Here is a 72,089-nt window from a genome sequence, read left to right as displayed (position 1 = left end):
TTTTCCCAAAAAATATTTACAGTATAACAAAGAAACAAACTGGAAAAAGCATCAGACAGATGTCTTTTAAGTATTATAAGACACAATCCTCTAGTGTTAACAACTGCTCTTACAGATTGTTATATATAAGAATTATACTTCCAATATTATTTTTAAATGAATTTCTGCTAATTTAGATGAATTTCTGAATTTTAAATAAATTTTGAGCAAAATTTGAATATTTCTTTTAGCAGCTGTTCTTTTTATTTTTTATGTGGGAAATAAGAGAAAATTGTGAGTCCTTTATATTACTATATCTGAATTTATTTTGTCTTAAAATCACTCCATCAACTAGGAAAAATCATTCACATAATTGTAACTAAACTGAAAGGTGAGTCATATAAAGGACTTAAACATGTAAAAATTTTCTGGTAGGCCAGAAGCTATTTCTCATATTACTAAAATTATTCTTCAATATAAAGTTTTGTTCTCTTACATTAATCATGGTAGATGTAATTTTCTACTTAGTCACTCATATTTCTTTTTAATGGCTTTAATTTAAATATAAAAAGTGTTGAACTCTGTTAATAGCAATTAAAATGTAAAAATCATCTAATTTTTCCTGTACTAAACATTCAGCAAGAAAACTACATAAATTATATAACAGGTTATACAAACTTAATGAAATGATGATTTATTTGCATTTTCCAAATTATCTGGCCCAGCATTATGCCTAGTCCCTAGAGGTAATGGGCTCTTAGTGAACACATGCAAGCCCATTCCTGCACACAAAACGGGAATTTGGGAGTTTGACCTCAGGTCACTGGGATCATTGTCATACACTCCTGAGACCTCTACTGTCTTCCACTTTATGCCCTATAATAGTGTTTGTATTATCTACAACTTAAATTTGATGTTAGTCTCTGATTTAAAGTATCATTAATTTGGGGTTGATATTCTAAACTTGAGAAGCAGACTAGGACAAATTAGTCAGCCAGTCATCTCATATTCTGTTTCTTGCACATGTTCGTTCATGTCTCTAATATGCCCTCTATGCTTCTCGTGCCTGGAAAAAGCAATTCCACCCTGTTTGGCTCTTATGCATCCTTCAACACTAGCTCATGTGTCATTTTACCTGGGAAAATTTCCAGCCCTCATTCAGACAGAGTTAGCTGTCTTCGTTCTGTGTGCACAGTAGCACCTCGTGGGGTCTGAGGTGTGAAAAAGAGTGTGCAAGAAGAAATCTTATTTGAGAAAATATTCATAAGGTTCAAGGTTGTCTTCTTGTTTCTGGCCACCTCAGTTCCTCAGAATAGCCCTGGAGGAACAATTTCTCCTCTGTGGGTAAGATGCTTTATCTTAATTTCAGACAACATTCCTGATGGAAAATACAAACTAATCCGCACAGTCATTACTGCTTCAGCTGGTAGAGAGGTGAGATTTAATCTGAGGTTAGCCAGGCCAGTGAGGCCCTTCTTCATGAATAAAGAATGTGGAGGCAGAACAATTTTTGATCTTTTTTTTGTCTTTTTTTTATTTTTTTATTTTTTTTCTGGCCTGTATCTCAAACCTATAAACTTTGGTGACTATGCTTTTTTTTGGAGGGGGTGGGGGTGTCAAGTGTGATGTACAAAGTGTGCTTTAGTTACTTGTTCATTTACTGTATCTTGTTCTTTCTATTTTTACTATAGATTCAAATTACCACCTGATGCTATTTCCTTATCCCAATAGTTTGAGCTCATCCAATCATGTTCCACTGTTATTATGAAATATATTACATTTTTATATGTTTTAGGCCTAACCTTACAGTTGTATACATATTATTTTATACAATTGATTGCAAAATAAGTTCTGAAAAGAAAGGAAAAGTATGCATTTGTACTGCCTTTTATAATCAGATAATTGTTTTACTGGTGCTGTTAGGTTTTGTGGCATGTGATTTTTTCAGAGGTGATTTGGTTTCAAACTGAAGAACTTTCTGTAGGATTTCTTGTAAGGTGAATCTTTTAGCAAAACATTCAGGTTTTATGTGTCTGGGAATCTGTTTTAACTTGATTTTTGAAATTTAATCTTGATGAACGTAAGGTTCTTGGCTGACAGTATTTTATTTTCCAACATTTTAAATATATCATCCCACTGCCTTCTTACTTCTATTATTTCTCGTAAGAAGTCAGTTATTTTCTTAATGGGGTTCCTTGATTGGGAGTTTGAGCTGCCAGGCAAAGGAGACCCATTTTGGCAAACTTACTCAAGATGGAACTCTTATCAACCTGAGCTGCTCAGAGGAGGAAAGGGGTGGGTTGTGTCTTAAGTGCCACACTTTGAGTGTTCTTACTGAGATTTAGTAAATTTTCTTGAATAGAAGTTTCTTCATTTGCTGGATGCTCTTATGAAAACTTACAGACTCTAAATTGTACTGTTTTATCATTTTCACTATTTGTGGCTGTTTCCCAGGTGAATGGTTCTGGTAGGTGGCTTATATACACATTACTCACATTGACATCTGGCCAGTATTCTCTATGTGGATGAGAGAAGTAGAAGAATTCTATATAAAGATACAAGGAAAATAGACACATGGAAAGAGAAAGAAGTGAGAGACAGAGACAAACCTCTCCTTGGGTTCCCTATGATTTTCCAGTCCCTGGTTTTAATCTATAATCTTGTTATTGGGTTCTGGGAGATACCAATACATCCTTTAAACACATCACCCTTTTTTGCTCAGACTAATGCTATTGGTGGGCAACCAAAGGCACTCCAACCAAGTACATAACTTGAGCTAAACCACAGAAGCTTTGAAAGGCAGGTAGGAAGGGATGTGGGTTCAAGGATGTCACTGCCAACAGAGATTTATTTATGAAATTCTTTTTATAACAGTCTAAATTTTCTAGAGTTGCAACAAAATTCTTTCAAGAATGGTTACTCACCAGCTGTATATCCTTTCACATTTTCTTCCCTCAATTCTTTCATCTGTAAGACAGATATAATAATGGTACCCACCTAATAGAGATACAATTAAAGCAAAATGAGTTAAAGCATTTAAAATGTTTTTCACAATGTCCAGCACAGCAAACATTCAATTCAAGTCTAAAATTCCTTAAGTGAAATTTTGGAAACAGTTTTCTTAGGATTTGGAATAGTTAAGATAAAAACAATAGTGCAATTGCATTAATACACTGATAACATTAATTCTTTTCAAGTTTAATTTACAGTGATTAAATAATTTAATTAATTTAATTCTACTTAACTAGATTCAAGGCTGGGCTTAATCTCCATACTGTCTGTTCCTAAAACTGAGTCTGTTCCTAAAAATGTTCACATTAACTGCATTTATCTAACAAATTGCTAGCATTTATTTCCCTTATGATTTTAATAAAATTGAGTAATTTGTTTCTATACCATTTAACTGCATTGAACCATATTTATCACACTAGTTCAGCATTTTCCAAAGGATAACCTTTCAAGCACTATCAATAGCTACATGGTCAAGCCATAATCTCTCCTGGTAAAATGAGACTGTAGTTAAGTTGACAAGAGAAAATATAATTCTAGAAGACATCAGTGCAGTTATGCTCTGAGAAAATTACTGTTACTCTAAACATAGACAGTTTTAAAATCTGAAAACTTATTCACTTATGTCAGTGGAGTACATGATGGATTTTATTACTTTCTCATATAGGTAAGAATGTGCCATGTAGTAAAATATTTAAAAATTGAAGTCTTTTTTCTGTTTATTGTATGCTGTATTATATAAAATATATACATTTTTCATAGAAAAATGTCAAATCGTTATCCATATGATAGGTTTAGAGTGAGTTATTTTAAAAAGATTTCTATTAATTAATAAGGTGTGGAAATGAGTGAAGGCTGGATATAAACACCAGCAAAATGCAAATGTTTTTTAGTAACCTTTAATCATTGTGATGATTTTCTCCATAATCTTGAAAGAACTAAAAAAACTATTCAAAATTTTAAAATATAGTCCTTAGAGTTTTTTCTATTTTTAACATAAAAATCCAATGGAAAAAAAATTCAATGCCAGCTCAATGATAATTTTAAAGGATGTAAAACTGCATTAAATTATATTTAGAATAGGTAATGCTTTATTGCTTACCATAATTAGATACTGTAAACGTGGGCATATATTAAGAGTATAGATGAAAGACAAATCACAAATATACCTCATAATTTCAGAGATATCAAGCTATCCAAATGAGCACCAAATTCTGGCACTTCCGTAATGCAAGTAAGTCATTTCCCTTAATATTTCATATCTTTATATCATCTATTTTTCCCCTCTGAGAATGAAGGAAACATACTATAAATCAAGCAAATAACTTTTGCATGTTATATTATGAAAAACATTTGATCATTTGATCTTGAAACCATGTAGCCAAAACGCTTTTACTTCCTAGTGTGAGTCCCAGACTCCAAGTGTCATTCAAAGGAAATATTTTCATGTTATAGTGTTTGATATTTTGCATCCTTTTGTAAATCTATTTTTTAAACTACTGGAATTCTTCATAATTTTCCTTATAAATAGCTATAGAATATGTTAACAAAATGGAAAAAATTATGAAACTAATTACAAATGATTTTTCAGAATTTCTCAGCTATAAACATAGCTAAGATATTTCAAGGAGAGAGAAAGCACTAAAATTAACCATGTAACAAAAACGCTCACCTTTACTGCTAGCTATGCAAAAAAGTTTATGCTCAGTCCCTGAACACATTAGCTTACCATATCTGTGAACAACATGAATACTTGATAAACCCACAGCAACAATACCAGAATAAAAACTGTGTTAATATTCGCACAAGCAGAACTGTCCAAGGATTTTAAATATCCCAGGGTGAAAGGTAGAAAGTACAATATAAGTTTCTTTTTACTTACTACTTCTGAAACTTCCATTAACATATACACTCAAAAAATGAAAAATTAGAAGAATTTTAATTTGTGTATTCATTTATTGTTATTTTAAATATCATTTGTACCTACTACACTGTAGAGAACTATAAGAATATTAAATGACTACACATGCTAGTTGCTCTATTTAACAAATGAATCTCCAAGGCATTGGACAAACCTACTTTGTACATTATGCAATTAGACATACATGATAGAATACTCAGTACAGGCTGAGCAAGCCTGCTGGTTCTTTCATGTATAACATTTGATATATTATATTTGAAATATTTCATAGGGGAACTGTTGTACATATACAATCCTACCTACTTTATTTAGAAATTGCATAAAATTTGCTTACATTAAGTTATAAAACATTCGAACAAAATATTTGGAAAAGCTTCATTGAGAAATATAAATTTATGTCTTAAGTGTTTATCAATTTCAGAGTAATAATATCAGTTTATTTTTGAGTAAGATGTGTTTTTAATAATATGGATTTATAGAATAAGAATTTGGGAGACAGGAACTCTATCTCAACCTTCTGTTTATCTAACTGAGTAGCAAATTGATTTTCTTCTCTAGGTCTCAGTTACTTGATTGGGTGATTTAAAAACTGGCTTCTTCTTGTACAGTATAAGCAAATTAATGTTGTAATCAGGAATACCACTGGAGTCCCATCTTGCCTTTTGAATTCAAAATACCACTCTATCTTCTCTGTAAAATCATCTGTAGATAAAAGTATCTTTGGTCATATTGCAAAGTAATCTTGCATTGCCAATGGTTATTCAAAAACTATAGCAATGTTTGACACAGAAAACTTTATGATAAGGCATGATAAGGTAAATAAGGTAAAATTGTTGTACCCAGAGAAAGCTGAGAAAGCTAAAAGCTATAGAATAAGAAAGAACCTTAGCTTGGTGGATAGTGCTTTTGGACTTGACTGGGAGAGGTAAAAAATGATACTTGCTAGAGAAATCATACTCCACAAGGCAAGAATCATTCAATATCTCTTAGATAGGAGAAATTTTGAGTGTACTTGCCAGTCACAGACATCTGGGAAATCAGAAGCAGGTCAGAGAGCAGAAAAGGAACATTATGGACACTAACATTAAGAGCAGATGACAGAGGGGGTTCTCAGAAATAATTAGTAGATTACACACAGTCGTGATAGAAGAAGTGAATTATTCAGCTTGTCAGGAATTGCTGGGAGCTGAATTAATAATCACGAGACTTTGAGAGCATGACAAAATATTAAACCACTAACCAATTTTTTTAATCCTCATTTCTGGTTTATAAAATGAGTGCAGCTCTGCATCAATAAAAGTCTTGGCAAGAATTAGAAGGCACACTAAGCTGGGATTTTGAAAGAAAGTTAATAAAGGGCTATCTATCTATATCTATCTATCTATCTATCTATCTATCTATCTATCTATCTATCTATCTATCTATCTATCTATCTATCATCTCAAAAGGCATTCAAAGGATTGCAGAGAGCCACCCATATAGGCCTGAAGGAGCAAAGAGAGAAAACTGTCAGCATAGCTGGCTGAGAGCTAGTTTGTAGAAATGGAGTAGTTTAACATGAGCTTTATCCAATTTAGAGGAATGTAACCATTGCTAGAACAAAGAGGGAGGAAATGGGATGAAATGTCCTGAGCTCTGTCTCCTTCTCATGAGATCTTTTGTCTGAGCCTCCCTCTGGTCAAACCAAACTGGAAGCCAGAGGGCAAGAGAGCTCAAGTGGTACAATTTGTAAAAATCAGTCTCTTAGAGTCTTAAAACAGGGCAGAGGTTGCAGAGAATTGGAATGTGTATTGGGGCAGGGTGTGAGGTGTTGGGGATTAGAGGTGGGAATAAAAGTTTTCAATCTAACTAGAATAATCTTGAAACCATTAAGTAGTTGAATCATTAACATTTTTAAATTAATATATAAATTGGAGAGCTTTATATTCACTTCTATTGTACTGTATTAATTTAGTAAGATTCAAAAAAGAATTGCATTAGCCGTAAATTTTACCATAGGTATAAAATATAAAATTTATATATTGGAAAGTCATGTAAATATATACATAATAGCACAATTTAATTCTTGGATAAAAAATATATAGAGAGAACATATGAAATATAAATATGCTGAAAAAGTATATGCACACACACACACATGAGTTTTGTTCAAACTGTTTTCTTCAATATATTCTATTCTCAATGGAAGTCTCTTAGAAAAAAAAAGAGTTCATTGAAATTGACTCCTAGGGTCAAATGTCTTTGGATCTTGTATAAGGTCAAGCATGTTATCTAATGTTAAGTATTAATACAGGACCAAAAATGGCACTAGTAGTAGATGAAATAGTTTCAAATGGTCCTAAAGGTAGGGACAAGCACTAGTGATTCATTCCTCCAAAGATTGATGATGTTTGTAAAGCAAAAGAGATTCATTGACTTATTTATTGATTTGATTTATTGGCTTAGAAAGATTTTTTACCCAAGAAGCATTCATGAACGTGCCACAAATACAATCAGAGAAAATGCAGCATGTGCAGCTTGGCAGACAGGGAAGCTCAGCAGGCAGCTGAGAGTGAAGAGGATTTAATGAAGAAGAATGATTTTTGTGGCAGAGATATATTACACAGCACAGCACTGCTCTGAGTCAATAATGATGACTAACCAAGGCGGGATGGGAATTAGAGTAGCAAACAATGCCTGTGGAGTGAATGTAGGAAGAGAGGAGGAAAACATACCATGTAATTATGGTGGTTTTATTTTTCTCCAAACTATGGAGTATTGCAGAATAAAAACTGGTGAATGAAGAGGAAGTCACACAAAATAAGCAAAATCAATAATGCATTTCAGTTTGAACAGAGAGCCAGATAACATGGATTTACATAACAAATGAATAAAGCAAAGCACCTTATAAACCATATAAAATGTTGAGGCCCCGGTTGATGACTCAGGTAGAGTTGATTACAACAGTTTGTAGCAGGGAAAAAGAGGAGCTGATTCTGGATAACTGATGCTAGAAAACAAATTCACTGAAAAATATTGGATAGTTTATGGGCTCTCCAGAGATTCAGAGCACCAAGTATGGAGGCCACACAGGCAGAAACCATTTTCAAGTCATTGCACAGATTTGGCCAACCAAAGCCACAACTTCCGCCACCTCTGGGAGTCAGGGAATGCCCTTATGCCCCATGGGAACTGCTGAGCCAAGTCATAGAAACAGCCTCTAATAATGCGGCCGGTGCTGAGGCTGGCCTCTGCATTTAGCTGCAGTCACTCGAGGCACCTGTCACTACAAAGCCTTTTGTTATGTCCCTTGTTCTTTTGGTCCTTAGTTTCTATTTCGGAGTCAACATGTGACCTGTAGTAGACTCTTTGGAGTTTGCACTTTAACCATAAAGGACTGAGCAAGTGAAAGTAAGGATCCAGTACAGTTGGCTTCTACCAGAGACGGAGTGCGCCTCATTAGTTGGGGGACTCTGCAAACACAGTGTGGAGATTCAGGCGTTAAGTTGACACAAATGACATTTGAAACAAATAGGCAAATAGAACTAAAATATTGTGCAACATGACTATTCAGAATGCAAGGGGCCGTATAAGTGAAGACACCATGTGCTATGAAGATCACTGTCATTCTTCAACTGTATATAACTGTATTAAATGTATATAACTCAATGGAATTATTATTATAATCTGGATTTTTAAGCAGATTAAATCCATGTTGGTTTATCTTTGTGACCTCATCAACCATTGCCTTTCAAAACATGTATTAATTAAAGCATAGTAATAGCTGCTGCATTGCTTGGCATGACCTGATTTGGTTATACAGGCCAAATCATATTCCATTCAATATAAAGGCAGCATGAGATCATTTTTTACAGTTTCATTTTTAAGTTTTACTCTCCAGTGGCTACTTCTTCTCTGATAGTAAGCACACTCATATTTATCCTACCATAATTCTTGATATATCCTTGAACTACCATTGTATCACTCTCTAATTGATGTTTTTAAATGTGTGTATGTTTGTCTCTACTTCTTGTCTTTTAAGACACTTCCAAACACCTTGGAATTTGACTGTTTTCTTTTATTAGTTCAATGAACATACTTTCAAGGTGGGTAACTAATATATGTCATGTTGGTGAATCCAGGAGCCTTTCCAGTCTTCATTATCCATAATCTTTGTCAGTTTTCTGTATATTGACCAAATCACCATGGAAACTTTCTTCCTTGGCTTCTATATTACCTCATGTTTATGCTTGCCTTCCTACCTCTGCTATCACTAATCTTTGGCTCCTTTTCCTCTGCTCACATTCTAAATGTGAATACCTTCCCAATTCTAACTTTTAGCCCCTTCTCCACTTTGCACAGCCACCCTTTGTCATTCATTCCATAGATGACTTTGTAGAGTAATTAACTGTCTAATGCAAGTGTGTGATTCCATAGTGTGCATCTTTATTCTCAACCCCTCTTCCAAATTTTCTTTCCATTTCCATAAGCATTGCAAATTAAGTATTTCAAAGGTTAAATTTATCACAGTTTCTCCCAAATGTGCTATCTCTGTAGACTTATTATTAAGTATATTTTAAGGCTTCAGAGAAGCTTAGTGGCAGGACATCTGGTCCCCAAACCTATCTATTGAAACTAGTCTCACCTCAGCAGAGCCAGGAATCTGTATTGTTATGTATGTTAAATTTTCCATGCATACTAAACCTTTTAAATGCCTGGAAAATAACATAAAATGATAATAATTAGAGAAATGAGAAGCTTATTAGGCCTATTATCTAGCATCAAGAACACAGTATGTTATAGTTTATGTATTTTATATGTAAACACATATTTTATGTTTTCAAACTATAATCTCCATTGTCCTTACACTCAAATTTTCCATGGGCCAAATGGTGAAATTTTGGAACTCTGTCTTTAAAGAACTTGTAGGTATAAAATTTCAAAGTTTCCAAATGCAGATGCCATATCTGAGAGAATTTTTGTTGCTGGTCATTTTATGGCATCGATACATTCCAATCCTGGTAAAATCCTCTAGTGTTCTCCTAGTGACAGTTCCTCTTCATCATTTGTTTATACTTTCAAAATGTTACACTCACTCACTTATCCACATGCTAAATACAAACACACTGTTGCCATGGACCTTTTTGCTTGGCATCATAATTTCATTTGTCTTCTAACTGAAGAACTGAACATAATACTCCATATGCATTGATTCTACTAGGATGATTTATAATCCTAGATATGTGCAGTATTTTCAAGGTTTCTTTGGATGGACCAGCTAAAGTATATATAACATTTCAGCTATGACAGAAATTGTGTAAAGCTAGGGCTATTTAAAATAAACGAAAGCTAGTGATGAAACCTGTTTATTTAAAATATTGATCAACTTCTGTATTTACATAAAACAATAAATAAAATCCAAATATCCTATTTCTCAGAACCTCTGGGATTAGTCACTGAACTGTTCTTTCAAAGCCCAGCTACATTAGACGAGACATTGAAAATGCTAACTTGTAAGAATGAATAATATGCCATTTCCTTCCCACTTGTAAGAAAAATTTCAGAAAAGCAAAATATCCTGTATATATTTTCTTAATAATGAATATGAGGACAATGTCATTGCTAATAATATTTCAGAGTTGAGATTGTCAGTCATTGATTAATAGTCATGTATATTTTATTAGACAAAATGATTGTTGACACATATGCACAAGTGTTACAAATTAGATCAATTTTGTTAGACTTTTATGTTAAGAAGCCCACATTCCTTCAATGGATAAAAACATAGGATCTCCACTGGCAGTATTCCAGTAAGATTACTTGTTGTAGGTAAAGAAAGTCAATAGAAAGATGATATAGTGACAATGCTTTTCATCTCTTTTTTATTTAGTTTCCCTGAGATAAAAAAAAAAAAAGAAACACTGGGTTCCAACTAGGTTTATCGTTATTCATTATTTTTTCTGCAAGACAAACACAGTTTTGTACAGTTAAGCTTATAAGCAGAAGTTGAGGGACGAATGATGGCATTGAGAAAAATGTAAAGGGGTTACTTCTCTTTTTCTCTCTGTGATTTTGTTAAGAACAAAACGACTTTGAGCATTACTGTAAAAGTCTTTGTTAGCCATATGTAAATGGCTATAATATGGCTATATATATATATATATATATATATATAGTTAATATATATATATATATATATATATATAAATCATGGTTTTTAGAATGTTAATAATATGAAAAGGCTAAATGCAAGATAAATGTTCTTGCTACACCCAACCAGGTTTCCACCCCACTCCCAGCAACATCCACCAGTGACTTTTCAGTGTTTCTATTTTTATGTCTTTAGTTATTCATAACTTCAAACAATGGGCATTCAACTCTTTATCTAGATGATTTATCTTAACCATTGACTCTCCTTTATAAAACCAAGAATTTAGCCTCTTATATTTTTCCCACTTATTTATATCTTCCTTCAAAATTTGCTACTTATGCTTTCCTTTAAGCTATCCTAGTACTTACTTTTATGAGTTTAAGTATAATTAAACTTCCATTTCTTTCTCTAGCAACCTTAAACTGAACCTCTAATGAAGGATGGGTGAAGCAGAATGCAGACTGTCTTCCAACTCATTCACCATCAATCAACCATTTTTTGTGAGTGTGGTAGGCAGAAGAAAGTGTCTCTCCAAAGATATGTTGGTTTTCTAATAACTGAAACCTGTGGATATTACCTTATATATCAAAATATGTGATTATAATAAGGCTTTTGAGAGGAGGAGTTTATGCTGGATTATTTAGGTGGGTCTAAGTGTAATCTTACATGTATTTTAAATGAAAGGCAGAGGAATATTAGACACACAAGAAGGAGAAGGCAATGTGAAGATAGAAGCAGAGATTGGAGTGACACAGCCATAAACCAAGGAATGCCAAGAGGAATCAGAAACTAGAGGAGGCAAGGAAAGATTTTCCCCTAGAGCCTCTGTGAGAAGCAGGGCCTTGTCAACACCTTGATTTTTAAGTTTCTGGCTCCAATAACTTTATCAGAATACATGTCTTGTTTTAAGCACAGGAGTAGGTCTGTTGTTTTAAGCCTTTTGTTTAAGCCACAGGGAACTATATAAACTTACTGTGGTGGCTTGTAACAAACTACAAGTAATTTGTAATTTGTGCTAATTTGCTACAAGCAACTGTAGGAAACTCACACAGTGAGCCACACCTTGGATTCCATGTTGTCAAGGCTTATGATATTCCACTGTTAAATGTAATTGAGGCTTACTGTTTTGTTTTGCTATTTTCCATTAGTTAATTTTATAAATATAAATTATAGAATGTTTTAAACATTATATAATATAAATATCATACACTATGGAGCCAGTGCTATGATCAGATTGATGTAAAGAAAAATGTCAATAAATTTAGGGCACTTACAAGTGTTTTAAAAAGAATTAAAAAAAATATTTACTCCACCAATTACTCAAAATAACTTTATATTTATTTTGTTTTTGGACTACAACTTCATTGTATAGCTTTTTTCCTATCTCTTTCTGAATCATTTTCTTTTCTTTCCATTCACTAAATATGCATAGCCTTTATCACATCAATCATACAATTTGGGTAATAAAATCTACTTTATTATTAAAAGACATTCTTCTCCTATTCTGCATTAAATTGCTTCTTTAAGCAATTTAAGCAATTTAGAAGTTTAAGCATTAAATATGCTTAAACTGCTGCATAGCTGCCATCCTGGAGCAGTCTTTTTTTGTTTTTTTTTCACTTTTGGATTACTCTCATTGTTTCTCACCTTTTATATCTGTCTTTTTACTTTAGTCAATTTTAGGCTTTCTGGGATTTCTTTAGAAATACTTTAAGTTTTTGTATATTTATATTCTATTCCACCACCAGAGTATTTATTTGTCTTGTTATTAAGTTCTAGCATCAAAATTGTTTTTACTAATAACTTAAAAACATTGTTCAATTAACTATTAGGACTTAGAATTAATGATGAAATTCCTGACAAATATCATTGTGCGGACTTGGCCATTTTCCTTATTCTTAGCCAAGTAATTAATGTCTTTTCTTTTTCATTTCCTTTCTCTGGAAGATCTCAAGGGAGTTATTTTTTTCTTTTTTTTTAGTATTTTGAAATATTATAGGATTCTGTCTAGATACGCAGTTTTATTCAATTATCTTCTCAGCCTTTATTCTTCAGGAATTTTCTTTCATTGTTCATTTTTTTATCCTCTTACTTTCTCTTTTTACTTTTCTTGAAATTCATATTAGATAAATGGAATAATTCTAAAAGCCTCTTAAAATTTTTGTCTTGTTTCTTATGATTTAACAGAATTTCTCAATTTATAATCTATTTGTTCCACTGACTGAATTAATTCAAGTAGTGAAATCAAGTAAAGGAACGTTGGGCTAAGGCATAAATGACTACTGTCTCTAAACATCAACTGGAGCTCAACTTGACCTCAGACTAAGCATGGGCATGTTCAGTACTATACATCAGATGGGACTGGATAGCTAGAAAGTGAGGAGATTGAAGCCCAATCAGGAAATTCATGGAAATCCATAGGATTAAGCAAGTTCAATAGCATTAGTCAGAGCTTGAAAAATAAAACAACTCATTTCAAAGTGTGGTCTGTAGTACAGTTAGGATCTTAGTCCAAATGTGCCAGTCATTCTATGGGGTTTAGTGGCAAATGATATGAATTTTATAGTTTCATGCTTATATACAATAAGATATTTACTAATGACTCACAAAATATCTTAGGAAAGTTTGTATGTATCAACTGATATTAGCAGGTTCTTAGAATTCAATGATTTTTTAATTCTTGTGAAGCAGTGGGTGCCCCAGTCATGGGCCCCACTCACACCAACTTCCCTGTGAAGTGGGTCCAGTTCTCTTAGGTGATAATATGTGGAATCTGATGTTGATGGGTCAAACACTCCATAATCCCTTCAGTACTGGTGTTGGGTGAGGTCTTGTGAGTGCAAAGGTGGAATCATACCTGAAATATGTGTTTGTTCATGTCAGAATCACTGTTGGCCACCTCAAACAGGATGCTGTCATGGTTCATTGGGGTTCTATTTAAATAATAATAAGGATAATTGTTTCTATGTACAGTCAACATCTATTGTGATGTCCTTCCTCTTAGGGATGTGGTCTCTTCAGTCAGTAGTTTGTAAGTCAAAAACCAGCTCAGCTCAGAAAGCTAGAGAAAAGATTGGCTTTTTACTGGAGCAAATGCTCTCTGCTTCTTAGTCATTCACTTTTTCTGGATGCCCACCTATTTGTACCTCTGGACATGTTTTCAGTTAGCCATGTTTTCAGTTAACCATTTCCACTTCTCAGCAGGCCTCTTGACCACCCCTATGACCTCATTAGGATAATTGTATTCACTCGGCTTCTAACTGCTGCTGTTTTGCCTCATTGTTCAGGGTCCTGTCATCTATCTTCTCTGCTATGAGACCAGTTCTGGGACTACCTGTCCTACCATCATCTCTGGTACATAGAAGAAAGCTGCCACTGAGCCTCTTGGTGTTGCTGGTACCCTGCCCCCTGGTGCATTTAGTAAGGCCTTCATACATGGCCTATTCTCCAGACCATCTATGGGACATGACCATTTGATGGCTTTCCAGCCTTACATGCTATATCTACTCTAGCCTTCTTACTTCTCAGATCCTTTTAGTATCTTCTGATTGATATCAGGGAAATTACTGCATTTCAATTCAGCATGGACCACCACTCTTCTACATTTCTAGGAGACATCCTAGAAGCAAGTTTGTATCATCTCCTGGAGTTCTTGCCAGTTCTATATCCTATGTCAAAGGAAAGTGCTCCTGAAAATTCTCTTTATTCTATTTTATTTCTGAGTTCTTTCCTTGATCCTTTGATCTTGAGAAACCAATTCCATGCCTACCCTCTTTGCTCCTTCGGATTTCACTAGCTAGTTCTTTGAACTCCTTTAAGATATAATCTCTTTCTTTTTCCATTAGATCAAGTACATTACTGGCTAACATTTGTTATGATCTAATCTTGTCTATAAGCACAGCAGCCACAAGAGGAGTTGGGAACAGTTTTCTTATTGTTTCTTATGGGGAATCTCACCTGGCCCTGGTTGACTAGCCCACTGCACACCTGTGGGCAATTTGACTCTATATGAAGAGCTCCACCCAGCGCTCTGGGCATGACACGGTGGCATGGCTGCAAGACTGCAGGAGAACAGAGCAGAGGCTGGAATGGTTGCAGCGCCAAGGACAGAGACCCAGAGGACAGCTGTGCAGGACAGCTGTGCAGGCAGAGAGGCCCAGAGGATGACTGTGCAGACAGAGGGGCCCAGAGGCAGAGACCGGCTTGCTGCATGCAGACTTGCTCTGAGTGAATGGGGTTCTAATGACTGACCTGCCACCTGGAAATAAAGTTGGGTATAACCCTTTCACCCCAAGAACATTTCACTGTTAGTCACATTGTATCCATAGCGAACTTGCCCAAGGCTGAAACCCATTGGCAAGATAATTGGCAAAAGTTGGCCGGGTTCACTGCTGACCAAGGAAAAAGACAGGCTGCCCTTACGGGAGGAGTGCTTCAGCGGGCTGCCCCTATGAATGGGGAAACAATGGATTGTCTCCCAGTGGGTATGTGGTCTTAGGTGGCTTGCCTTCTAGAGGACTGGGCCCCACCCCAGGACTGGAGGCAAGCGGAGGTGACACCTGAGGCAGTGGGGGTTGCCCTTGGAATAGTAAGTAGATCCTTTGAGAAGCAGAGTGCCCGTGAGGCAGCGGGGACTGTGAGTTGGCTGCTTCTCACAGTATTAAGAAAGTCTACAGAGGAGACCCAAGAAATGGCAGCACGAGAACATGAGCTGCAAACATCTGTGGATTCCCTAAAGAGGAAAATGGCATTGATGCAAGAGGAGGTGGCACGAGAATGCGAGCTATAAACTTCTGTGGATTCCCTAAAGAAAGAGATGGCATTGATATGAGAGCACCAGCAGCAAGGTGCCATTGGAGATGAGATGGCAGTGCTGCCAGGTGCTCTGAAGGAGGAAGAGGCCATCAAGGAAAAAGACAAACTCCTGAGGAAAGCACAGGCGGAGATGGTACGAGAACGTCAGATGCAAAGCATTGAGCTGAAGGTAAGAGACCTGAAGACTGAGGTAGCATTGCTGCCAGGTACAGTAGAAAAGGTAAAGGTTATAGCAGAGGAGGCACTGGGGGGTTGGGGGGAGAGAAAGGTGCCATCAACCCCAGAAATGGAGGATCTGGGGAAGGATAAAGAGGTGATGCCGGAGGCACTGACCCCTCCTGTATTGAAAGCATGCCCAGTGGTTGTAAAGAAAATAAAGACCCAGCAGCTGAAAGTTCCCCAAGGAGAGGAGCAGCTCCCTCCCCAAGTCGGGGAGCACTCTATGGTCTGCCCCTATACTCAAGCTGAGCTGGTGGCTGTAGGACTTAGGGGTGGATGGAATTGATCTGTCAGGATCAGAGATGGAAAAGCTGTCTTCCCTGACAGTGCAGCCTGCCTTGAGGAAGTGATTATAAAATGTGAGGTGACACGTACAGTAGCTGAAGCAATGAGAAACTGGAAAGAACTAAGATCTGTTACTCACAGCAGGAATTTGAGGGGCCCTGTGAGAGTTACGAGGACCCAGATGTGGGTTGATTTAATACTGGCAGGAGTAAGTGGAAGGAAATTAGGTGGGAAGCCAAATAGGATCTTACTGGAGCTATGGCAACAACTGAAACCAGAGCAGCAGTTCCAGCCATTGAGTCCAAAGAGGCAGAGGTCAGGAACAGAGCCACGGGTCCGGCCTGTGTGTCTGCAGGCCTTTTAGCTGGAGAGGCTGGAGAACAATGTTCGAGCTTCCTTGCAAGGGACCATTGCAGAGGACTAAGGGCACATAGATTGAGAGGAGAGAATCCTGGAGGGGTGGAGTGTGGATAAAGTGGGAATTCCTGTGGCCAGGATTCTCACCTTGTCCTGGTTGACTAGCCCACTGCACACCTATGGGCAATTTGACTCTATATAAAGAGCTCCGCCCAGTGCTCTGGGTGTGACACAGTGGCACGGCTGCAAGGCTACAGGAGAGCAGAGCAGAGCAGAGGACAGAGACCCAGAGGAAGACTGTGTGTGATGGCTTTGCAGTCAGAGAGACCCAGAGGATGGCCGTACAGACAGGGACCCAGAGGCAGAGACTGGCTTGCTGCATGTAGACTCACTCTGAGTGGATGGGATTCTAGTGACTGACCTGACACCTGGAAATAAACTTGGGTATAACCCTCTCACCCCAAGAACATTTCGCTGTTTGTCACATTGAATCCATAGCAAACTTGCCTGGGTCTGAAACCCATTGGCAAGACACTAATTTTCAACGAATTCAAGGTCCCTCTGAGAAAATACATTGAGGAAGAAAAAAAATCCTAGGGAAGAATGGGCTCATTGTTTGATTTTTGTTTTATACTGCTTCCATGAGAAAGTTTGTTCATGGTAAGGGTGAAAAAAATGTCCATTTAAAGCTTAGGGTCAAGGAGAGAAGCCAGTTGTTTTTCTGTTTTAAAGTGAATGAAATTTGTAATCCAATATATAGAGTCATACAAAGGATTCACTTTAAAAATGTTCCTATGGTACAGCATGCATGGGCTAAATCTTTCCAAACAGAAGGAAACTATCAGATTTTGCCACAAAACATGCCTCTGTATACATTTTTTAAGACCACATAACAAATTATGGAAACAGTAATTTACTAGAGCTGCTTTATACAGCTGTTTCTTATATAATTCAAAAGAATGAAACTGATTTAACTACATTTTAGATATTCTATTTTTCAAAACTTAAGTATGAGATATTTTTATTCTTGTTTGTATCTCTACTTTGATCCATTGAACAACTATTTATTAAATATCATAATGTGTAAAATGCAATGCTAGTTCTTGAGAAAGATTCTCAAATAACTTAGATATATAGCCTAAATTAAAAGAGCTTAAAGTTTATATGTTAGCTTGAACACAATTAAATATGAAGCATGATCCTTCAGTACTAGTTGTATATAGCCTAACATTTTACGTTATAAATAAACATAATAAACTTACATTTAAAAATAAACCCACAGTGTATTCAAACTATAATACATTCTACATGATGCTAAGTTTGTCTACAAGTTTCGAGTGGTGGTCAAGATGTTATAGCTTATAAATAAATTTCCTATAATTAATGGTATTTTAAATAATGATGTTCAATTAATATGAAATATCACATGGATGTCAGGAAAGTGTTTCTGCAACCTGTCGATATTCTATAGATGATGTATTAGTTTACCAAGGTTGCTATAATTAAATCCTAAAGTGGCTTAAAAGAACAAACTCCTGCTTGATGGCTCTCTCCTAACTTCTGGTGGTTTGCTGGAAATCTTTGGCATTGCTTGGCTTGAAATGTAGCAACCTAGTGACTGCCTTCATTTTCACTTAGCATTTCCCTTGTATGTCTTCATATCATCTTCCCTCTGTGTAGGTCCCTCTCTGTCCAATTTTCCTTTTTCATAAGGAAGCCTGTTATATTGGCTTAGGGCCTGCCCTAATGACCTTATTTCAACTTGATTACCTTTGTAAAGATACTATTTTCAAATAAAGTCACATTCTGAGGTACTGTAGGTTAGGACTTTAGCATATCTCATTTGGAGGACACAATTCAACTCATAATGAATGAATAACGATCATTTGAGACTATAACCATATTTGTAGTTCAAATTTCAATTAGAAAATTAAGTCACATTATTCACTTTGCCTGGAAGTTATTTTTTAAATTTTTGGAGTTTTTTTTTTATCTTGTTGAAGTCGTAGGTCTTTTGGTACATGTGATTTTTCTGGCTATGCATCAAGACAAATAATTTAAAAGTCTATGTATCTTTCATCTGCCCCAGCCTACTTCTGTAAGAACTTTAAAAAGTTTAACACCCCAGTAACTTTGGGTCCTTAAAGAAATAAAAACACACATCTTGTTGGAAACTATGCTTTTCTTAATTACTTTATTAATGTTCTTTTCTACCAGATTTCTTTATAATTCTCTGTAATAACTATATACATATATCGTAGGATATTATTTTTCATTAAATATGAGTGTTTTACTTTATAAGGCAATGGTTCACAGCTTTGGCGCTATTTTAAAATCACTTGGGAAAAGGAAATGTTGAGAGATATGATCAAAACTCTTTTAAAATGAATAGTTAAAGCATTGTAGGAAGTAAATAGCCCTAACTTGGTTTTGCTGTTGATTTTATGTCTTTTTAAAATTTTTCCAAATAGCTTGTGATACTTTGACATTCAAGTTATTTTAGAATGATTTAATCTTTCAATAGGCCTAAGACATCCAGAAGGAAAATCAATGTGGTTATTTCATTCCAGGAAAATAACTTTTCATAAATGCATAATGTATTGTAAGAAGAAATATAGCTTTTAAATGAATTATTCAAGTAATTTTTTTCTGGTAAAAATGGTTTCTATGGATAGACACTTATTCAGCATACTGAATCCTCTTTGTTTCACTTCAGAAACATCACCATATCTTTTTAATTTTATGACTGTCCTCTGTCTAGTACTCCTTTATCATTATCCACCCCATCAGTTCAAAATGGAATATCTCTTATCAGAACCACTTTCATATTTCCCTAAATGGGATAATCATGAACACTCTGAAACATATTCCAAAGGGTTTCTTCACTGAAACCAGACTATTTTAAAATATAAATCTGGTAATATTACCCATCTCGTTAAAAAAAGGTGAATTATTTTTACTCTGAATGTAAAAACGAGGTCAACAAAACCCATGTCCACAATGCAGGCTAAAGTTAAAATTTGGAAGCTTTGCAGTTCCTTTTTTGGGGTTTCCTATTACTCCAGGTTGAACCTCTGCATGTGCCTTTATTTTTCATGCCCCAGACACTTTTATTATTCTCCAGCTTACTGATCCTCCACTCCATGTCCTCAGTGCTTCGTTTCCACTAAGATGTATAAAAGTTAACAGTCCTATTTTAATTTTTACACACTGTTATATTTTCAAAAATGTCTATAGGCCACTGGCATTACTTAGGTCAAAATGACAAGTTCTTATTGTGCAATAACATGTTCTGGAGCATTCCAGTGATGGAGATTTGTTGGGTTCATGGGATTTTCTATGCAAACATGAACACTTACCAGACATGCAATCACCATCTACACTATTAAATTTCTTACCCCAAAATAAGTCAGAAATGTTGGAAAAATATCCTCAAATGATGACATAGTGAATAGTGGTAAAAGACTATAGACCAAAATCCTTGCAGAAAATCAAATACTCAAAGTTAAAATAATCTTAATAGTAAATATTGAAGACAACTCCAATGCAAGTAAAAACTTCCAATTATGATATAAATAAATCTTGGGGATATAAGGTACAGCATGGTGACTTTAGTTAATAATAATATACAGCATATTTGAAAGTTGCTAAAGAGTAAATCTTAAAAGTTTTTATGACAAGAAAACATTTTTGTGACTATATATAGTGATGTATATTAAAACAACTTATATTGATCATTTTGGAATATATGCAAATATTGAATCATTATGTTTTATAGCTGAAACTAATATGTTATAGTTTATCTATTATATATCAATAAAAATAACTACACAGGAAATTAAAACAGATTTTCTTTATCTAATTAATAACACCCTACTTTTGTTTGATGAAGTTTTTAATTTACAGTTTTAACTTTTAAAAATTATATTGAGTCTGTCCAACCAAATACTCTCAAATGTATTTGAAAATTTTAGATGATGTTATGCCAGAGTTAATTCTGGTAATAAAGTTTTATTTAAGAAACTACTCCAGGCCATGAGGAACTAATTGGTATTTAAAATATTGGTGTATAAAACCAGATTGGATTGTAAGGGATGGAACCAAGATGACGGCATGAGTACAGCAGTGGAAATCTCCTCCCAAAACCATATGTATTTTTGAAAATTCAACAAATACAACTATCCCTAAAAGAGAGAACAGAACATACAGGAAAACAGCCAGGCTACATCCACACCTGCGAGAACCCAGCGCCTAGTGAAAGGGGTAAGATACAAGCCTCAGACCGGCGGGACCCGAGCGCTCCTCACCCCAGCTCCCAGCAGGAGGAGAGGAGTCAGAGCGGGGAGGGAGAGGGAGCCCAGGACTGCTAAACACCCAGCCTTAGCCATCTACACCGGAGCATAGACACACAGTGCGTGGGGTGCTGGAAACTAGCAAAACGGGACAAAGAAAAGTGAATGCCCTTTGAAAGTCTTAAAGGGACGGGGACCCCACAGCTGGATGGAAATGTCCTGGGACAATTAGCCCAGCAGCTGAGGAACTCCAGGTGGCCTAACCCCCTGGGAGGCAGTACAGCTTGGAGGCCCCTCACGGAGAAAAATATCCTCCTGCCCATTTCCCCTCCTATGCTGCTCCACCAGAGTGGAGCAGCAGCCTGAGGCTGGCCACACCCATAGAGGCAGGGCAGAGATTCTTTCACAGCAGCTGGGCAAGAATTAGAAACCCCATCTGTGCACAGCTGCCCAGCACAAGCTATTAGGGGTCACTGTTCTCCCAGGAGAGGAAAGCCACAAACAAGCAAGAACGGACGTTCTCCCAGCCAACACACTCACCAGCTTCCCCATAACTACCTCTATGGCAATGAAAAGGCAGAGGAATTTGATACAGACCAGACTAACCCAAACAGTCTTCCCTGAGAAGGAATCTGGGGAGGTAGACCTAACCAATCTCCCTGAAAAAGAATTCAAAATAAAGGTCATAACCATGCAGATGGAGCTGCAGAGAAATATGCAAGAGCTAAGGGATAACATCTGGAAGGACAGTACAGAAATGAAACAATCTCTGGAAGGATTTATAACCAGAATGGATAAGATGCAAGAGGCCACTGATGGAATAGAAACCAGAGAACAGGAACTCATAGAAGCTGATGCAGAGAGAGATAAAAGGATCTCCGGGAATGAATCAATATTAAGAAAATTGTGTGACCAATTCAAATGGAACAATATTTGCATTATAGTGGTACCAGAAGAAGAAGAGAGAGAAAAAGGGATAGAAAGTGTATTTGAAGAAATAAATGCTGAAAACTTCCCCAAACTGGGGGAGAAAATAATCGTTCAAATCACAGAAATACACAGAACTCTCAACAGAAGAGACCCAATGAGGACAACACCAAGACACATAATAATTAAAATGGCAAAGATCAAGGACAAGGACAGACTTTTTAAGGCAGCTAGAGAGAGGAAAAAGGTCATCTACAAAGGAAAACCCATCAGGCTATTATCAGAATTCTCAAAAGAAACCTTACAGGCCAGCAGAGAATGGCATGATATATTTAATGCAATGAAACAGAAGGGCCTTGAACCAAGGATACTATACCCAGCACAATTATTATTGAAATATGAAGGAGGGATTAAACAATTCCCAGACAAGCAAAAGTTGAGGGAATTTGCCTGCCACAAAACACCTCTACAGGGTATTTTAGAGGGACTGTTCTAGATGGGAGCACACCTAAGGCTAAACAGATGTCACCAAAGAAAATAAATCACAGCAAAGAAAGCAGACCAACCGAATACTAAATAAAGGCAAAAAATAAAATCAACTACCCACAAAAGAAGATCAAAGAAACACAAAAGACCACAGAATAAAACAACCAACATATAAAGAATGGAGGAGGAGGAATAAGAAGGGAGAGAAATAAAGATTCACCAGACGGTGTCTATAAGAGCTTAATAAGTGAGTTAAGTTAGACAGAAAGATACTAAAGAAGCTAAACTTGAACCTTTGGTAACCACAAATCTAAAGCCTGCCATGGCAATAAGTACTTATCTTTCAATAATCACCGTAAATGTAAATGGACTGAATGCACCAATCAAAAGGCACAGAGTAATAGAATGGACAAAAAAGCAAGACCCATCTATATGCTGCTTACAAGAGACCCACCTCAAACCCAAAGACATACAAAGACTAAATTAAAAGTCAAGCGATGGAAAAAGATATTCCATGCAAACAACAGGGAGAAAAAGCAGGTGTTGCAGTACTAGTATCAGACAAAATAGACATCAAAACAAAGAAAGTAACAAGAGATAAAGAAGGACATTAAATAATGATAAAGAGGTCAGTCCAACAAGAGGATATAACCATTATAAATATATATACACCCAACACAGGAGCACCACCATATGTGAAACAAATGCTAACAGAACTAAGAGGAAATGGAATGCAATGCATTCATTTTAGGAGACTTCAACACACCAGTCACTCCAAAGGATAGATCCACCAGACAGAAAATAAGTAAGGACACAGAAGCTCTGAACAACATACTAGAACATATGGACCTAATAGACTTCTGTAGAACTCTACATCCAAAAGCAACAAGATACACATTCTTCTCAAGTTCACACTGAACATTTTCCAGAATAGACCACACACTAGGCCCCAAAAAGACCCTCAGTAAATTCAAAAATACTGAAAACCTACCGACCAACATTTCAGACCACAAAGGCATAAAACTAGAAATAAGTTGTACAAAGAAAGCAAAAAGGCTCACAAACACATGGAGACTTAACAACATGCTCCTAAGTAATCAAATCAATGGCCAAATTAAAATGGAGATCCAGCAATATATGGAAACAAATAACAACACCACAGAGCCCCAACTTCTGTGGGATGCAGCGAAAGCAGTCTTAAGAGGAAAGTATATAGCAATCCAGGCATATTTAAAGAAGGAAGAACAAACCCAAATGAATAGTCTAATGTCACAATTATTGAAATTGGAAAAAGAAGAACAAATGAGGCCTAAGGTCAGCAGATGGAGGGACATAATAAAGATCAGAGAAGAAATAAATAAAATTGAGAAGAATAAAACAATAGCAAAAATCAATGAAACCAAGAGCTGGTTCTTCGAGAAAATAAACGAAATAGATAAGCCTCTAGCCAAACTTATTAAGAGAAAAAGAGAATCAACACACATCAACAGAATCAGAAACTAGAAATGAAACATCACGACGGAAACCAGAGAAATACAAAGATTTATTAGAGAATACTATGAAAACCTATATGCTAACAAGCTGAAAAACCTAGAAGAAATGGACAACTTCTAGGAAAATAAAACGTTCCAAAACTGGCAAAGGAATATAAACAAACCAATTACCAGCAAAGAAATTGAAGCGGTAATTAAAAAACTACCCAGGAACAAAACCCCAGGTCAGATGTATTTCTTGGAATTTTTTCAGAAATACAGAGAAGACATAATACCCATTCTCCTCAAAGTTTTCCAAAATATAGAAGAGGAGGGAATACTCCCAAACTCATTCTATAAAGCAACATTACCCTAATAACAAAATCAGGTGAAGACCCCACCAAAAAGGAAAATTACAGACCAATATTCCTGATGAACATAGATGCAAAAGTACTCAACAAAATATCAGAAACCAAATTCAAAAATACATCAAAGGGATCATACACCATGACCAAGTGGGATTCATCCCAGGGAGGCAAGGATGGTACAACATTCAAATATCAATCAACATCATCCACCACATAAACAAAAAGAAAGATAAAAACCACATGATCATCTCCATAGATGCTGAAAAAGCATTTAACAAAATTCAACATCCATTCATGATAAAAACTCTCAGCAAAATGGGTATAGAGTTCAAGTACCTCAACATAATAATGGCCATATATGATAATCCCACAGCCAACACCATACTGAACAGCGAGAAGCTGAAAGCTTTTCCTCTGAGATCGGGAACAAGACAGGGATGCCCACTATCCCCACTGTTATTCAACATAGTACTGGAGGTCCGAGCCACGGCAATTAGACAAAACAAAGAAATACAAGGAATCCAGATTGGTAAAGAAGAAGTTAAACTGTCACTATTTGCCAGTGACATGATACTGTACATAAAAAAACCTAAAGACTCCACTCCAAAACTTCTAGAACTGATATCAGACTACAGCAAAGTTGCATGATACAAAATTAACAAACAGAAATCTGTGGCTTTCCTATATACTAACAATGAACCAATAGAAAGAGAAATCAGGAAAACAATTCCATTCATAATTGCATCAAAAAAGAATAAAATACCTAGGAATAAACCTAACCAAGGAAGTGAAAGACCTATACCCTCAAAACTATAAGACACTCTTATGAGAAATTAAAGAGGACACTAACAAATGGAAACTCATCCCATGCTCGTGGCTAGGAAGAATTAATATCGTCAAAATGGCCATCCTGCCCAAAGCAATATACAGATTTGATGCAATCCCTATCAAATTACCAACAGCATTCTTCATCAAACTGGAACATATAGTTAAAAAATTCACATGGAAACATCAAAGACCCCGAATAGCCAAAGCAATCCTGAGAAAGAAGAATAAAGTGGGAGGGATCTCACTCCCCACCTTCAAGCTCTACTACAAAGCCACAGTAATCAAGACAATTTGGTACTGGCACAAGAACAGAGCCACAGACCAGCAAACTGAATAGAGACTCCAGATATTAACCCAAACATATATGGTCAATTAATATATGATAAAGGAGTCATGGACATACAATGGGGAAATGACAGTCTCTTCAACAGATGGTGCTGGCAAAACTGGACAGCTACATGTAGGAGAATGAAACTGGATCACTGTCTAACCCCATACACAAAAATAAATTAGAAATGGATCAAAGACCTGAATGTAAGTCATGAAACCATGAAACTCTTAGAAAAAAACATAGGCCAAAATCTCTTGGATGAGTGAGTTCTTCATGAACATATCTCCCTGGGCAAGAGAAACAAAAGCAAAAATGAACAAGTGGGACTATATCAAGCTGAAATCTTCTGTACAACAAAGGACCCCATCAATAGAACAAAAAGGTACCCTACAGTATGGGAGAATATATTCATAAATGACAGATCCGATAAAGGGTTGACATCCAAAATATATAAAGAACTCATACACTTCAACAACAAAAATGCAAATAATCCAATTAAAAAATTGGCAGAGGAGCTAAACAGACAGCTCTCCGAATAAGAAATTCAGATGGCCAACAAACACATGAAAAGATCCTCCACATCGTTAGTCATCAGAGAAATGCAAATTAAAACCACAGTACGGTATCACCTCACACCAGTAAGGATCACCACCATTCAAAAGACAAACAACAACACATGTTGGCAAGGCTGTGGAGGAAGGGCAACCCTTCTACACTGCTGGTGGGAATGTAAATTAGTTCAATCATTGTGGAAAGCAGTGTGGAGGTTCCTCAAAAAGTTCAAAATAGACATACCATTTGACCCAGGAATTCCACTTCTAGGAATTTACCCTAAGAATGCAGCAGCCCAGTTTGAAAAAGACAGATGCACCCCTATGTTTATTGCAGCATTATTTACAGTAGCCAAGGAATGGAAGCAACCTAAATGTCCATCAGTAGATGAATGGATAAAGATGTGGTACATATACACAATGGAATACTATTCACCATAAGAAGAGAAAAAATGCTACCATTTGCAACAATATGGATGGAAATAAGCCAGGCAGAGAAAGACATGTACCAAATGATTTCACTCATATGTGAAGTATAAGAATAAAGAAAAACTGAAGGAACAAAACAGCAGCAGAATCACAGAACCCAAGAATGGACTAACAGTTACCAAAGGGAAAGGGACTGGGAAGGATGGGTGGGAAGGGAGGGATAAGGGCGGGGAAAAAGAAAGAGGGACTAACGATTAGCATGTATAATTAGCATGTAGTGGGGAGCATAGGGAGGTCTGTGCAACACAGTGAAGACAAGTAGTGATTCTATAGCATCTTACTACGCTGGACTGTAATGGGGTGTGTGTGTGGGACTTGGTGAAGGGGGGAGCCTAGTAAACATAATGTTCTTCATGTAATTATAGATTAATGATAATAAAATTTTAAAAAATGGCAAAAAAACCCACAAAAAAACAGACTGATCTATTTCCATTTAATGCTTACTGCAATACAAGTGGTCTTAACATATGTATGTGTAAAAATTTTTAAATTAATTTTTATGAGAAAAATCATGTTTCTATATATAGAAATAATTCTACATTTAGTACATTGTTTGGAAAATATACAGAATGTATGACCATATGAACAAATAAATATGAATGATATAAATGATAGCTGACATATTAGTAGTATTGAATATTATAAACAGTTTATGCCATTGGTATTGCACGTGAAGGCCTTTTAAAGAAACACAAAATTTTAATAGGATGCTCTTTTACATAATATCTTCTGTCAAAAGCATTTACATTTATAATTGGTATATAAAAGCTCATGAAAACTGAAATATTCTTAAGGCAAGGAAAAAGTTTATGACGAACAAGAAATCTGATGGATGCTACTGTAAAAATGAACTGTCTGCATTAAAAAGTGACAAATTTTATAACTGTTCATAATGGTGATCTACTAGCTATAAAGCAGCAATATATAAAATTTTGATGATAAAAAGATTCATCACACTATTGCATTATAGAAAGCTGTAGTCTCATTATTTTTATTCATCTATTTCCCTTCATTGTATTTTTATTCTAATATAAAAGTAATTGTGTATGTTTAATACATGTATTAAATTATCAACCATGAAATTTTCTCTTTTTAACAGAAATTATATCTCAAAAGATGGATTTCTATCAATTTCACTGATGGTTTATTACAGTCATGATATTTTCTAATATAAAATATCTAAGATTTGAGAAATCTCCCCAGAGTTTAAATATATAAATATTCTATTATTTTATTTAGATGAGAACTTGGTAATTTGTTGGAAATTCACATTACATTAAATATCTTTTCTTCGTCGTATTTCCACATTATTTTTGAATATCAATAGATGTTCTCTGTGAGACTGGAATATTTTTAAACATTCTACTTCCAATTCTAGATTTTGAGTTTTATCTTGTAAATAGATGCTTTTATTTTCATATATGAATGAATATATTTTATTCTCAGTAACTGTTGTTCATTCCTAATTGCCTGAGGTACTCCAATCATTGAATCATTGGCCTTTACTCTTTTGTCAGAATATGGAACTACAATAGAATTTTTTAAATGTTGTTTCACAAAATATTTTTTGTTTGTAAGTTTGTAAGCAAGACAACAGTTTGACATAAAAATTGTTAGACATGAACTCTTGAAGGACAAACTATTTAAGTTAGATCACAAATGTGATTTAATGTCAATAGTTAGATCTTGGCTGAATCAAAGTATATAGACAATGAACCAAAGAGATGGATATATAAAGAGGTTATGTAGAGTTTTCTTCCTGCCCCAAACAGATGAAGAGACCAAACCAAAAGGAAAGATGGACTTTCTAATGAGAATATTTCCAAAACTTAAGCAAAATAAGTATCTAAAACCTGCCCAAAATAAGTATGGGGAAGTGAGAGAGAACACCCACTGGTAGAGTCCAGAATAGTTGTGGCCACTACCTGACTTCTCAGGTATAGTAACAGGCCTTCTAGGAAACCCTAACCTGTAGATGCTGCTTGGGTAGTGGTAGCAGTTAAGAGTTCCTGAGCCCAGTCCAAGCATGAGAAGTATAAAAATGATAGCAGATCAAAGGGACCTTGGGACTCTTCTTAGAGACTACTTTGCACATGTGTTCTTCTTGATAACTGAAAGACACTTCTGATTCATGAATAATCAAAAAAAGGTAAGATGAAAAATATACTTCAGTAGAGGCCAGTAATATCTCCTCACATATGACCACATGTATTTCCCATTTAAATCCCTATAAGTTTTGAGAATACACTCTTATTAGATTTCATAAATATAACTAATTATAAGGCTGAGGTTATAAAAATTATTTTAAAAACTGCCTCTGCATACACCTTAAATGTAGCTATAGTGTGGATCACTGAAAGAGTAAGTTATCTAAGTTATTTATCCTGTAAACAACTTTACCTCCACTCTTCTATGTTTTCAGATATATATATATAGTATTTTATATATAAGATATATGTAGCATTTTCATACATAATATATAAAATATTTTTTCATATTTTATATATGTATAAACATATACTTATACACACACATATATACATATTAGAATTTAATAATGTTTATTGCATACCTGGTTGAGATGTTTTCAGAAGTGATTTATCAGACTCATTTATGAATGTCCTCTTAAATGTATACTAGTTATACAAGCCCCTTAAATCTATAGGCTCATAATGTGTACATCATTATACCTCAACAGGTAAAAGAAAAATTGACAATTCTGGCCATATACTTTCTGCTTAGTATAAACAAGTACATTATATAGTGTAATCTAGTTAACACATTTCTCTTACCCAATCCTTCATTTTTTTTAATGTAAATAATAGAATGATATCCCCTTGCTTAAACCTCTCCATGGTTTCCAGTTGTGTTTGGAATGTAAACAAAACCCTTTCCTAAGGTCTGCATGCAATGACATCATCTTGTCCAGGCCGGGCTTTTGACCCTAATTCACACCATGGCACTTCCTGCTCACTGGCTCCAGCCATTCCCGAACTTCTATTGTGAGTCTCTGCCATGCCTTTTCAGCATCAATCACTTTACACTTCCTGTTTGCTCTCCTTTAGATCTTCAAAACATTTGATTCTTTCTTGTAATTCAGGTCTCAACTGACATACTGTCTCAGTTCTTTCCTCAATATACTAAATGAAGTAGCTTGCTCACCAAGTTACACACATCCACACTGACATCCACAACACAGTGTCTGTTTTCACACTTGTCACTATTAAATAGCACTTTTTATTTGACTACTTCAGCTGAGACTTAAAACTGTAATAATAATAGTAATAATAATAATAATAATAATAATAATAATAAAAGGCTAGTGAAGTGTTTATCTATTTATATATCTCCTTGACATAAGTCTTGGTGATGATTTTATTGAATCTGACACCAAAAGCAAAAGCAACAAAAGTGAAAGTAAACAAGTGAAACTATGTCAAACTCAAAAGCTTCTGCACAGCAAAGGACACCATCAACAAAGTGAAAAGGCAACCTACTGAATGGGAGAGTAATCACAAATAATATCTGATAAGAGGCTAATATCTAGAATATATAAAGAATTCATACCACTCAATAGTAAAAATACAATCTGATTTTAAAAAATGATCAGAAGATCTGAATAGAAATTTTTCCAAGGAACATACAGATGAGCAAAAGTATGGGAAAGATGCTTAACCTCACATAATCCTCAGGGAAATGCAAATCAAAGCTATAATGAGATAGTACCTCACACCTGTTACAATGGCTAATAGCAAAAAGACAAGATATAACAGTGTTAGCAAGATGTACAGAACGGGGAACCTTTGTGCACTTTTGGTTGAAATGTTAACTTATTCAATACTATGGAAGTTTGGAGATGTCTCAAAAAAAAAAGTAAAAATACAATTAAGATCTAGCTATTTCACTTCTGGGTATCTATCTGAAGAAAATGGAACACTAATTTGAAAGGATATATGTGCCCCCATGTTCACTGTAGCATTATTTATACCAACCAGGATATGAAAACAGGCAACCTAAGTGTCCATCAGTAGATGAAATGGTTAAAGAAATAGTGGTGCATGTAAACAATGGAGTATTATTCAGCCATAAAAATGAATGAAATCTTGTTATTTGCAACAACATGAATGGACCTTGAGGGCATGAACCTAAATGAAATAAGTCATACAGAGAAAAACAAAGAGCTATGATCTCTCTTACATGTGGAATCTAAAAGAACAACAATAAAATAACAAAAAACAAGCTCATTGAAGCAGAGAAGAGATTGGTGGGGGCAAGAGGTGGCTGTGGGGGATGGGAGAGATGGGTGAACTTTTTTTTTTAGTTTAAATAAACTGAATGGTATAAAAAAATCTTTAAAAAAAAAGAAAAAGAAAATATTTAAATAAGAGGAAACTGTCAGTCATGGTGGTCAAGATGAATTTACAAAATGCAAATGTTTAAAATGAGTACTGGCTTTTTTTTTTTTTTCTTAAAGTGATAGGCAGAATCACTGTTCATTTTTGAGAAAGTAGCTGTCAAGTCCAAATACCTATAGTTAAACAATTATTCCTTCAAGTAGATCGTATTCCATGAGAAAAACAAAACGAAACAAAAAAGGTAGTTTAGGTCATGTGTCAAAACAATTGCCCAAATTGTTTTCCTTGAGACAATCATTGTATGCACCAGAAATGCTTTTATATGCTTCCCATTTTATTACACAGAATGTAAAAAGGTGCTTATTCAAGAGTCAAGATTTAAATTTTTTTTTTGCTTCATCAAGAACATTTTTAAACAAAACTGCAGTTTCATTTTTGATCTGTGTATGTTTGGTGAATAATTCAATGACACTCAGCATGATATGGTTGTGCCACTTTAATTTCTGCTAAAGGCCTGTGTTTTTACCCCCAACAGTGTCAATGTCAACTGAAAAGGCACATGACATCATAGTATTGTTATTAAAATAGTTTCAGGCTAACAGATTCCCTGAAGGTTCCTAGGGGCTGCCCCAGGATCGTATAGTTTTGAATATCACTGACATGCGTTCTATATTGAATTGTGCATGAGGGGCGGCTTGTATAACCCACTCCTTATCAAAAACAGTTTTAATATTAAATTTTACAGATAGAAGAGACATTCTGAAATTAGGACAGAAAAAAAGAAAAGAGCTTATGGGTGACTTACACACTGTTATAAATTTTGCTATCCTTCTGTCATATGCAGTTTCATTTTATAAAGGGATTGGTGCCCTAAAAGCCCTGGGTATAATAGGCATTTCAGTTAATATGTCTCTAAATGCCTACATATCACCTACAATGTAGACTATCTAGTTAGGGTAGTTGTCATACAATTGAGATATATATGTCTGAAAATTAGTTAAGGAAATCTCCTTGACATGGTGTGTGTGTGTGTGGGCTTGGATGGTGTGTGTGTGGGCTTGCAGGAGAAGCTCTCGTGCCCATCATTCCTCATAATCTCAAATACTATCAGAAGAGATGATACCATACTACCAAAGTAGTTTTAACTGCTTTACCATGAAGCAGAAAGAAGACTTCCACCTCCGCCTTTTTGCTACAGCCCAGCCAATGAGAGACTATCACAACTCAGCCAATGAGAAGCCAGAATATGTGGGACTTCCAGTTTACTCCAATGAATATTTTGCTTACAACTAGCTTCCCAACTTGGCCCCTTCCTCTATAAAAATGTATTTCTCTCCTTTGTTCTCTGGACATGCTTATGGTTCTGCTTTATCGTGTATGTTATGGATTGCAATTTTCTGCCATTCTGAAATAAACCTGTTCTTGCTGGTAAAATAACTGACTTATTTTTAAGGTTATAAAATAAAAGTAATATATATATATATATATATATATATATATATATATATATATATATATTTAAAAGCTTCACATTCCTGCCAATTTATTTTAAGAAAATCCTGAAAATGTTATACTTACATATAGAGATGGAGCCAGTACACAGAGATAATTTTAATAGCTGTTACCTTGTCTCCTCATTCCTACTTGTTCCTTCACCAATTCTAAGAACATGAGTAGGCACAAATCAGATCCTTCTCTTGGGAGAGTTTAGAAGTCATTGAAGTGGCCATATAATCTTTATAGGTTCTTGGTATATAATTCTAGTACATTCCAGAATGTAACATAAATTGAAAATATACATTGTTCACACAAGTTCCCTATAAAACAATATCTGGAAAATTTCCTATAGCTGAAATTAAATGCCTTTTGCAATTATTAGCAAATATTTCTACTGCTATGTGGCTATCAATAACCTCCTATTGTTTTCATACACATCAATATCTAGGCTAGTACCAGACAAAAACAAATTGAAAAGGGATAGGTGTACCCACAGAACTTCTTGGAATGGACTAACTCCATTGTTAATATTAGTCACTTTCTCTTTTCCCATAGCTATATATTTTGCTTAAGAAGAACTTGAGACAGGCCACAAAGAAATGCCTGCCACACATTCGCTAGATAAATTTAAAGTTTCTTACCATTGTTTGCATTGATTTTTAGTTAATTGTAGTTGGAACATAGTTTACTTGTACTAGGTTTGGTGCAGAAACTTGAAATGTAACTGAAGTAAAAGTTAAATTTAGTCTAACTACCTAGTTCAAATTTATTAAAAGTCATGACCTTTCCCATGTTAATTAAATGATCTGTCCCTGTTTACCCCACAAAGATAATTATGTCTATCCCATAAAGTTGTTTTTGAGATTAAGTGAATTAAATAAGGATGAAGAACAGTGCCCATAGTAACTGCTTAAAATATTAGTATTATGTTATTGCTATTATTATTATTTACACTAGTTTGTGTGTTTAATCTTCTCTTAATTAATTTGGCAAATGTAATTATAACTTGACTACATTTATACTTTAATTATACTTGTTAATCATAATAAATGTTAATTATCCTCCACATAATACTAATAATGTGGTTATTTTGTTTCTAATTTAGCTTTTAGATTTTTGCCTTTAGCTGCAAAGCCTGTGACAAAATTGTTCTAATGAAGTTTCAAGAATCAAAGCACAGAACTGAAAACATTCTCCTCAATTCTAGAGAAAAAAAAAATACAGCCCAACCAAAATTATAAATCTTCCAAGACTATAATTGGCTGGAGAGATTGCTTTTGGCAAATGATTAACTCAAGCTTTGGAAGTATATTGTTTAATCTATTTTACAAAGGAAAACAAGACAAAGCCAAACCAAATAAAACCCTACAACCATTCTTTGGATATATCAAATTAGGGCTGAGATCCATGTGAAATAAGTCTAATTACTGGGCAGCAGGTATATAGTTCATTATTTTTAAAAATATGCAATTATAATTGAATACGAATAAAATAAGATTGTAATAAAACACTGGTAACTTTTGGAGTTTAAAGATAAAGGCTATCATCTCCCTTGTGTGTTGGACAGACATGTGTTTTTGGCAACCAACTTGAATTTTTGCCGAGACCCTGTTACAGCTATCCTTATCTACATTTCATACAGTGAAAGAGAAAATAAAGAAAAATCCCAGTCTGCTCAGGCAGGAATAAATGCATTAAGCAAGATACAGGTCATTCATTCCATTGAAAAAAATTCTGGCAGTTCACCAGTTGGCAGTGAAGAAAAGATTTCTTTTCAGTGGTAAAATTAATTGTATTAAAATTACAAAATTCTTTCTACTCACAAAATATCTTTTTTAAAAATGAAGAGCAAAGTTAAACAAAGAGAAGAAGGAGGAGGAGGAGGAGAAGAAGAAAAAGAAAAAAGAAAGAAAGAGGGAAGTGCCACAAAAGAAGGGAAGGCATTGTTCTTACTAAAATAATACATATTCTGCAGTAACTTGTTTTTATAAAGTGACTGTTATCTGTGGGTGAGTTAATTTGGACTAATTTGAAGAGCTTGGAAAGAGAAAACTAGAATATTTAAAATATTTTTAGAAGATCGATTTAGAGGGGAGAGAAAGTAATAAGTTAAGTGTTGGGAATGTATTTAAAATATGTGTATGTACACTCATATATGTGTGTGGATATACACACATATATATAAGAATATAATGATATATATTTCTTTATTACATATTTTGACTGAATATTGATCATTTCATCATAGTATGTTTATAGTTTCTGGAGAAAGTAACTTTTAATTCCATTATTGATTAGAGATTGATGAACACTGAAAAAAGAGAATGAAATACTTTCAAGTGATAGGAAACAGGACAAAATTTCTTAATAATGATAAGTTTTTAATGAAAACATTTGATTCAGATAATGCTACTCAAGAAGCCTTTTCTTCTATTTTAATTTATTTGTGAGAATTATTTGTGTAACAAAGTGCTAAGCACATCTCAAGAAAATTAGAAGACAAGGTACGATGTGGTAGAACCCTTATCATAACAGGGAAAGACCAAAAGGTCTTTAACATAGTAATTGAATAAAATAAACACACACACTTCCATAATATGACCTATTTAGTTTTCTCTTTTAAAGGTCAATGTCTTCAGTGATATTTTTGTGCTTAAATTATAATTAACAACAGACTTTATAACTACTGAAACTTCTAAAAATGAATCTTTCATTTTTTCAAAATATGTGAGTAAAAGGTAGCTTACTTTACTCATTTGTAGGAAAGTATTACTGGATCAAGAAAACATTTTGTTAGGAAATTTACATAGGAATTTTTAGCAAAGTCATTTCTGTAGAGTCTAGCTACATAAAATGTACTTGCAAAATTCATTTAATAGAATGTAGTCTCTTACATAGAGGGTCTAAATTTTTATTACCTTTCTGAGTAATTTCAAAAAGTAAAGGAGAGTATATTTTTCTTCAAACATATATTGGAACTTCAAACAGTTCCAATATTCTGTTATCACTATTCATTCACTTGTTCAATACACACTCACTGTGTTTCTAAGTAACAATCATTATGCTGGGTCCAGGAGAAAAATTGACTAAACTTTTGCCTCTGTCTTTAACATACTTAAAGTTTAGAATAGGACTTTTAGTTCCTTTTTATGAGTTCTGTGCATCCGTTTATTTGCCTTGAGCTACCCACTCTTCATTGTCAGTGTTTCTCCCAGAAGACCCAAAAGGGAAAGATGAATGTTGGTATGTCAGGATATGAACACCTAAGTTGTATCAAATGCTATGTGTAAATGGAAATACTATATTCTGTTTATATGTTCATCACTATTAAATGTTGAAAATGAGAGGGTGAATGAAAAGAGAAGAATGAACTTAACTACAAGCAGTAAAAAACAAAGAAACTGGTTCTAGTTCAATGAAATAGAAAAAAATAAGAGCAAAAGCAACAAATACAAAAAATGCTAGGAGAGTAGGGAAGAGACTTAGTAAGAGCATATATATGCATATATGTCCATCCTGCAACAACTTGTTTTTATAAGGCAGATGTTATCTAGGGGTTAAAGAGCCTAATTTGAAGAGCTTGAGTAATAAAAAATAAGACTAAAAAGACTCTGATGGAAAGGCTTTGGCTATGCATATACATTTATTTTTCTGTTGTATGACATTTTATGATTCGATTCTTATAACTTGTTATTCTTAATTTACTCTCCAGATTGACAATCACATTATTATATTATATAGTCCATTAAGAATCTGAACCTATTTATTATGAAATTATAAGTAAGTAAAAATACTACTTCAAAAGTACTGACTTATATGTTCTCAAGTTCACTTTCTTTACAAAATGATAAAATATGTATTTATTATTTTATGTCATATTTAAAAAAATTTTGCACACCACAATTTGGCCAATATAATTCTTTAATAAATGGTAATGGTGATTATTCTCCCTCACACGTATTGAATAGAAAACTAGTTTTACTAGTGCAATAAGAGGTAAATTGAATGACAGTGTGAACAAGGAATCTCTAACAATTCTTAGCCAGTGAAAACCATTTAATTACTTCAGTTTCTTTAGCATTTAAATATGGCTTTGTGCAGAGTTCTAATCAATAGAATGTGAGCAGCTGTGATAAGAATCACTTCCAAGCTAATGCTTTTGAGAAAGTGTTTGTTATACTATGAACTTGACCCTTTTCTTCTGATATTCAGATGATGATGAGGTCTTAGTGGCAGCAGAATCAAAGATGAAGTTGCTTGAATTCATAGATATTTAGGTGGTAGAAAGCTACCTACTAATTAGGAATAACTACCTGTAGGCTCTGTGAGAAGTATACTTCCATTGTGCTCGAATCACTAAATGTGAGGTTTATTGGTGACAAGAGCTAAAATAATTCTAAGTTGAAGTTACAAACCCAAGGCTTAACTATTAGTCTTTTCTCAAAATTTGCTTGTTATCCAGAAATCAGTAAAACAAAACAAAACACATTCTAACTTTAAGGATGAGAAATCCAGCAGTCTTAAAGATAAAGGTTAGCTCTCCTTAGCAATGGCCTGGGAGAGATGAATAATGACATTATCTTTCCAGCTATGCCAGAGTAGAGGAAGGAGAAGCAGGGGTTTCATGTGTAGTTAGTGTAGGAAGTCTGGATTGGCATCTTGAAGGGAAGCAGATGACCTCCCTAGTCAATTTGATTTGGAGGCCTCCAGTCATTGCACAGGACCAGACGGCAGGTGGAGCCTTCTTCGGCTAGGAGTTTTGTACTCAAGTCTAGAGTTTTTGAAGTTTGCCTGCTGTGTAAGTAGTAAGGAAGATCTTGTTTAATCCCTTCGAAGGAGATTCAGAAGCAGTCTTTGTTTTTAGTGATTCCACATCAGAAGGGTGGGGGAATGATGGAAATGTTAGTTTGGAGAGTTCAGATATTTGAGGAAACTAGAAGAACTCAGGCTCCAGTGTATTTTAGAGGCATATAACAAAACCTTAATGACTATTAACAAAATTAGAATATACTTTTACAAAGGTGCAACAATTTTTCTCTCTACAATCACCCCCATTTTCTTAACGACAGTAAAACTAATTTGTAATAAGTTTGTCTTGGTTATTTATGTAAGTGCAGCAGGAATAGTGATTGATCATGTGAACTTACAAAAGGTTGCTTTGCTGGGACCTTGTAAGCAAGTTACTGGCTCTGTATAGTCACCTTCAGTTCCTTAAAACTATCTGATCATATCCGAGTCTATGTACATGTCTCTCAAAAATGATGTTGTGGCCCAACCTTTGTTAATATAACCAATGTTTCCAATAGTGTCCCATTACAGGGAGATTGAATTCTCATTGAACCTATATAAATAACTAACTATATTGCTATGAAAAGAATACTCGAGTGTTTTGAATTCTGGAGGAAATAGGGAAAAAGTAAATGTTCCATGACTGTTCAGAAAGGTATATTTTACTAGCAGTCCTAAAAATTATAATCATCCTCCTCAGTTCATTCAGTCCCATGTTATTAATTCTTGCTCTGCTTGAATGTAGCTTTACCACTAATTTTGGAAATTCTTACCCAGCTCAGTTTTATGATCTTAATGTTATCAGAAACCTCTATTTGTCAAAAGTTCTTTTCATGAATTTTCTTGAATATAAAGCACTTTTGTAAAATCATCTGATTAAATTAATAACAGTCTGTAAATTAAAAATCTTTAAAAAATCCTTTGTTAAAAGATCTGATTAGAGTTCATCATAATGGAATTGACAAGGAAACTTCTGTAACATATAATGTGTTGAGAAAATAATTGGAATTTTGACTGATAATATTATACCAGGGCATACTACATTTCCAGGAATTTCCTATAATTTTTGGAACACTTGTAACTTATACAGCATAAAGAAGGCTTAGTATTGTTTTTTTTTTATTTGACAATGCTACCCAAGTAATTTAATATATCAAGTTAGCCAAATTAGTTTAATACTTTTTATAAGAAGAGATAATAAACCTGTTAAGATGTTTATGAGACCCTCTGGAAAATCTCAAAGTCAATTCTTGTCAAAAAGACTTCATTTAGAATTTAATTTTTGGGAATTTTGTCAAAAATATTAAGAGGTTTAAAAACACTAAGATAATAGGTTACTGTGAAATAGTACTTAGTTATTCATTTAACCATGGTAAAAATTAAGGACTCTGAAGGCAAATATAGAAAGTTAGATAGTTGTAAAAAACAACCAACCAAAAAACTTTAAACTTTTCTTAATAGAGTGCAATGCAACTTTCTTAACTAATCAAGTCTCTGATAAACTACACAGAAAATCATTTGACAAAAATGTAAAATCTTTATTCTCTCATTAACTGGTAAAATTTATTTCAATCTTAGCCAGTCCAGACTACATACAAAATTCTTTTCCAATCATTCCTTTTCCATAAATCTCCTACAATTTTCCTTCTTACATTTAGATATTGTCCTATGTTTTCTGCCTTTAAATAACTAGCCTCACTTTAGAACAACTTTCTTTTCTTTCAACAAAAATACATTTCCACTTGTCATGCCCCTTTTTATAGAAGCACATATCTTACTTTCCTTGTGTATAGAGATATTTGTTTCCCTTTTTAGTGCTAGTCGCTTCAATTACATATGTTAGATTTCTTTTTAATCCTTAGAAACCCTTAATTTCTAGTGCAAGCTGAGAAGCAAGCATGAACTGTCATTTACATCAGTATTCTTTAGTTTGGCAAATTTATAAATACATTTTATAATTTCTAAAGACATACACTTATTCACAATACATTTTTTTCAATGTGGCATGTAATATAATTACTAATGGTCCCAAATATTTTTCAGTTTCTCTGTAAAAAGGAAACCAATAGTAGATAAACCTATGTGTAGTAATTAATGGTTCACTATTTTAATTTATTTGGAAATGATCTGGATGTTCAATGAATTTAACTTAACCCGTCATTTAACTTGATTTAGCAAAATTTTAAAGTTAACAAACAATAATCAAAATAGATATCCCATTCTGTTTGTTTAATTTGGGAACATGTACTTTTAAGTACACTTCATAAATTAATAATCTTGTGTAATTGGAACCTTTCCCATAATGGCTGTTGTACTTCTAAATTGTCTTTGTAATTTTGTTCATTGGGTCAAAAATTTACAAGAAGGATTGAGGTTCTTAAATATAAAACCAACTGGAGTCCTAAAGGGAGGAACTTCCTGAGGACACTTCGAAAAAGAGTCCCATAATGTAAAAAAAATGCAAACAAACAAAAGGGTAGAGTACTCCCCGAGCAGGGAAATAGCTCCAGCAGCAGTGGCCATGAAGTAGCAGGGCAACTGTCTCCAGGGCAGCTGCTCCCAGATACCAAAGAAAGGTGATGACTTTCCCCCAAAGGATGGAGGCTGGAACCTGAGAGGACTCACAGCTGGAGGAGATGGCAGTCCTAGGAAGCAGGACCACAAAAGGCTTATGCAGATGCTGCTCCATTTTCTAGGGGAAGCCAGTCCATGAAAATGGAGTCACTTCAGTTCCTACTTAAAAACAACAAATGTCAGCTTAAAAACAAGAAACCAGTCCAAGAGGCAAAGTATGTATTTGGGATCAAAGAATTATAATTTGGGGTAGAATTAGGTAGAAATTTGGTGTACATTCAGGTAGAAACCCAAGTAGTGTCCCAATTATAGGAGGTGGACTCAGGGGTTTATGGAGAAAAAAAGGAATGATTAAGTAAGTCATTTTAAGAAGAGTTCATTGGTGCTAACTAGTTGGTACTATACTAGGTGGTCAGGCAAGTGGTTACTGGGCAAATGTTCACTTTTATCTGTCTTTTCAAAACAGGATTTTCACATTCTTGCTGACTTCTTGGAATATTGACAGTTTGGTCAAGTTCAAAAGTTTAGAAAATAGGACATATAAGGTAGTTCCTCTGACATGGCTGCTCTAGGCCTAATTTAAAATGGCTCTCCTTATGTCAGTTTCCACAGTATGCAGTTAAATGTCATCTGATTGATTTGTTGAATTCTTCATCTCTTTTCTTAATTCCCATTAAATAAAACAATATTTGCTCCAACTGACCCAAACGTAACCTTTAATTTAAATAAAGAAAAGCTTTTTGTTAAAGATCTTCTTTTAAGATCTAAGTAGATTAAATCAACAATCTAGCAGCCCTGTATTCTCAGAAGAGAAGATGCTAAAACTACGGTAAGAGAGCTTTAGATTTGATAGTTTTGTGACCTGAAGGAACTCTTCCTTACTTCATGAAGCCTTGCTAAGGCAGGCTCTTCAGCTATCACAGTCACAAAGCTGATTCTTAAACATTCTGAGGTGCATCTCTTCTCCTAACCTCCCCACTTACCTTTCCAACCTCAGTTCACTTGTGTTTGCATTCATGTGTGTTTCGGGGCATTGTTATATACGTGGTGCTCTTTTTATTTACCAGTCTATTTATACTTCGGTATCTTTGCAACTTCACGCAGAGGTTAGAATGGCAGTTCTGAACCGGTGTATCTTCAATATATCGTGTAGACTGATTATTGACTTAAGTTTCCCTCTTTTTTTTCTACTAGTCATTATCTCACATTAGTAAGTTTTTATGTATAAATAATTTTGGACCTTAAAATATATAATGTAATATATATTTGAAATATATATACATATATAAAATTATATATATATATGTGTGTGTGTGTATATATATATATATAAATTTGATGTTAAATATTTGCTTTTAAACCAGTTAATAATTTTTATTAAAAATCTATATCCTTTCTTTTTCTTTTCTACATTGCTAGTGTATAACAGTGATTAAATGTACTTTAGCTGCTCATTCCTTCAGAAGTGATTGTGGATCCTTTGTAATAATATTCATTATAGAATATTACATTTAAAGCAGGCATAACTTCATAAAGCCAAAATGATATAATTGCTTAAAGAAGAAGGAATGGATGGCTCAATCTTCTGTGAAGTGGCTAAAAGCTTATGGATTAGAGTTGGACAAACCTGGTTTTGAATCCCAGAATTTCTGCATACAAACCATTGGCAAGTGTCATCTCTGAAAACTTCAGATAATACTAACCTTTTGACTTGTTATATGGATTACATGAGATAAATTGGTGTAAAATGATCATATTTAACATTATTGTTATATTCAAAGAGGAGTGGTACCATGCATAACCAGCTTTAGGAATGCATCAGGTTCAACTCAGCATTTCGGTTTGTTTTTGATGGATTGTTTCAGTTGTCATATGGCACTAGGGCTGTTTTCTTTCCCTGTTAGGACAGAACCCCCTCCTTTTATATCAAGGCATCCCACTGTGGCTAAGTCATTATTTAACCATGACAAAAGTTTGAAAATTATTAGCATGTGGGACTTGGGCCATCACATTTTGTTTTAGCCATTATGACTGGTTGTTGATGTTAATGTATGGCACCCTGCGGTGATTTTTGTCTCCTTACTCTTTGACTTTCTCTTCTGTAACATTTCATATGTGGAGCTGGGGTGATTAATATTTTATGCAGTTGTTCTTATGTGAAGCATGAGTGTGAGGGCTCCATTCCACTCTCCAGTAGCTTTGCTGCCACTGAAAGGTAACTAATAGCTTGAGCTGGGCCTCTTTTGGCTCTGGGAGGTCTCCTGTGAAAAAGAAACAGACAATATCTTGTCACATCATAAATTTATAAGGAGTTAATTAAAGGCTTTCCCTTGCATCTTAAACACAATTTGGAATCCCATATCACAAGAAATGATTCCTGTTTAATTATCAATGGCTTGTAAAAATTTGCTGCTCAAAGTTTATTTTAATGTCAGACAGATTATTAATAAAAATGGAAAACTGTGCTTGGAACATGTCCAAAAAATATAAACTTGAACCAAACTATGTGCATATATTTTTCTTCTTAATTATTTGTATAGAAAGACATAATTTAATTGTGAAACTTTTGAAACTGTCATTTATGACTTTATTTTATCTCATTAAGCTGTACAACTGAATATTCATTTATTACACCATTTGCATTTTCTCAACCAATATATTCTATTAACTGCTGTTTCTTTGATTATTAAAAAAAAAAAAAGAACAACAACAAAAACGTGTCCTACAATTATGCTGCAAAAGGATTGTTGTTCAACTTTTAAGAACTTCCAAGAAATGCTGTAGGAACATATATTTCAATTCTGATATGGGACATTGTCAGTTATATTTTATTGGGAAGGGAACATGATAAAAATCATATTTCAACATGGTTGAGGAAAAATTGAATTTAAAATATCATTTTAGATTAATCTGGAAGAAATTTACCCTGATGGATTTTTCTATTATTCTTGTTAGGTAACCTATTTGAACTAATGTATAATAGATAATCCATTTAAGTGTGCTTATCAAAATCCCTGAAGCTGTTTGTAGTGATCTGAACAGGTTACAGCTCTTGCACTGAAAAGTAAATAATCGAAATTATAATAAGTAACTGTAGGCATGATGAAGTCATTAGATGTTAAAAGCTGTAAAAGATGATAAAATTAGATGTTTTTTCAGCACCTGATCATTGATTACTCTGATGTATGTGTTTATTTGAGCAGGACTATTGGAAGATTATAATTTACTTATACAGTAGCACAGGAGTGAAATATATCCCTGCATGCATTTTAATTTTATTACTTATATACGCAAACTTTTACTTAGGGCAAAATACAAAATCTACAAAAATTCCATTTTGTTATAAAAGGAGAATTAATAGATAGATCAGATTTTTAGGAGTAATTAAGGGTTTTTGGTTTGTTTTATTTTTTTCTTTTTACTCCCCTTAATCATAATGTAAAACATTTTCAACTTCCCATTCAGTTAATACTAGTAATAGGAAAGTAAATTTCTTTCTAACAGTTCAGGCCCCCTTTAAACTTTTATTGAGCAAAATATCCGCCTATATTTGGAGAGGGAAAACCTAAAACAACTGTTTTAGAGTGCATTCATTTATATTTATGAATTTGTGTTCTATCTCAATCTTTTTGTAGCTCAGATACAGGTATATGACTTAGGCCCCCATGCTCCCATGCTAGACTGTTTTTCAGAACAGTGCAAGAAACAGGTGATGTGTAGAAATTTTATTCTAGTAATGTCAGGGGACACTCAACTTTTAGAGACAACTGTGCCAGTGGTCCAGGTGTCCAGAGAGACATAGTGTATGCATGCTAAGGAACATAATTAGCTGTGACTTAGCTATAGCAATTCCAGAAGTGGTCTGGACATTGATCCTGGCTGTGTAAGTCTTAATGCTTGACTCTGTTTCCCCTCAAGACTGAGTGATTTAGTGAGCTACCAAATATGGCATAATATATTATTTTTTCCCCTTAAAAGGACAAGATTTGGTTCTATTGGTGACCAAGAAGTTTGCTTGTATGTAAATTAATATTCTAAAAGTGGGCAGTTAACTATATGGTGTAACATAGTATAGGTTATGTAGAATGTCACTATCCTTGAAAATATACCTACATACCTTTGGATAGTAACTAAAGTTCTTTTTTTATATCTGCATTCTCCTCTTGCTCACAGTTGCTCCTTACAAGGCATCTTTGGTAAGGGTCTTACAATTGTACTGCTGTACCTTACTTAGTATGGATTCATTATGACTGGTAGGGATTTGGTTTGGTACAACAGTCTAGAGAGGCCCTGAGAGCTGGGGGAACATTGACAGAAGGTGGAATTATGAATTAGGGCAATGAAGACCCATTTCACTTCCTGAATTGTTTTGCTAAAGAGTTGTCTTAATCATTCCCATTTATCATATTCTTTCCTCTTCTACAATGTATTTACATATTGTGCTGATTGTGTCTGTTTTAATATAGCCATTAGAATTCACCTGTACTGAAAACTGAATGTGTACAAATACAATTATGTATGCTAGCACATCTAGTCATTTGAACTTGTAATTATCTCATGAGATATGGGTCTTCCAGTTTGAAAGAAGGGAAACTTGAGTGTTAAGTAACTTGTCAATGTGTGAGAATTGACAAATCCTGGAACGTAGATTCAAACCCAGGCCTATTTTCCTCAAACTTCATATGTTTTCTCACTGTATTATCTGCTGCAGTTGTACACATTATGATTTTATTATTCAGCTGGTTACTGAAGGAATTTTCCAATTCTACTGGTGATAAATTCCTAAAGATCCCTATATTTTGTGTTCTTAAATGACTGCCTAAAGGATCCAATTCACCAAGGAATTGATTTAGGTATGTACCCAATATCCATGACACTGTGCTGAAAATAATCAAATCAAAGAAGGCATGGACTAAATGCGGACTAAATCTGAACATCTTCCACTACTGCTTATCTTAGTTCAATACTTAGTTTATGTATAAAAGATTTCAGAAATAAATGTGAAGATTCAATTTGGCTGCATTTTCATAATTGGAGAAGGATAAACTTATAATCATGTGCATATAATTTCAAGATTGATATCCCAAGTGCTGAAATATCTACTGAATTTTGTATCTAAATTCCTATTGGACAAATTGTGGGGGACTGAATGATGAATCCCCCAAAAGATATGTCTAACATCCTAAAACCCAGAATCCATTAATATGACTGTATTTATAAAAGGTTTTTCATAGATGTAATTAAGGATCTAAGGGTGACATACATCTTAGATTATCGAGGTAGAACCTATGCATAACGACAAGTGTCTTCCCAAGAGACATAGAAGAGAGATGCGTGGAAGAGAAGGCCACGAGAAGAGGAAGACAGACACTGAAGTTATGCAATCACAAGACAAGGAATGCCCGGAGTCACCAGAAGCTGGAAAAGGCAAAGGTATATTCTCCCCAGAAGCTACTGGAGGGAGCAGACGCCTATGGACAACTTGATGCAGGACTTCTGGCCACTGGAAGTGTGAGAAAAAAAACTCCTGTTGTTTTAAGTCTCCAAGTTTGTGTTAATTTGTTATGGCAGCCCTGGAAATGAATACACATATATTTTTACATTTTATGCCATAATCTCAAATGTCATATATTGAAATGCAGTTTATCATTCTTGCTTTGACACTTCTTTCTTTCTTACTTTTCTCTCAGTTAAGCCAGAAGGCTTAAAATGTTAGAGATATTTTGACTCTGGCTTTTTTTTTAATCACTTAATTCTATCTTCTATCCATCATTATTTGCTTTCTTGTGTAAGTTGCTTTTTTAAATTTGTTTTTGTGCTTCATATTATGTGCCAGTCATTGCCACCAATGAGAGACATAGTGCTCAAAGAGACTCACATAATCTCAGACCCCACAGAATATCCAGTCTAATAGGCCTTTAACCAAAAATTGCATTGATAAATAAATACATCCTGACATTTTGAATTTGAGGAACAGTTTCCTCACCCTTAAGATTCCTGATCTTCATTCACTTAATACTTATGACCTACCTGCTCCACAGCAATTATGCAAAGGAGAGAGGAGGCAGAAGAAAGCAGTTTAGAAGTGAATGAAAGAAAAACAGAGTAGGGAAAACATTTAGTGTAGAAAACTTCCTTAGCGAATTTGGTGAACAAAGGAGAAGGAGGGGAGAACACAATTAAATTTGAGAAACTAAGTCCTATTTCACGTGTGATATCCTCCAGAGAGAAACATATGGGATTTCCTGTTTTGGTAGCAAAACTTGACCTAAAGTGGCCTTGATACTCTACATGTATATGTATAAATTCTATGTGTGTATGTTTGTGGATGTGGATGTGCAATTTTTGTTTTTAACTTGAAGTGATGGTACATTTTGCTTCATAAATGTTTAATGTACTTTTATTATTGAATACTTCTAAGACTCTATTGGTGGTGTTACATAATATATGATATAAGCATGCTTTTACCTTTTTAGAATCTGAAAAGTTATATATTCCAAAACCCATGTTGACTTGTACCAATTTAAAAAAGGAAGTATTAATATGGGACATTTTTCCCTTTGAACATTTGATAGAATATAGCTTCACAGGAAACACAGAACAGCAGCTGGCAAATGTGGTTGTGGTAAGACTGGGTGTGACTTCCAGGAAGATCAATGATGTAGTAAGAAACTGAACCCTTCAGTATATAATAAAAAAAGAGCAAGAAATGCCTATGGGTCAATGTGTGAGAACTGCTGTGCATCCTGCTCTGACCCTGAAATGATAGAAAAGGCAGGGGCTCTGGGATTCTGGGCCTCTCTGCCACTGTGGATCCTTCAGCACCTGAGGGTTACTTAGATTGACAAACTTTAGTTACAATGGAGGCAGCAGGGAGGTACACTAAATAACCCGAGTTCTGGATTGTGAAGACATTCCACAGAGTCTCTAAATGCAAGGATGACTGGATTACTGGCCTAGGACAGCTCTGTTTAATTAATATTGGTGCTGTGCAATTGCCAACAGTTCTCAGTTTTACTCTCCAAAGCATTTTGATTTGTGCAATATTGTATGTGTCCTTATGGTCTTAATTGTATTTCCTTAAAATTTATATGCTGAAGCCCTAACTCCCAGTATGTTAGGAGTGTGACTGTATTTGGAGCTGAAGTCTTTAAAGAGCTGACAAAGGAAAAATAATGCTGCTAGGGTGGGCCCTAAGCCAGTCTGACTGGTGTCCTCGTAGGAGGAAATGTGGGCACAAAGAAACAGCAGGGGTGTGCGAGTGCCCAGGGGAAAGATCATGTGAGGACCCAGTGAGACAGCGGCTGTCCAGCATCCAAGCAGAGAGGCCTCAGGAGAAACCCACCCAGCCAGCACCTTGACCTTGGATGCCTAGCCTCCAGAACTGTGAGAATATAACTTCGTGTTGTTTCTGCCCCTCAGTCTGTGATATTCTGTTATGCCAGTCCTAGCAAGTTAATAAATATGGACTATATTTATTATTCTCTCTCCTCCCACTCTCATTAATTAATCTAGGTGAGAAATTAATAAGAGAGCTAATATTTAGCAATCACCATGGCCAGTGTGAAGTAGCCGCTGCATATTTTCAGCATTTAGGAAAAAAAACAACAACATGATACCAGGTTTTAAAAAACACCCACAATAATACCAGATTTGCCAAAACCAATGATTCTGGCATTTGTAGTATTTAGTAAGTCCCTTCTCTCTGTAGGTAATAAAATCCCAGAAATGTGCTAATATATCATTTGGCCCTTGAGACCCTGAGGTTTAAAGAGGGATGGGCCCCTATGTTTTTCTGATTTTACTTCTAAATAAATATAATAAAATTGTTTAATAAAATAGTTCAAGGAAAAATTTCTGTAATTAAGTCTGAGCCAGATTAGGTGGATGACCTCACATGATCTGTTTACATTGACTTTTGCCCTGAACTATTTAAAATAAATTCAAAAGCAAGCACATTTAACAAGATAGTCCCACCTCTTAGTATTTAAAGAAATGCTCTGAGGACCTTTCTAAAGAAATAGATGCATTCTAAGGAGAGGTCATATGAGTATTTTGCCAAAACTGTGACAGCTGCTTAAAGAGGGAATATAATTTAAATTCCTTTGGGGTTCTTTGAGCCACATTGCAATGCTGCTTTACACAGTTAACTCTATAATGACTGGCATGTTATCGTTATCAGGAATTTGGTAAAATCTGTTATTTTTACCTTGTTCATGTCTTTTCTGTTATTTAGCCAGCAGCTAGAAAAGGACTCATCCTTAAGAAAAGCAGACAGGTGCAAATATTCTGAGCTGTGATATTAGGGGTAGAAAGGGTAGTCTGTGCAATCATCTTTCTCCTAGCAACATGTCAGAAAGCCTTCTTCCTGCTATTGGAGCAGAGTTTTAATGAGATTTGCATCATGGGCCTCTGAATAGACCTGATAAAATTTATGAAACTTTGCCTGAGAAAATGTACTTAAACACAAACACACAAATACTTCCATGAAAGGGTGTTAAGACCTGCCTTAGAGATTTGGTCCTTTGGATAGTAAAGACTTTTCATGAAGAGTGACTTATTATTTATAATATATGTAAGCATGGGGAAAATAGCTCCACATGTGATAAGAGTTTCTCAACATAACAGGAAATAGGTAACATTCAAAAGAGCAAAACAAAAGTGACACAGGAAATGGTCCTGGGCAATATACAGGAAAAACAAATTAGCAAAGAAAAAGAGTACTACAAACATTCTGATTTTTATATTGTTCTCAAGGAATCTGGGATTTGAGTTCTAATGGTTTACATGTACCTCAGAAACATATATTCTGTTTTATAAAACAAAGATAGATATAGATAAATAGGATGATAAATTTTATATCCATGCACAGATATATAGATAGAGATATAAAGATATATACAGAGACTGAAATATATAATAGTTTATCCAGAAGAAACATGCTAATAAATTAAAAGTTTTTAGCCCTTAAAACTAATACTTGCATATGGCGATTGCTACAGATTTGATGTTTTTGTCCCCTCCAAATTCATGTGTTGAAGCCCTAACTCCCAATGTGACTGACTGAATGTGAAGTAGGGCATTAGGGCAATAAATTTCATTCTGCTCAGGCCCTCAACTGATGGGATGAAGACTAGTCACATCAGTGTAATCTACTTTAGGCAGGCTACTGATTCAATGTTAATCTCATCCAGAAGCACGCTCATAGACACACCCAGAATAACACTCCACCACATGTCTGAGCCTAGTCAAGTTGACACATGAAAATAAACCATCACAACTACCGAAAGGGTATTTTTCTGATCACTTAAAACATATCCTGTGATTCACTCTTGGATCAGCTTGCTTTATGTTACCATCCCTGCACTAATCACTGCATATGATGAGAGGAGTCTACACAAACCAACTGGCAAATCTGGGTTACGTTACTTCTCCCGGGTCAATCACAGTCATTCAGATGACTCATCTTCATTTTGCTTCTTAAGAAGTTCTTCTGCTTCATGACCAGGGCATTTGAGCAGATGGTGTTAAAGCCTCTCTAAAATCGATGGTAATAAATCCCAAAACAAATTCAGAATTCAAGGCACTTTTTTCCAGAAGAAGGAAGAATGAACACACTGTTTTTCCAAACTGAAAGCTGATTATTAGACATTTTTAATTGGTGACTGTGTGTGTGTGTGTATATATATCTATATATACATATATATATGTATATACACATTACATGTAATATATACATTTGAGCCACACATATATAATATATATATATAATATATATATATTACATGTATTAACTCATAAAGTGCTTGAATGTTGTGCTATACTGTATATTAAGGAGGAATTTCATGGAATTTCAATTGTCACTAAACATCTACCTTAGGTCACCTATGAACAAATGGTCTCTTTAGTTCTAATATCTCAGGGATCTCTGGGAATATGTTTCTTTCCATTGTTACAGTGTTTTTTTCTTCCAGGTCATAAGAACTTTAATTGTTTAAAAAAGACCAATTCTAATAACTGCTCCAGCATCTGGGTTTATATATAAGAATATACCCTATAGGTTATGCGTTCTCTATCTTTCCTCTGCTTCGGCACTCATGTTAGATATGTTCTACCCTCCTTAATAAAAGTGGCTCTGTAAATACTAATTCTTGTACGTGTGTGAAGGAATATGACAGGGATGCATTTACAACCACACCGAATCACTTATCTGTTTCAAACGTGCCCCAAGCGTTCTAAGTTCAAAACCAAAGACACTGGCAACCACACATTTCACTGTTTATCATCCATTCTTACATATGGGTCTTTTTAAAGTTGATTAAAAAGTTAAATTGAATTTTTCTATTACACACCATTTTCATATGCATTATTTATGCATTGATTAGTCAATTATTTTCCTGAAACTTGTTGAAAGATTTACTCCTAAAAGATGAAAAGTTTTTATGAAGGGAATGGATACTTAGGTAATTAACTATCTTCAGCAAAAGCTCATGGTACCCTGTCCACATCACTTCAGAAGTTACTGTTGTAATGCTCACCGGAAGACTTCAGCTGCTAACATCTACATCTCTTTACTCTGGAGCTTTCTTTGATGGTGGGAACCCACTCTGCCTTCAGCACGGCCAGCTGGACCTGCCTCCTCACCCCAACCTCCAGCCACCTCCCTTCCCCTTGCCCTCAACAGCCTCAATCAATTACCAACAGGAGCTAGAGTCAATTCCCTCCCTTGTGGAGTGTTCAGTGTAACTCTGAGAGTCCAATTTTTCACTGGTGTCCAGAATTTGCCATTGGATTGAGTTCCAGTTTCCTGCTAGGATATCTTCTTTAAAAGCACCCATGTAATTGGCTGCCTTTTGAACAGTGTCCCACCAAAACTCATGGCCACCTGGAACCTCAGAATGTGACCTTCCTTAGAAATTGGGTCTTTGGAGATGAAATTAGTTAAGTCTCCTGAGATAACATTGTACTAGATTGGAGTGAGCCCTAAATCCAGTGAGGATGTTCTCACAGGAGGAAGACAAAGGCAGAGACACAGAGGGCAGAAAACTATGAAAAGGAGTTATGAACTGAGAGCACGCTACCACAGACCAGGAGTGCTGGGAGCCACCCGAACCCTGGAGAGGCAGTGTCCTTAACGATTCAACCTTGAGCCTTTGGAGAGACTATAGCTCTGTTGACACCTTAACTTTAGATTTCTGACTCCCAGAACTGTGAGAGAATAAATTTCTGTTGTTTGAAGCCACCAAGTTTGTGGAAATTTGTTATAATAGCCCTAGTGAACAAATTCACTTCCCACAACTGCCTCACTTCCCTACTCCTCTGTGGAAGTTTACTGGAATCATGTTCAAAATAAACTACTTGCATTCAAGTCATTGACTAAGGGAATGGTAAACCCAAATCAAGATATTGACCAACCTATTATGGTAAGTAGATTTTCTGAATTTCACTCTACCTTCCTCACGTTTCCTGGGAATGAGATGCTAAATGCTAAATACACCTTGAGCACACTTGCACTCACTTTCTAGCATTCCCATGTCAGGTGCATGGTTTACAGAGCTGTCAGCCATAGGGGCATATTCCAGAGTCAGTAAAGAGCTCCTCCCACACTTCTCTTCAGGCTTCTGAAAGGCAGAAAAAGAATGACAGAGATGGCAGTTATGCCTCTGTTTCTGGCTGGACCACAATCTGCCTAGGCCAGGTTTGCTGCTTTCAGAGTTTGTTTTTAGAAGAATAATTGTTGTTGACTTGACATGGATCCAGGAGAGAGATCCATAGAGTACTATACATGGATGGGCATGGTCTGTGCTGTGAAACACACTCCCCTAAATGAGGGGTAACTTAATAATTTTTAATGTCAGTCATTTTATACAAAGTAGTCAAATATGTTGAAGTTTCCAAATACTTGGAATACAAATTCTTTACAGTAAAAAATTTGTTTTGTTCCTTTTCAGTTGTGTATGTTCATTCAAGTAAATACTTTTTCATATTTTTAGTTTTATTTCATATTTTAGGTTTAACTATAGCCATTCAAGTATATACCTAATGCCAACTTTAGCATTTTTGTTTTTAGTATGTTTTAGGAACATACTAAAATACAAATTTGTAATGAAAGTTTAAGATGCAAGGGAAAAAAACATCTAATTCAGGACATTTAAGGCATCTTTCTGTGTTGACAGATAGTAATTGAACTAGTTGGAGTGAGGATTTAATCGTGTGTGTGTTTGTTGAACCACTGTGTTGTATTCTAGAAATGAATGTAATATTGTATATCAACTATACTTCAATTTAAAAAAACTTAAAATACAGGTGAGCAAGTTTAAATGTTGGCAGGGTTTCAGATTCTGATATCTCATGAAAGTTTCACTATTGAGTCTCAGGTGTTTTCATTTAGCACTGAGTGCTACCATCAAATATTAACCATTTCAGTAGCTACCAACTGGGATATGTTTAGTAGTCATTCAGCTGCTAAGGACAGTAAAAAGGATTAAATAGCTCACAGGTATCTTTTCATGTAGCTCTAATTTTGAATAAAATAGACTGGCTTCCTAAGATTAGGATAATAGATTTCTAAGCCTAGTAATTATAGCACTTTGTGACTTAGGTCCAGCTTTCTAGAAAAACTCTCGTATTCTCTTTGTTCCTCTGAAAATCATCAGCTATCTAGACCACCCACTGAAGTTTCCCATGGCCTATGGAGTAATGTCTCTTTCATGTTCTCAGCCCTTGAATATGGAATATTCTGCTTAATTTGAGACCAGTTGCCTTATAAATTTCAGAAAAAGAGCTATGTTTCTATGGAAAATTATATATAATATATATATTTGTTTGCAGAACTATAGCATACATATCTATCTTTCTGTAGAACTATGATAGTTTATATATGTATGAGACTTTAACCAATTTTAATAGAAAGTACTTTTCTATCTGCTTGTACTATAGAATTCTTAAAAATGTATGGGAGAATGGCAAGAAAGGACTGAAAACACATTTATTTTTAATGAAAGGTAACTTTATATTAAAGATGCTAAATTCATGTAAATCTATGGCACATATATAACAATTAAGACTCCATCTGCCTGTTTGGTATAATTTATGAAATTTGAAATTGTGCAGTATATGATATATTTTTCTAGTTAACTATTTTCTTTTTATCCTCTTCCTTAATTATGACTTGTTTTAAATAATAAAAGATAAATATGCACATGAGTAAAAGGTTATTTTTTAGATGGGTGAATTAACTGAAAATCTCAACTTGTGATAAATCATTTCTGATAAATCATTAACACAGAAAGTTAAATAGGAAATTAAACCATCAGTAGTAAAATGTTACAGAATTACTTTCTTCCTATTTATAGAAGAAATAAAATAAAATTTCTTCTTATTTATAGACCTTTAAAATATTTACAAGTTTTAGTTCATAGTGCTCAGATATAATTTTTGGTCATTAGATATAAATCATGCCATAACTTGTTTGCTAGATACTGTTTATAGGAATATCTAGTTAAAAGTTCAGCCTGGGTTTTGACAAGAGTTAAACTGAGTAAAAATACTGTTTATTAGTTTGCTTTTTGGTTTTTAAGCCACTCACACATACTGGTATTGATCTAAATTTGTGATATATAATACATAAATATTTCATCTCTCTTTGTTTTCCTTTAATTATATTTTGGCTTCTTCAGTCATCAATAGGCTGAACTCCCACACCTTGACCCCAAAGGTACACATTAAAAAATGTTACATACATGTTATTGCGCTACAATAGTTTTTCATGCTTCTTTCTTATTGTTCTTCACTGAATATTCTGAGTTCTGCCCATTAGGATACACATAGACTTAGTTCATTCTGTTTGACTGCTGTATTTTATTCCACCATTTGCTCAAAGCACAGTTTATTTATCTATTTTTAAGTTGTAGGACACTTAGGTTCTAATCAATACCTTTGTATATGTCTGCAGCTTTGCAAATGTTTCTCTAAGGCATACCAGAAGTAGAATTGTTGAATCATTTAAAACATTTCCTAAACGTTGTCCAGAATAGCTGTGCAAATTTTATGTTCCCACAAGCAGTGCATGAGGATTTCAGTTTCTGTACAATCTCACTACCAATTGATATTATTAAAATTAGATTCTTGCCTTTTAATGATTAAAAACATCATTTCTCATTATTGTATTAATGTGTATGTTCTAGTTACTAATGAATGTAGACATCCCTTAAGTGTTTATTAGCCATTTTATTTCTTTCTTTTGTGAATTGCCTATCAAATTATGTTAATTTGCATAGATTAAATATTTTATTTATAGGATTTAATCCTATATCATTATGCTATGTCACAACTATCTTCTCCAAATCTCTCTGCCTATTTATTTGTTCACTACGATATCCTTCACAGAAAATAAATCATTAATATACATGTGATTAAAACCACATTTTTTTCTTCTGTTGCTGCAAGTTTTGCCTTTTAAATAAGAACACCTTCCCCACCTTAATCCTATATAATTATATTTCTTTTTATCTCAATATTCTGTGTCTGTTTTCTCACTTATATTTTATTCTTATGAAATAATTTTATGGTTTAATGTATTATTCTCCAAGTAGTGACCTAATTATCCTGGGCCCCAATAAACAATTGATTGTTCCCTAACCGACTGCTCCTGCTATCATTTACAAGCTCTCATAACATACTTGGGACTCCTTTTCTGTGAATATGTTAGTGCCATCAATTTTATTTGTGATGGATTTGCAGTGTGTCTTAATAACTTAATAAGGATGTCTCTTCTTTGTTCTTTTTATTTCTTTCAAAAAAGTTCTGTATGAACATTTGCTCTTCCATATGAATTTTCGAATACATTTGTACATTTCACCACAATTCCAGCTATTATGATTGGATTTATATTAAATTTGCAGTCCGGATAAATGATAATTGATACCCATGTAAGAACTTATTCACTATGTAAGACCTTGTTCACCATGTAAGAACTTGTTTGTTATGCTTCAGAAGATTGGAGACTGTTGAGATATAGGCTTGGGGTTGATTAATGGCTGTGCATTGAGCCCCTATACAGAATTTTATTGTTGTTAACAACCATTTGATCAATAAATATGAGAGATGCCCTCTCAAAATAAATAAATAAATAAATAATAAACAAATGGTAAGTCTTTTCTATGACTCTATATTGTCAATGTTCCATAAGGATTTCTTTCACTTTTAGAATATGGCTTGATTTACATTTTTTGCAGCTGTGATAAATAGTATCTTAATTTCTATGAAACATAAATAGGATTGGTGTTCATTTCTTTCATTGGTAATATATCCAAATACCTTGCTGAACTCAGTATTGAGTATTATTAATATTTCTAATAATTTGTGAATTGTGGTAAGTTCTCCAGGTAAAATTATCATGCTCCCTGCATTTTTTGTCTTATTGCTTTGGCTAGATCTTCAAATCTAGTATTTGCAGCAAAGCTGGAATTCAGCTAGTACATGCCATCGGAACTTGAATTCATCAGATTTGAATGTTTGTTATTAATTTTGGACTAGTTTTTAAATATTTTGAATATTCCCCCTAAATTGTGTAAATCTTCATTTTGTTTCCTATTTTAAGTTGAATGTTTCAAGGGTTTTCTATTATGCACAATTACATATTTTATGTTTTATATAACTAGCTTTTATCAGGTTGAGAGTGTTGATTTTATTCATCTTACCCTAATACAAATTTCACAATGAACAGTTGTTGAATATATCAAATGCATTGAATCGGTATGATTTTCTGTTTTATTCTGTTTGTATCACATCTTCTAGGTATAGACCTTTCTGATGATAAACTATCCATTTATTCTTGGGATAAACACTTTTGTTTATTAGTTTAATACAGCAGTGCAAACACTTAACTGGTAGTTTAATTAGAAATTTGGTTCAAATTCATAGGCAAATTAACTTACACTTCTTAGTATTTGCACTGTCCTTATCAGTCTTGGATCAAGATTATGCTAACCACAAAAATCAATTACTACTACCACTAATAACAGAAATAATTATTGTGTGCATTGGGTGCTTCTCACATAGTAGTCATTTTATTTGCACTTGACTTGTGTAAATTCAGCAATTATAGCATATCTCAACATATCTTCCAAAATGATCATCAGATTTCTGTTTCTTTTCTGTTTTCTTTTACCTGCCATATAATGATTTGTCACAATTACTGTCATTGCCATTTAATACAGAAAACATATCAGCTCACATTGACTGAACACTTGAAATCATCTAAGTCTTATATGTTAATTAATTTATTCCTCAACAATGCTGTAAGGTAGGGACTATTATTATTCTCAATTTCTGTGAGGAAATCGAAGGATCTGTCCCAGATCACAACTGGGGGACCAGGAGTCAAAATGAAACTGTCTTTTAAAGATGATGATCTCTAATAACCTACAGACAAGGAGAATTCTCTGCCCCAGAGAGTTTGAGAAAACTCCTTTATAATAATATCAGTTTGTACTTTCTTAAAAGCACAATTATTACCAGGGTAATTTATTTAATGGTAGAAAGGTAAAATTTTGCTACAGTAACATCTACCAGGTTAAAGCATAGTTAAGATTTTATCAGAATAGCCAGATTAGATTAATAATAGATGCTATCTAGATAGCACTTTTCAGGCATTATGTGTTAGGAAAATTGTAACATGGGTCATAAAGCAAAACTATAAGGGATGATATAGGTCTGTTGTTTCTAATACTCTTAAAGTATTTCTTTTATATTTGCTTATAGATTCAAGAGAACTAATTAAAAATAATGCTACCATTTATTCATAATGTTATCCAATTAAAAATTACTTTGTGATGATGATGATATTTTGATATTATTAAAAAATACTTATTTCTTTAATTGGCAAATGTTGCATTTACAGAACTACTTGGTTTTGTAATTCATATTAATAGAACCTAAAATATGTACATATATAGTTCAATAATGAAATAGCATTTACATCCTAGGTACAATGTTTATATAAATGACAAGTATGTTATTTTGAAAAAGTTACTGGACAAGTTTTATCATGATGATTTATTCAGTGACACTGAGGAAGTGCATAGTGGGGTTATGACAGTGAAAAATTATTTGAAGTGTTTCCATCTTATCAGTTTCATTAACTATTATCTCCTGCTGAGTTATAAAATACTTGATATCAAGCAGGATGTTCATTGACAATACTTTGGCTTTGTACTTTAGTCTACTAGATCTGAAAATTCTGCACTTATTGGAAAAGTGAGGAGAACATGGCAAGAATTAAGCAGGACTTTGTAGGAAAAATAAAGTGAAATTTTTTCATTAACTTTGGGTGGCTACTGGAAAAAAAAAGGAACAGAAAGATGATTTCTATGCTACTCAGACACCTTTTAGTATTAAATTAAATTAATGATTAAAATTTATGATCTGTATAGTTTTAATTAAAATACTTTTATCTGACATCATAAACACATATTAACTCTAAATGCTAATGTAAAAGAATAGCACTCTCTCACATGTACAATTCCAACAGTGTGTAATTCTCTTTTCATATCAAATTACTATCAATTCACCTAATCCTTTTTTCTTTTGGAGAATATTTAGAAAGATGCAAATGTATAATCTGAATAAAAACTACATATGATTCCTATCTGATGGACATTTAATAAATGTTTAATGAATAAATAAATGATATGGTAATGTTTATATCTTACAACTACTTAAAAAATCATTTATACATACCTTTCAGCAAATACATTTTCAAATCAATAGGTATATGTGGTATACTTAATAATGGCCCTCAAAGATGTCCTCACCCCAGTCACAGGAACCTGTGAGTCACTGATGTGGCAAAAGGGACTTTGCACTGGTGGTTATTTCAAGGGTGTTGAAACAGGGAGATTATTCTGAACTATTCAGGTGAACTGGATGGGTCCTTATAAGGGAGAGGGTCCTTTCAATAAGAAGGGAGAGGAGCCAAAAGCGTTCTTATAAGAGGGAGACAGTCGATCAGAAGGACAGGAGGGAATAAGATGAGGGAAGCAGAAGGAGATTTGAAGATACTAAGTTACTAAGACTTTGAAGATGGAGAAAGAAATGCATGAAGCAGAGTTCTAGAAGCTGGAAAAGGCAAGGAAATGAACTCTGTCTTAAAGTATCCAGAGGGATCATGACTTGACCAACACCATGGTTTGGGCCCACTAAAATTCATTTGATTTCAGACTTCCAAAACTTTAAGATAATACATTTTTTTAATTGAAGCCACAAAATTTGTGTTAATATATTATAGCAGCAATAGGATACACATACAGTGTATTATATGAATATGATTATACATATATATATACGTATATACACATATACCTCTGAATGCAATTTAATCACAGTACCAGCTAGTTTAGATTAGCTTGAAAACCCTTTCTCTACTTTCTCACTTTCTATTAGCCCCTCATCTCTTAGCAATCTCACATTCACTCCTCTCCTTCAGTCCAGTTTTATCTGCTTCAAAAATGGTTTTCCAGGTTCCATGATAAATGTTTAGAATACAAGTTGCAAATTTATAAAACTATATTTCCTTTCTGCAAGACTACCAAGAAGTTTGTAGGAATAAACAAAATAAACAAAACAAAAAGTTAAGAACTAGTGTTCTAGAGCTATTTTATCTAGTGCAGTAGCCACTAGCAAGGTGTGGCTACTGAGACCTTAAATATGATTAGTTTGGATCAAGATGTGTTGAAACTATAAAATGTTTAGGGCAATAGTCCCACAGTCTAATCAGTACAGGCATTCACTAGAAGGCCAGTGTCCTTGGCCATATGCTCAGTTGGATAGGAAAGGCCACATGCACTTGAGTAGGTAAAATGGTCAGGTGGTGGAAAAGAGAAGTTTCTGGGGCTTCTTGACATGGCAGTCCCATGCACTGTGATTCAATGAACCTGTTGGTAAAATCCTAATAAGCCCTACAGTTAGAATGGAATGATCTAGGAATGAAATGGATGATAAAATTAAGATGAAAGTTTGGATGAAATGGACATGTTTAAACAGGCTTTACATGAAAGATTGTGTCTTTTTACCTGAATGCATTATTGGAATGGTTATTCTGTCTGAGTGGAGAATGTTTTTCCATACCCAGTATCATAAAACAGAAGGCATATAAGTCTACTCTAAGACCTGTATTGATTGAGCATGCTCAATGGAAACCATTAAGACTGTCTAAGCCCACACAGGATATTAAATTAAAAATGCCTGTTGAACAAAAAAATGTTAGAAAGTCAGCATCTAGTTGGTTTACGTAGATTTGAGGGATGCACATTTCACATCTGGAAATATTGTTAACTCTAATGACTCCTATGAGTCCTTATGCAGACAGGGGCTTATGGCAAAAACTGTGAGCACTACCCAGCAATGACTGCTGGGATTTGGGATGTGAGAACTTCCATTTGAGGGCAATTACTAGCTTGCTATCAGACATTATGTGAAACTGCTCCTATGAGTGATGACATAAAATTATCTTTGAAACTGAAATACCCATAATTTCTTGGGTAATGTCAGACAAACCACCCAATGGGAAGGACAATGACAAGAGGTATTCCATCATAAGATGGAAATGGTTTGTGCAGGAACATGCTGCACATGGGAGAATGCAAAGAGACATGCAGTATATTCATAAGCAGGTAGACTCTCTTCCCCAGGAGCAATGTGGGACTGCCTGAAGGACTGCTTGATCCTACTGCTGTTATAAATAGCTCTTGATAGATCAACAAAGAGAGACTTGGTTTATGGATGGTAGTTCCTAGGTGAATGGATAGCATCTCATTTGAAAGACTGTCACCCTGACTGAAGAAGGTAAGAACAAATCAGGTTGGTAGGCTAAAAGTCCATGCTATTTACTCCATGCTTGAGTTTTTACTGTCCCATGGGAAGTAGGCAATGACTTAGACCTATAGTAATACTGAATGGATGACCATAAGGACATTGTCCTCTGGATATCACTATGGGAATTTGAGAAGTGAATTAAAGTAGGACTTGTTGATGCTCATTAAAGAGACCTGTTCTAGGATCAAAAGGTGATTGAAACCAAAAAGCAGATATCCTGATATGGTTGCTTGAGGTAGCTACCTGGGTACATGAAATAAGTAGAATTTGGGAGCTACCACAATGAAGAGATGGGCTGAACCTAGACATGTGCCTCTTGCATCCTGTTTGTTCATTGTGTCAACTGATTCTTCCTCATGGTGGCTCATTTCATAATGTGATTTTGCATAACTGTTTTGTTTGATTTATTTTGGTCTTCTATAGTAGTCTCATATTGGTTGTGTGCATGCCCTTAGAAAAGAGCTTTTCATTTTTGCCTTTGTAGAAGCTTTGGGAATTCAGCCAGTTTGGAATCACTTTTTATGTTACTCCTGTTGGCACACAGCTAGTGTAAGTTTGGACTCCTTTCACAAATAGAATACAAGTATTTTGTCATGCAACATCATGAAAATTCCCTTAGTCTACCTTGTTTGAATTATGCCTTTCCCCATAACAAAAGAGAAAAAAGAAAAGAAAAAAGAGGTATGTTGAAACTCTAAGCCCTGGTAACTGTAAATATAAATTTGTGTAGAAATAGGTCTTTGGATATATAATAAAGTTAAAATGAGGTCATACTGGATTGCATAGTAATTTCCTATGTTCAGTGATTGGTGTTCTTATACGGAGTTTTGGAGACATAGATAAGACATACGTAAGAAATAAGGCCATGCAAGCAGAATACAGGGATTGGAATGCATCTCTCTCTCTTTTTTTATTTGTAGGCTACATTTGTAAGGTTTGAAACAAAGTAAGGGGGTCCACATTGGCTCATTCCATGGTATTTTAAGAAACAGAAAGCTCTCATCTCTAACACCTCCCCTACAAATCTATGCTCCCTTAATAGGAAGCGATTGTTTGCCAACATACCTGATGTTACTTTTCTCTTACTTTTATACATGCTGTCCTCTCTGTTGGGATTCCATTTTCCATTCTTATTCCAACTCCTCTACTTTTTAGCTAAGCCCTCTCTGAATACCTCATGGTGAAACAAGCATTTTATTAGCTTGTATTTTTGCATGTGTAAGAATATTTCATAAAAATGTGAGTTTATCAAGGGCACAGAGCATTATATTTTCATTTTTATATCCCAGGGACTTGCATAAAAAACATTCAATTTTTTAAGAAAATGGGGGACAGTATTTTTGGTATGCTATTGTTATTAATGGTATTAATTAGAAATTATTAGGGAGAATTCCATGACCTTAAATCTTTTTTCTTCTAAAATAACAGAATTAAATGTTTGCTTATAGAAACAGTTTTCAGTATAGAGAAGTATTTTGTCAATGTGCATTAAGTGATGCCAGCATTATTTCATGACTTGAACCTGATGCTATCCTTGGACAATGTGAACCCATGCTTACCACATTCTCCATAATAACCTAACAAAGTGAATCACATGACTTTCATGGAAGATTTTCCATACTATTAGCAAGTGGATGAATTAAAAAAATATATAAACTTTCACAGTCAAAGGCAACCAATGAAATATATTCAGCACATCTTAAAGTAGGTACTTTTGAAATTTGGGAAATGTATTGATTTTGGGATTCTGTGCCATTTTTCATTTTATGTGTCACTACAAGGCTGTTTTCCAGTAGTGTCTACTACTCAACAGCACTCTGAATTAACAATTATTTTCTGAAGCTCATAGTTACATTCACCATCCTCTCAATTTGGCTGCATTCAGGAGAAATCAAGCTGAACTCATTCAGGAAACAAAGAAAGCTTTTTCCAAACCATGTGATAAGGTTAAATGAAAGAGCTGTCTTTGGCAGAGCAGAGATCTTTTCTGATGAATTAAATTATACAGTCCATTAGAATAGGAAATAAATATGCCAATTTGATTTAACACATGGATCGTGTATTTGGCCTTAGGACTGAATATTATTTTCAATAGTTGCTTTTAAGTTGCTTTCACTAAGAAAATGTGAATGTCTAAATCTCAGAATGACACCATCTATTTATTCATTTGTTCATGAAGTGAACATATATTGAGTACATACTATTAGAAATAATGCCATAGAGAAGTTCATACTCTACTAGAGAAGAATGACTTTTAAAATAATGCAAAGTGTGATATTTCTATATAATGAGTCTACAGCGAATATGTGTAGAATCTTATGAGTGTGCAAAAGATGGGGAAGGTAATTTTTTCTTGATATCTGGATATGAATAACCCAGTTGGTTTCCTGAGATGACTTCAAGTCCAAGTGTTCAGCTGTACTGAGTAGAAGAATGGATAAAGAACATCATGTAGGCTCCCCCTTTCCCATTTTTAAAGATCTTTCTTGCTAAAGCTGTATACAACACGAGTATCCTTCTCAACATAACAACCCAAGAACACACTATCAGTTAATCAGAGTTGGCCCACCCTCAAGACAAAACCTTTGGTTATGTTTGCTGATGTTTGCAAATTCCTGTGAAATTTATTAAAGTGACCTGATGAGAATATTCAGCACAACAAACCTTGGGAAGAATTTCCATGAGTAGGTCAGATTTAATTGCTAATATGACTTATATTTACACCAAATCCACATGCCCTGAAGATAAATTATGCATGTATGTATGTTTGTGTGTATGTATCTGTGTGCTGCATATATGTGTATATGAGACATATAACAATATTTAATCTGCTTGATCTCCTATAAAAATATAATAAGTACAGGGTTATATATAATTGAAAAATAAAACATTCCCAAAGAAGCAAAAAGAGCATAAAAGGTAGATATATATTATTTAGAAAATGAAACTTTCATTCAGACTCTGTTCGTGGATATAAAATCAAGGGTATTTGTATAGTTCTCTAAATATGATTACTAAACATAATGTTTTGATCTAACAGCAGCATCTCTTAATTTAAAATTCTTTGGAACCTGTTACTTGCTTTCTATGTTGGGTTGTGTTTTATTAACCTATAGCATTTTATTTTTTCTCATGGCATCACTGTTACATCATTTTTGATTAGCCATTAGTGGTTTAACTCACAATGTGGTCTACAAGGCTGTTGTTCATATGATAAATACTACCATCATTTATTTTCTATGACATTTTAACGTGAGAAACTGTGCTAACATAATTACAAGATGGTCTGGAGGTGTTAATTCCACAAAATTCATTGTGATTTCATTGGAATTCTGTGATTATATGATTACCAATGAATTTATTCAATGTAATGAGAGTTTCAGTTCATCCAGCAGGAACTAAAATGATGTCCACATTATAGCTTTGTGTTTTTACAGAGACGCACTTATTCTTTATTTTCCTATTCATAATGGCAGGGAAACTGGTTTCTAGATATGATACCTTCATATTTGCATTAAGAATAACAGAACCACAAAGCAGTTGCTGTCATAAAAATATTCTCATGTAAAATTTGATATAATTTTATTATTTTTATATTTGAGTTACTTATGAGTATTTTTCAGATAAAATGCTATAACGTGTATATATTTTATATGCATAATTTCTCTACTATATTAACCAGTACATTCTAAAACTACTAATATTTTTTTTTGAGAGGGCATCTCTCATATTTATTGATAAAATGGTTGTTAACAACAATAAAATTCTGTATAGGGGGTCAATGCTCAATGTACAGTCATAAATCCATCTCAAGCCTAGTTCTCTTCAGTGTCCAATCTTCTGAAGCATAACGAACAAGTTCTTACATGGTGAACGAATTCTTACATAGTGAATAAGTTCTTACATGGTGAACAGTACAAGGGCATTCATCACAGAAACTTTCGGTTTTGATCACACATTATGAACTATAAACAATCAGGTCAAAAATGAATATTCGTTTGATTTTTATACTTGATTTATATGTGGATCCCACATTTCTCCCTCTATTATTATTATTATTTTTGTTTTTAATAAAATGCTGAAGTGGTAGGTAGATGCAAGATAAAGGTAGAAAACATAGTTTAGTGTTGTAAGAGAGCAATTGTAGATGATCAGGTATGTGCCTGTAGACTATGTGCTAATCCGAGCTAGACAAGGGCAATAAAACATCCATGGATGCAGAGGCTTTCTCTCAACACGGGTGGGGGGGTGGTGACATTCTAAGCTTCACCACTGTTGTTCCCCAATTTCTCACCTGATGGCCCCCCTGTGACTGTGCCTGTCTTAGGTTGTTCCTCCCTTGAGGAATCTTACCCGTCTCTGGCTAACCAGTCATCTTCTTCTGGGGCCATACAGGGAAATGTAAAGTTGGTAAGTGAGAGAGAAGCCATATTGTTGGAAAAGGTTAGCTTTTTACTTCTTTGCAGATTTATTCCCTGTGGCTTCTATGCTCAGCACCTGTCTTGAGGTATCTTTACCACCTGGAGGAATTATGATACTCGGTAAATTCGATATGAGGCATGAATTCTATTTAAGGGTTCTAATTAGGAAGAAAGAAGAAAAGCTATAGAGGTAGCATATGGAAGAAAACATGGGAGGATTGATTATTTCTTTGACATATCTTCTTGTAGAGTACCTTAAGCATGTATAGGTTTTAAACTACTAACTAACTTGTGCACACATATTAACATAATAGGAATACGGTGACATAAACAAAGCAAATCTATAATTACCAGCCATCTCCAGTGAAGCCAAGAAAACCATTTAGGTACCCAAGGCATTTGTGAAAATTAGTCTATGATATGATGGATATTGTCCAACTGTACTTAAACAATCTGAGAGAAGTCAGACAAATTAAAGCAACCCATTTCTGGGATCTGTTCACACCCCATATGTTCTTTTAACCGTAGATAGTCTATAGTCGTAAGATTTTGGAGCGCTACAACTTGCACCCTTCCCAACTCCAGATTGAGTTCTAACAGTACAGATCCGGTCAAATTCGTTGTCTCACTGTATGCACATGCCAGCCTAGACATCTCCCTCCTCATTCCAATGGCAAGTCCAGGAAACGGTGGGGTGGACGCAGCCACAACCGCAGCATCGCCTGGATCCCTGTGGAGGCTTTTTGATGATCATCCCCCGGCACGAGTCCTCCACAGAGTGCTGATGCTGGAAGGTCCTCCTCATATCGTATCTTAGTTCATTTTCTGGGTAGCCAAGCTAGGTCTTGATCTCTGCATAGAAACAAACAGACCCTTTGCCCACACATTGACATGCCCTCTATACCACTGTGCAGAACTCATTGGAGGTCAGCACACAGGAACTGATTTTTTTTTTAATCTTTAATCTACACTTACATGAAGAATACTATGTTTACTATGCTCTCCCCTATACCACGTCCCCCCTAAAAACCACATTACGGTCACTGTCCATCAGCATAGCAAAATGTAGAATCACTACTTGTCTGCTCTGTGTTGTACAGCCCTCCCTCCCCTTTCTCCCTCCCCCCACTATGCATGCTAATCTTAATACCCCCCTTTTTCTTCCCCCCCCTTATCCCCGCCTGCCCACCCATCCTCCCCAGTTCCTTTCCCTTTGGTACCTGTTAGTCTATTTTTGGGTTCTGTAATTCCGCTGCTGTTTTGTACCTTCAGTTTTTCCTTTGTTCTTATACTCCTCAGATGAGTGAAATCATTTGGTATTTCTCTTTAGCCGCTTGGCTTATTTCACTGAGCATAATAATCTCCAGCTCCATCCATGTTGCTGCAAATGGTAGGATTTTTCTGCTTCTTATGGCTGAGTAGTATTCCATTGTGTATATGTACCACATCTTCTTTATCCATTCATCTACTGATGGACATTTAGGTTGCTTCCAATTCTTGGCTATTGTAAATAGCGCTGTGATAAACATAGAGGTGCATCTGTCTTTCTCAAAGGGTTCTTAGGGTAAGAACCTACCCTAAGGTTCTTAGGGTAAATTCCTAGGAGTGGAATTCCTGGGTCAAATGGTAGGTCTGTTTTGAGCATTTTGATGAACCTCCATACTGCTTTCCACAATGGTTGAACTAATTTACATTCCCACCAGCAGTGTAGGAGGGTTCCCCTTTCTCCACAGCCTCGCCAACATTTGTTGTTGTTTGTCTTTTGGATGGCAGCTATCCTTACTGGTGTGAGGTGATACCTCATTGTAGTTTTAATTTGCATTTCTCTGATAATTAGCAATGTGGAGCATCTTTTTCATGTGTCTGTTGGCCATCTGTACTTCTTTTTTAGAGAACTGTCTGTTCAGTTCCTCTGCCCATTTTTTAATTGGGTTATTTGTTTTTTGTTTGTTGAGGTGTGTGACCTCTTTATATATTCTGGATTTCAAGCCTTTATCGGATCTGTCATTTTCAAATATATTCTCCCATAATGTAGGGTTCCTTTTTGTTCTATTGATGGTGTCCTTCACTGTACAGAAGCTTTTCAGCTTAATTTAGTCCCACTTGCTCATTTTCGCTGTTGTTTTCCTTGCCTGGGGAGTTATGTTCATGAAGAGGTCACTCATGTTTATGTCTAAGAGGTTTTTGCCTATGTTTTTTTCACGAGTTTAATGGTTTCATGACTTACATTCAGGTCTTTGATCCATTTTGAGTTTACCTTTGTATATGGGGTTAGACAATGGTCCAGTTTCATTCTCCTACATGTAGCTGTCCAGTTTTTCCAGCACCATCTGTTGAAGAGACTGTCATTTTGCCATTGTATGTCCATGGCTCCTTTATCAAATATTAATTGACCATATATGTTTAGGTTAATTTCTGGAGTCTTTAATCTGTTCCACTGGTCTGTGGCACTGTTCTTGTGCCAGTACCAAATTGTCTTGATTACTATGGCTTTGTAGTAGAGCTTGAAGATGGGGAGTGAGATCCCCCCTACTTTATTCTTCTTTCTCAGGATTGCTTTGGCTCTTCGGGGTCTTTGGTGTTTCCATATGAATTTGTGAATTATTTGTTCCAATTCATTGAAGAATGTTGCTTGTAATTTGAGAGGGATTGCATCAAATCTGATTATTGTTTTAGGCAGGATGGCCATTTTGATGATATTAATTCTTCCTAGCCATGAGCAGGGGATGAGTTTCCATTTGTTAGTGTCCCCTTTAATTTCTCTTAAGAGTGACTTGTAGTTTTCAGAGTATAAGTCTTTCACTTCTTTGGTTAGGTTTATTCCTAGGTATTTTATTCTTTTTGATGCAATTGTGAATGCAATTGTTTTCCTGATTTTTCTTTCTATTGGTTCATTGTTAGTGTATGGGAAAGCTACAGATTACTGTGTGTTAATTTTGTATCCTGCAACTTTGCTGTATTCCGATATCAGTTCTAGTAGTTTTGGAGTGGATTCTTTAGGGTTTTTTATGTACAGTATCATATCATCTGCAAATAGTGACAGTTTAACTTCTTCTTTACCAATCTGGATTACTTGTATTTCTTTGTTTTGTCTGATTGCCGTGGCTAGGACCTCCAGTACTATGTTAAATAACAGTGGGGAGAGTGGGCATTCCTGTCTGGTTCCCGATCTCAGAGGAAATGCTTTCAGCTTCTCGCTGTTCACTATAATGTTGGCTGTGGGTTTATCATATACGGCCTTTATTAAGTTGAGGTACTTGCCCTCTATTCCCATTTTGCTGAGAGTTTTTATCATGAATGGATTTTGAATTTTGTCAAATGCTTTTTCAGCATCTATGGAGATGATCATGTGGTTTTTGTCTTTCTTTTGTTAATGTGGTGGATGATGTTGATGGATTTTCGAATGTTGTACTACCGTTGCATCTCTGGGATGAATCCCACTTGGTCATGGTGTATGATCCTTTTGATATACTGTTGAATTCTGTTTGCTAATATTTTGTTGAGTATTTTTGCATCTACATTCATCAGGGATATTGGTCTGTAATTTTCTTTTTTGGTGGGGTCTTTGCCTGGTTTTTGTATTAGGGTGATGTTGGCTTCATAGAATGAGTTTGGGAGTATACCTTCTATTTTTTGGAACACTTTAAGGAAAATGGGTATTATATCTTCTCTGTGTGTCTGATAAAATTCCGAGGTAAATCCGTCCGGTCCAGGGGTTTTGTTCTTGGGTAGTTTTTTGATTACCATTTCAATTTCTTTGGTCGTAATTGGTTTGTTTAACTTTTATGTTTCTTCCTTGGTCAGTCTTGGGAGGTTGTATTTTTCTAGGAAGTTGTCCATTTCTTCTAGGTTTTCCAGCTTGTTGGCATATAGGTTTTCATAGTAGTCTTTAATAATTCTTTGTATTTCTGTGGGGTCTGTCGCGATTTTTCCATTCTCATTTCTGATTATGTTGATTTGTGTTGATTCTCTTTTCCTCTTAATAAGTTTGGCTAGAGGCTTATCTATTTTGTTTATTTTCTCAAAGATCCAGCTCTTGGTTTCATTGATTTTTGCTATTGTTTTATTCTTCTCAATTTTGTTTATTTCTTCTCTGATCTTTATTATGTCCCTCCTTCTGCTGACTATAGGCCTCATTTGTTCTTCTTTTTCCAGTTTCGATAGTTGTGATGTTAGACTATTCATTTGGCATTGTTCTTCCTTCTTCAGGTGTGCCTGGATTGCTATATACTTTCCTCTTAACACTGCTTTCACTGCGTCCCACAGAAGTTGGGGCTTTGCGTTGTTGTTGTCATTTGTTTCTATATATTCCTTGATCTCTATTTTGATTTGTTCATTGATCCATTGATTATTTAGAAGCATGTTGTTAAGCCTCCATGTGTTTGTGAACCTTTTTGTTTTCTTTGTAGAATTTATTTCTAGTTTTATACCTTTGTGGTCTGAAAAATTGGTTGGTAGAATTTCAATATTTTGTAATGTACTGAGGCTCTTTTTGTGAGCTAGTATGTGGTCTATTCTGGAGAATGTTCCATGTGCACTTGAGAGAAATGTATATCCTGTTGCTTTTGGATGTAGAGTTCTATAGATGTCTGTTAGGTCCATCTGTTCTAGTGTGTTGTTCAGTGCCTGTGTGTCCTTACTTGTTTTCTGCCCGGTGGATCTATCCTTTGGGGTGAGTGGTGTGTTGAAGTCTCCTAAGATGAATGCATTGCAGTCTATTTCCCTCTTTAGTTCTGTTAGTATTTGTTTCACAAATGCTGGTGTTCCTGTGTTGTGTGCATATATATTTAGAATGGTTATATCCTCTTGTTGGGCTGAGCCCTTTATCATTATGTAGTGTCCTTCTTTATCTCTTGTTACTTTCTTTGTTTTGAAGTCTATTTTGTCTGATATTAGTACTGCAACCCATGCTTTCTTCTCGCTGTTGTTTTCCTGAAATATGTTTTTTCCATCCATTGACTTTTAGTCTGTGCATGTCTTTGGGTTTGAGGTGAGTTTCTTGTAAGCAGCATATAGATGGGTCTTGCTTTTTTATCCATTCTATTACTCTGTGTCTTTTGATTGGTGCATTAAGTCCATTTACATTTAGGGTGACTATTGAGAGATATGTACTTATTGCCATTGCAGGCTTTAGATTCGTGGTTACCAAAGGTTCAAGGTTAGCCTCTTTAGTATCTTACCGCCTAATTTAGCTCGCTTATTGAGCTGTTATATACACTGTCTGGAGATTCTTTTCTTCTCTCCCTTCTTATTCCTCCTCCTCCATTCTTCATATGTTGTATGTTTTGTTCTGTGCTCTTTTTAGGAGTGCTCCCATCTAGAGCAGTCCCTATAAGATGCCTGCCCTGTAGAGGTGGTTTGGGGAAGTAAATTTCCTCAGCTTTTGCTTGTCTGGGAATTGTTTAATCCCACCATCATATTTAAATGATAGTCATGCTGGATACAGTATCCTTGGTTCAAGGCCCTTCTGTTTCATTGCATTAAATATATCATGCCATTCTCCTCTGGCCTGTAGGGTTTCTGTCGAGAAGTCTGATGTTAGCCTGATGGGTTTTCCTTTATAGGTGACCTTTTTCTCTCTAGCTGCCTTTAACACTCTTTCCTTGTCCTTGATCCTTGCCATTTTAAATATTATGTGTCTTGGTGTTGTCTTCCTTGCATCCTTTCTGTTGGGGGTTCTGTGTATTTCCATGGTCTGTTCGATTATTTCCTCCCCCAGTTTGGGGAAGTTTTCAGCAATTATTTCTTCAAAGAGAATTTCTATCCCTTTTCCTCTTTCTTCTTCTTCTGGTACCCCTATAATACGAATATTATTCCTTTTGGATTGATCACATAGTTCTCTTAGTGTTATTTTGTTCCTGGAGATCCTTTTATCTCTCTCTATGTCAGCTTCTATACATTCCTGTTCTCTGGTTTCTATTCCTTCAATGGCCTCTTGCATCTTATCCATTCTGCTTATAAATCCTTCCACGGATTGTTTCACTTCTGTGATCTCCTTCCTGACATCTGTGATCTCCCTCCGGACTTCATCCCATTGCTCTTGCATTTTTCTCTGCATCTCTGTCAGCATGTTCATGATTTTTATTTTGAATTCTTTTTCAGCAGGACTGTTTAGGTCTGTCTCCTCAGGTGTTGTCTCTGTGATCTTTGTCTTCCTGTAGTTTTGCCTTTTCATGGTGATAGAGATAGTTTGCACAGCTGGTACGAGTGACAGCTTTCCTTCTTGTTGGTTTGTGGCCTTCCTCTCCTGGGAGAATAGCGACCTCCAGTGGCTTCTGCTTGGCATCTGTGCACAGACAGGGCTTCTGCTGCCTGCCCGGTTGCTATGGAGTTTATATCCGGTTCTGCTGTGGGCGGGGCCTGGCTGGGGCTGCTCCTTCAAAATGGTGGAGCACCTTTGGAGTGGAGGCGTCTGGGAGGCTATTTATCCCTTTAATGTGCCTCTGTGCTTCCTGTTGCCTAGGGGGTTAGAGTGCCCAGAGATCCCCAGATTCCCTGCCTCTGTTCTAAGTGTCCTGCCCTGCCCCTTTAAGACTTCCAAAAAGCACTCTCCAAAGCAAAACAACAACACCAACAACAAAAGAGGGAAAAAAAAAAAGGAAAAAACATGTGATTTTCTTTGTCCTCAGGCACCAGTCTCAGGCACCTGCTCACCGGTCTTGCTGCCTTGTTTCCCTAGTATCGGGATCCCTGTCCCTTTAAGGCTTCCAAAAAGCACTCGCCAAAAAAAAAAAAAGGGGAGAAATGCACGATATTGTTTGTCCTCAGGCGCCGGTCTCAGGCACCCGCTCACCAGTCTTGCTGCCCTGTTTCTCTAGTATTGGGGTCCCTGTCCCCTTAAGTCTTCCAAAAAGCACTTGCCAAAAAAAAAAGGGAAAAACTCACGATTTTCTTTGTCCTCAGGTGCCGGTCTCAGGCACCCGCTCACCGGTGTTGCTGCCCTGTTTCCCTAGTATTGGGGTCCCTCTCCCCTTAAGGCTTCCAAAAAGCACTCCTCAATAAAAAAAGAAAAAAACTGCTCCGGTTTCTTTCCACCTCCCAGGAGCCAGGGGGAGGGGCGCTCGGGTCCTGCAGGGCCGGGGCTTGTATCTTACCCCCTTTGTGAGGCGCTGGGTTCTCGCAGGTGTGGATGTGGTCTGGAGGTTGTCCTGTGTCCTCTGGTCTCTATTTTAGGAAGTTGTCTTTGTTATATTTTCATAATTCTATGTGGTTTTGGGAGGAGAGTGCCTCTGCTCTACTCACGCCGCCATCCTGGCTCCACCCCCAGTTCGCTGGGGTCTACTCTTTTCTCCAGGTGTGTGCAGTCTGATGCCGTCCTCTTTCCTGTTGCTCTCTCAGGATTAGTTGCACCAATTAAATTTTCTAATTGTATCCAGTTTTAGGAGGAAGCCTCTATCTCTCCTCTCATGCCGCCATCTTTAATCTCTTCCCTAATATTTTTCTTTTAGTGAATTTCTCTCTACAGCTAACAAAACAATCACCAAAGTAAAATTGAAAGCTTGACATCTATCTCATACGTATTTTTTCTATTTTATAATGAAAACATGATTTGTTTGTAATTTTATTTTGACATCTCAGGTGATATATAAGAACAAGTACTTCTGGTGTCTTTTTTCTTCACTAATACAATATCTGTTTGTTTTTCCAAACAAAGTCAAAAACCACTAGCATAAACTAACAGTAAAATCAAATCCCTTTAGTTTTAACTCCAGGCCCTTTTTTAAATTGGGAAAATACATAATTCTCAAATTGTTATATTCATCTAATCTTAAAATATTTTGTTTACAAATTGTATGTAACTTGAAAATTATAATTCATTTATGAATTATGTTTACAAATGAAAAATATGTTACATTTAACAATCTTTTACTGTTTTTTTTATAGAGACCACTCACATGCTTTCTGACATATGGATATTATATATTCCCAAATGACAGCTGTGTAAATTGTTTTCTGTTCTTCTTTCTCCACTTTCTCTTTTCAGGCATTTCTTTCTAATGCTTATATTTTGATTGATTTTATTACCAATGGTATATTCAATAGCACAGTATAATCTAACTCCCATTGGAAGTCAAAATAAATGGGGTTATCTGCAAGAAAGTTTCACTTATAGCTTGATA

The sequence above is a fragment of the Manis javanica genome, chromosome 3, assembly GCF_040802235.1.
Source record: "Manis javanica isolate MJ-LG chromosome 3, MJ_LKY, whole genome shotgun sequence".
NCBI lineage: Eukaryota > Metazoa > Chordata > Mammalia > Pholidota > Manidae > Manis > Manis javanica.
Note: the sequence above shows the minus strand (reverse complement) of the source record.